Below are 71309 nucleotides of genomic sequence, written 5' to 3' on the forward strand. Positions count from 1 at the left end.
GCTTCGGATTTTATGTCTCCCTCTCTCTCTGCCCTCCCCCGCTTGTGCTTGCTCTCTGTCTCAAAAAATAAATAAACGTTAAAAAAATTTTTTTTTAAATTTTTATTGCTGAGGAGTGGGTATGTTGCATAAATACAGTATTTTTTTTTCCAACTCTTCCCCTCCTAAGGGATGTTCAGATTGTTTTCTCCATGCATATTTTTGGTCTTGCCTTTCCAACCAGACTGTGAGCTTAAGGGCAGGGATGTGTCTCCCATACTCTGTCCCCACCCTGAAGCACCTTATCCAGAGGCCATGCTGGTTTGGATTCTCAAATGGGTTGGTTAATTGAATTATATTTGTTGCTAAGATGTGGTCCCTGCCTGTTAAAACCTTATAATCTAATTATGGAGGCAGCTACAAACATAAATCAATTATTCCAAGGCAACACATTTATCTATTCATTCAGCAAGTAAGTATTTATTTTAGGGAAGAGAGAAGACATGTCAATGAATATCTAAAACATAGGGCAGAAAGTAAAGGATGATGTGAAAGAAATTCAGAAGAGGATCCACAGAAACTCTGAGAGCAAAGTGGTGCCTTTTGTGGAGATGCTCAGGAAAATCTTCAAGGAGGAGGGGCAAATGCACAAGCCTCAGAAGGCGGGCAGACTATGGACCAGCAGTCTCGGGTTCAACAGAGACAGAGCTGGAAAGACAGGGACAGAGGGTAAGGCATTCCCAGCGGCAGAAGGAAGGGAAGTCACAGAATCAGCACTGGACGTGAGTAGAAGCAGCTGGTTGGTGGGTGTGAGCACAGCGTGAGAAATGGAGGCAGTGACCAGGGGCTGGGAGGACAGGACAGCGTCAGACCACAGAGGGCCTTGAATGCCAAGCCAGGAAACCCACGAGCAAGTCAAACACACATTACAAGCCTATCGCACGCTTATGTGATGACACCTTCTGAAGGGCAAAACCCCACCATCTCTGAATTATTACATCAACGATGCGGGAAAAGAACTAAAGCTGAGAGGGCTAAGTTATTTAACTAAGTCACACCAAAGGTGAATGTCAGAGTCAGGACTCAGCCCAAATTTCTGATAACTGTGGTCTTTATGCACAGCAGGTGGTAAAAGTATGTGAGCGCAAACATCCCAGAGTGTAAAGGTCAGAGGAAGCCTTTTTATATGCAAGTCATAGAAACAGAGTTTGGTTGTTTGTTTCTAAGAGATTGCAATGCAGCGACATTAATATTATCAATAACACTACATGACCCTTTGAGGACTTTCTATTTTTCAAGCCTTTTCATACTCCTTATGTCACTAGACCCTCACTATAATCCTGACAGCTCAGCAAGTCAGGTGTTTTCCTATTATTGGTGGTATTAGTACCACTATTATTCCAGAATTTTCAGGGGGAAAAAAAAAAAACTCCAAGACTCCAGAGAGTTAAGAACCTTTCCAAAGGAATTCCAGATGACTAGCCAGGACTCAAATCTGCATCTCTTCAATACACTTCTATGACCAGTTATTGGAGAATAAGGAGGAAGGATTCTACTGGATAGAAATGCCTAGAAGACTGCGGTCGCCAAACCAAAGCAGTTGGCCTCAAGCCCTCCTCATCCGGTCCCAGGCACACTATTGACCTGCAGGTGATCTCAGAGGGGTTCAGGACAAGGCCGATGCAGAGGTCTTCCTATGAACACGGGTAAATCAAATGTTTCATCTGTAGCAATGGAGGGTTGAAGATGGGGGTCACCAGGCTTTCTGCCCATGTAGCCATATGTCCTCTGATCCTCAGGGCCACAGTCAGAACCGGAAGGGACCCCTAAGACGTTTTGCAAAGGTGCAGGATCTGCAGCCCTGGGACTCCACGGGACCGTGGACCGTTCCTCCACACGGCCTCCCCTCTGCCTACTCGCTCCCCATAGCTGGAAGCTTCTTCCTGCTCCTGTGGTGGTAAGCTCTCAGCCTGGGCCGGGTTCCGGACAGGCAGACAGGGCAGGCTGTGCATTGTGCTGGGAACAAAGAGAGCTTCCATAGGGGACGGCCCCGAGGGGTTCCCCTATGTTGTCCTTTTGCCTCAGGTGAATCTCGAATAACCAGGAACCAAAGAGAAAGAGCTGACCAGCCATGAGAAACCATTGTTGGCATCTAAAGAACCATCTGGAGGGGGCCAAGCCTCCCACACGGGGGATCCCTTTCCCGGTCCCCACTGCCTAGTTTGGCATCTCCCCAAAAGTTTGCTTTTGTGTGCACACAATCTCTGAAGCAGCTTGCTGAATTCATTCCCTGAATGAATCATCTACCGCTACCTGCATTTATTCACCACCTGCTTCCTCCTTCATCCAGGACCACCTGACTTCCATCAGACCGATCAAGCCAACCTCCCCCCCCCCCCCCGCACCCCCCAACACTCAATGCTCCAAATAGAAATACTGGTCTTCCTCACTTGGCATTGTCTCTCTCCCCTTGAAACGTACACACGCTGTGAAGGGACTCTAGAAATAAATCTTTGCTCAAAGAAATTCTCTACACATGTATTAATTTCGATACTTCAAAACAGCAGCCAGGCAGTCAGCAAATAGCAACCGCCCTTGGTCATTGCTGGGAAGAGAAAGGATTATCAAAACAGAGGCCAGCTGCTTGCCAGTGGAAGCTGGTCTGTCATTGCCCTGAGCCTCATAGGAAGACGTTAACAGCAATCTTCGGCCATAAAAACTGTCTGGTCCATTTGCTCCCGGACGAAGTTTGCATGCATTTTAAGCCTGAAAATCAAAGCGAAATGAAACCTTACATATAAACATGACGTTTCAATCACTTGAGAAAGACACACATTCTCTCTCTCTCTCTCTCTCTCTCTCTCTCTCTCTCTCATAAACACAGTAGCTTGCTTAGAGCAATCTTGAGCCAGGAGCTGTGAAGAATTGCTATAGGTAGGAAGACACGTTAGCTCTGGAATTCAACGAACTGTCAACATTACTCTTGGCATCAGGATGAGTCACTCCCCTCTAGCAAATGGCACCGGGGGACTGTGAGCCTCCACCATGAATGGTGATTGAGAAGCTCTGCAGGGCCGGGACTCAGGGCTCCGGGGGTCCTTCCCTCACCCGCATGCATTTTACGAGAACGCACAATAAAGAGATCGTGGGAGAGGCTGGGTGCCGACATGTAGCCTCTTCGTTCATTTGTAAGTTTCACAGGCTTTGAAGCTACTGAAGAACAGGGACTGTGTTTGTTTTCTTCTCTCTCAGCTCATGGCCAAAATCATGCTGAAGGGGAGAAGCACAAGTGTTTTCTGGTTTCCCAGGGGGCAGGCACTATTATTAGCCCCATGGGATAGATGAGGGAAGAAACTTGCTGGGCAGAGCTAGGGGCTCAGTCCCAGAAAGAATGCCAGGCGCACCTGCTCTAACCACTGCCTGTCCTGCCCCTCGAAGGGTGGTCACCCCATTTCTCTAATGAACGGGGGAGGGGGGTAACGTGGGCCTGAGGAAGGCGAAGGCATGTTTTTCCGTTCTATAGGATAGGGCACACACAACCTACGTACATCCGACAGCCAAGAGGGAAAACATAGCTTCGCTCTTTTCCTCGGTCATTGAATGATTCAGGCTACGGCCGATTGGTTTTGGTTTTGGCGTGATTTGTTAGTTTCCCCCAGCTCTGCCATTCATCTTCCAGAATCTTCTGTCCCTGGTTTCACTTTTGTATGTGCAGATACGGTCTTTGATGCAATCGAAAGGGCAAAGACATATTTTAGTGAAGAGGCACCCCCCCCAATAGTTGAACATAAAATTCCTCAAGAACTGAAGGAGAACGTTAAAACATGAGAATAAAAACTCAGCGTGAATTTGTCCGCAACGCTTAAGAGGAGCGTGTTGAGGGTGCCAGGGTGGCTCGGTCGGTTAAGCGTCTGGCTCTTGGTTTCGGCTCAGGTCTTGATCTCACGGTTCGTGAGTTCGAGCTCCGTGTCGGGCTCTGCGATGACTATGCAGAGCCTGCTTGGAATTCTCTCTCTCTTGCTCTCTCTCTCTCCCTCTCTGCCCCTTCCCTGCTCAAGTCCTCTCCTCCTCTCAAAAGAAAGAAAGAAGAAAGAAAGAAAGAAGAAAGAAAGAAAGAAAGAAAGAAAAGAAAGAAAGAAGGAATATGTTGGAAATGCCACGTGTGTGAGTACTAAGCCAACGTGGCCAACATTCAAGGGACAGAAAGAATAAAATAAGATACTCTGAACACATGGGAAATACCAGCTATGAAGGCTTTGGCCCTTTTATTCACACATTTTATAAACTTCAGGTAGACGGGAAACAACAGTAAGAAGAATGACCTCAGCGTGTCATGCCAAAGCAAATCAGAATTCGGATATCCCTGTTCCAAGCTGCAGAAGTTGTAGGTCGGGTCCATATTATATTGGAGCTTCTCAGTCCAGCACAGCATCGCCTGTTTTTGCCTTCTTTGCCTTTGTCTTTGCTCTCTGTCCCCGTTTCCCTACACAACCAAACATACTGGCTCTCCCAGCTTCACAAAGAGAAAACGATTCCAAGAGGAAATCACTTCACAGCAAGTGAGCCCTGGGAAGAATTTGAGACTGAGGAGCCCTTGTAATGAGATTAAGGGAAAAAATGCTTTTGTGCAACCAACTCAGACCCGTCCTCAGTACGTGACAGGAGCCAAAACAAACAGAGGCATTGTTTTGGGAAGGAAAAGGTTAACAAGCTATGAAAACAAAATTAGAGATATTTTCAAAGCATGACCCTCAGCAGAATGAGTAGAATGTGGTCTGCCAATGCGGCTGTGTTTCCCTCCCTCTGACATTTATCCTGCAGCTTGGTGGGGAACAGCCTCGACCGTGATGTTCCCAGCAGATGACGCGGGAGCAGCCCTCTAGAGCTGCCTCCACTGGGCAGACGCACAAAAGCCTGGGTCCGGGGGAGAAAGATGGCTAGCTCCTTGGCCCCCTTCTTAGAAGGGAGCTCAGGAAATATTCTTTGTGGATCATGTCGAGCTCGGAGCACCTGCTCTCATCTGCCCTCTGGTCTGCAAATGGAAATTCGGAACTTTTTTCCAGACTTGGGTCTCACAGTGACCCCAGGACAAGACCCGTGCCTCAGTTTCCCCATCCAGCCAGTTAATGTTTATTGGGCACCCCCCGTGCACCAGGCTGAGGAGCTTCCCACTGTGGATATAAAGTTGAAGGGCCCCATCCTTGTCTTTCCAGGGCTCACAGAGTGGTGAGGAAACAGATGTGTAATAGACAGCTACCATTGTTTATAGAAAACCTGTATCTGTAACGTTTATCAAATGGAAGAGTTTTCATTGGTTTCCAAACCTAGCAGTAGTGAGGGTAATATCAGTGGATATTTGATATTCAGGTTGAATGGTGTGTGTGTGTGTGTGTGTGTGTGTGTGTGTGTGTGTGTGTAACACCCATCACCCTCTGTCAGTAGTGTCCCCTGGTTCTTTGGAGCCTGTAAACATCCTCCCATGTTCTAAGCTGGCTCGTAGTGACAGGCTGTCACCCTTAAGTACAGCGGTGCAAAGACGCGTACGGAAGGGCCAAGATGAAATACTCAGGGTGTTTCCTTATCTCTCTTCATCCAAAACACGTTGCCAGTGCCCACAGAGGCCTGGGCCGTCTTTGTTTCACTCGATGCACACAGACCCTCTTCAGCATAAACCCTGCTGGCGATAATGATGAGAGATTTTCTAAACAGAATCAAGAGCCCGAGAGAAAAACAGAGAACATCAGCAGGTGTGCTGTGGGCTCCAGGACAAGATGCCCCATTTTCTCCAAGGAGGCTTCAAATCTTACTCGTCCACCGTTGAAGTCCCCACCCTGCCTTGCCAAGAAGTATTTTATCCGAACTTTCTGAACTTTGTGCAGACGGAGCTTGTTCTGTGGATTCTCAACGTCTCCATGATTATTTTATACTCGAAACTTCACAGTCTTGCCTGGGGATTTGCCAAGATCTGAATTGATGAGGTTCATTTCTACACATCAAAAAGTAGGGATATCAAAAGGTACACGGAACAGCGAGGGCTCAGGAAGGAAAGACACCGCGGGCGGTGACTTACCCAAAGCAGGAGCTCCAACCATTGGGTGGCAAGGCTGTCCTTTTTCTGAGACTTGTAGCAACTAGGCAAGAAACTTGGAAACGCTTTAGAGTAAGTTTGGTGTGGAGAAGGTAGAGCAATGGTGCTTCTCACTGCTTCTCAAATTATTTGTATGTTTTTATTTTATTTTTGAGAGAGAGACAGAGGGGGAGCGGGGGTAGGGGGCAGAGAGCGAGGGAGACACAGAATCCGAAGCAGGCTCCAGGCTCTGAGCTGTCAGCACAGAGCCCAACACAGGGCTCGAACTCACCAACCACGAGATCATGACCTGAGCTGAAGTTGGACGCTTAACTGACTGAGCCACCCAGGTGCCCCTTCCCCACTCCTTCTTAATTCAGAGAAACAGCTACCTGTAATTACCTGTTGGCCCTCTGGTTAACTTTTGGTTAACGACTAGGTCCCAAAAGAGTTTTGTTAACCTAATGTGAAATTAATCAGGCTTTTTATTTCCAGATCTATATGTGAAATGTGAATTCTCCGTTCAGATAACGTACTTATTTCAAATTCATTTTATTCCTCAGACATAAGGTTTCTTTGAATGTATTCAGCCAGCTCTTGATTATCTGGAACAAAAATTAGTAATCCTAGACTAGCTTCCTCTTCTGCTTCTGGGTGATTTTTCCTCCTTTTTTCCTGCCCACCCGGGTCGGGAATTTCTATTGTACTGAATACTATGGCACTGAATCCATGAGGCGTTTTATGTCAAATAAGAAGTTTGATATCGTTTTTGCTCCCCTGGTGAATGAAGCTTACACCTGAAATCTTGAAAGTCATACTTATTTATAGAAGTTCTAAAATATTTCCCCCATTCAAAATATTACCCAGAGGCCTTCTTGACATCGCTGCAAAGGGAACAGACATCTTAAATGCCACGTGTCTAAAACCGAGTTCCTCACCACCCCTGGGGCCCCCTCCCACCGACACCTGCTCCGCTCACAGCCTTCCCATCCCAGCTGGTGGGAACATCTTTCCTCAAGCCGTTCAAGCCCCAAACCTTGAAGTCATACAGATTCCTCTCTTTCTCTTATACCCTACGTCTGAACCATCAGGAAATCCCCCTTCCTTAAAATATATCCAGCTCCCCTAACTGTCACCCTGGGCCACCACCACGTCCCCCCGGATTGTGTCAGTGACCTCCAATAGGCGTTCTTCCTTCTCTCCTCCACACCTGCGCTCTACTCTCAACAGGCCAGCCAGTGATCCTTTGAAAATGTAAGGCAGGTGGCACTGTATCTGCTCAGAACCCCACTGGGGTTCACCCCAGGGGTGGCCACGGTAGGGCCTTTGTCCTGTCTGTTCTCTGTGTCTGCAGCTCTCTTCCCCCGACAGTGCCGTGGCTAAGTCCCTCGCCGGGTGCCAGCTCTGATCTCACCCGACCTCTATTGAACTTGCCTACATCACCGGTTTCACCGGTGAGGCCCTCTTCTCCCACGCTGGTTTTTGTTCTTGTTTTGTTTATTTGTTTGTTTGTTTGTTTCTTCCTTTCCATCGCACTCCTCCTCCCCTCTCATGGGGTCCGGAATCTGTATTCACTGATGTATCCCCAGCGTCCAGAGCAGTACCTCCCGTAGCTGGTATGCAATAAATACTTGGCGGGTGAATTGATGACTCAGGGAGCTGGTTTTCGGTGTTGAAAAGAGCACAGGTTTGCAAGTAAACCGGGTTGAAGTCCTGCTGCTTACTAGCTGTGGGACCTTGGGCAAGTCACTAACTTTCTGAGGCAGTTATATAAAGCCATGTAACTATAAAGCATCTGAGACAGTGCCTGGGTCTATAAACACTCAATAAATGGGGCGTGGCGGTATTGTGATTACTGCTGGGTATGCCAATACCCGTTATGACACAGCAATAGCCTCGAAGGATATTCTACCCAAGCCCACCTTCTCAAGCGGGACCATAAACCCTGGCACCGGCCACGCTTCCCTCTTGCCCATCCCCGTTGCTCCTCTGTTTGGTAAGAGGGAGGTGGTGACAAGGTATGTAATTGCCCCGACAATAATTTGCTCAGCAACATGGAGCTCCAGTCCCCACGACTGACACTGTAGCTCCGAGAGCAGGTCGGTGGCCAGCAGACAGAGTCAGTCAGCCTCCTTCTTCCTCTCCGACCCCCTCCAGCTGGTGCAAACTGGCTCCTTCATCCTCAATATACTCTACGAGGCAGCAAAGGGCAGCAGAACGGTGTGGTTTTTGGAGTCAGGCACAACGGGGGTCCAATCTCAGCTCTGCTCCTCGCTCACTGAGTGGCTTAAGGGAGTCTCCCGCTCTGAACCTCAGTTTTCCCATCTGTAAAGTGGGGATGATACGATTAAATGAAATGCCAGGCACCTTATACCCACTGGGTGCTCAATAGATCGTAGAAAGTCCCGGTGGCAGGAGAAGACAATCCCACCCAGGGGACAACCGGCACTTTTTTTTGTATTTTTTGAGGAGGAAATCGCTAAGTCATTGAATGGTCTTCTCCTGAAGAAGGTAGCCGTGTCCAAGAAGAAACTGAACAAGCCCTGAACCGGATGACCCGCTCTCATGTAGGCCTCCTCATGTCTGAGATCTGTGACCTCAAATGAGGCTGCCCTCCGCTCCTTGCCGCCTGCCAAACCCCAACTCCCCTATTAGCTTGATCGGGCTCTTGGCTCTGCCTTCTCACGACGTGTCACACTCCAGAGTAGTCATTGTTGGATGGAGGCACAGAAACAGAGAAGTGCTCCAAGAGCTCGTATCAAGGATCAATGTGACAGACCCAGGACATTTAGTAAATCCATATTGTAGACGCGAGGTTGAACACAGCCGTGGTGAACATGCGAGTATAATAAAGCGTGTGTGGAGGAAACATCCAACAGCCTCCTGCTTTATTGAGGGAAGACAGGCTTGGAGAGGCACTCTGAATGATGAGAAGGTGCAAGCGAGGAAAAGAAGATGGAAAGTCTGGAAGCGCTGGGCAGGCAGGAGGGAGAGCCAGGGGCAGGGGCAAAAAAAAAAAAAAAAAAATGCATCTGTCCAAAAAATGCTTCCAGAAATACAGACAGCCTAGGCCCAACTCACGCTGCTGTTTTTCGTGATGTTTCCCTGCAATCCTTTGCACCCCCTCCCAAAGTGGTCCATAACCGGAGTGTATTGCCATGGCAACAGGCTCAGTAGGGGAGCCGCTCAGCATTACCCAGTAATTCACATCTGTGCTGGCTTCTCTCCCTCCCTCTCCTCTCGCCCCTCTCTTTTTATCTGTAAGTGGAAAGCAGCTTAGCTCGTGAGTGACGCCACCCTGAAGCTGATGGTTTTGGAGGAAGGGAAGAGGAGACTTTCTTTCGGGGGGATATGCTTCCCCCCCCTACTGCAACGTCCCTTTTCCCTCTCCACAGGTTGTATTCTCTCACCTGGGGGTGGACAGCTGGGGGTACGTGGAGCCCCGGGGAAGGCTTGGAACCAGCCACAGCATCTGACCTTTGCTGCAGGAGAGGTTCTACTTTAAAGGCTACGGAATTAGCCTGCGGGTTTTTACAAGCTCCCTTGACTTCATTCAGGTGGGGGGTCGGGCAGGTGGATGGGGGCCGGGTGAGCTGAGATGTAGCACTCCCAGCCCCCACTGCGGAGTGTCCAAAACCTTCCCTTTTCACCCTTCTTTCTTCTCTCTCATCTGGCTTTCTCTTTCTTTCTTTCTTCTTTCTTTCTTTCTTTCTTTCTTTCTTTCTTTCTTTCTTTCTTTCTTTCTTTCTTTCCTTCTTTCTTTCCTTGTTTCTAAATGCTCTTCCTGCCTTCCATACCAGGGCTCAAAGCAATGGATGACTAACCAGGCAGGGTCAAGGCTGGGGCTTGGTCAAGGTTGACTTGGGAGGCCAATTGGAGACACCATCCTTCCACCCCCTTGCTCCCACCTCCTGTGCTGTTTTTGCTGAGTTCTGTGAAGTTACAAACAACAGTCCAGGGCCAACCTACTCACCTCTTCTCCACCACTTTTCCTTCCCATAAGATTACCCACGCCCTCTGGTCGGTGCCTAATGGAGCATTAGGAAGGAACCCAGCAGCTCTGGAAGAGTGGATCCCTACAGAAAAAGTTATTTATAAATGCCACCAAAATCTGAATATGATGAAGTTATTACAGTGATGGTGTGGTGGGTTTTTGAATGTTTTTTTAATTTATTTTTGAGAGAGAGCGAGTGAGGAAGGGAGGGGCAGAGAGAGAGGGAGAGAGAATCCAAAGCAGGCTCTGCACTGTCAGTATAGAGCCTGATGTGGGGCTCGAACTCACGAACCGTGAGATCATGCCCTGAGCCGAAATCAAGAGTCCCCGACACTTAACTGGCTGAGCCACCCAGGCGCCCCCATGTGAGGATGTGTTTTTTTTAGGAAGATCATTTGTCGGTGTAGCCTAGAGCTTGGATGATTTTATGTCTGTGTAGTTTTGCTTTCCCTGGTCTTGTTTAAAAAAAAAAAAAAAAAAAGTATCTCCTTATTTCTTAAATAAGCCATCTATTCAAATTATCACGATTTAAAATACTTCAAAGAATTAATGTGCAAAGTCTCCCTCTCACACCTCTCCCCCAGACACCAGTTCCCCTTCTGGGTTCCAACCAGTATCATCAGTTTATATGGGAGATATTTACAGTGTTCACAAGCAAACACACGTGTGTTATTTTATTTTGTGTTTCCTTTTAATATGGAGTCACAAAAAAGTAGGGTTTCAGGATTTAGAAAGTCCTACCCAGGGAACGGACCGTGACTCGTTTTGTATCCGATTTACTTTATTAACCAAGGCTACACTGTATTCAAGTATCTGTGCATGGACTAAAGAAGTAAGTTCTTGGGTAATCACAGGTGTCCTTTTTTTTTTTTTTTTTCAATTTTAAGAATCGCCTTCCTCCCCTGTCATTTTGCAGAACGACAGAGAAGGGACACAGAGAACCAGGTCGTGTTTGTTCCTTTCTGCCTGGCGAGGAGCAGGTGTCCGATAACATTTGCCAGGTGAGGCTGACACTTTGGAGAATCGGGATCAGTCTGACACACTCCAAGGGTGGAGAGAGCGTGGGCTGCCTTTCTCGGGGAAGCGGGGTGCTTTGCCGGCTCTTGTCCTCCTCCCTGAAGGAGGGAACCCACAGTCTCCCGGCGGCACTGGGAACGGGGGTGGGGAGGAAGAAGAAAATCGACCAGACTGCTTATTTGACTTTAACTGACTCCATCCGCATTTCAGTCGAAGCTGCTCGAAATGGCTCTTGTGGGCAGACGGGGCCTGAGTCAGCCAGTCAATAGCACTCATCGAGCGTTCCCTGGGTACGGAGCCTAGAGCACAGAGCCTGGAGCTGTGGAACCAGAAACAAGGAACGTACGGTTCAGTCCTTCCCCGAGTTGCTGAGAATCTGAGGAAAACGGAAGGCGCAGATAACGCTTGAGAGAGACTCAGGAGCCCCTTGACGCGAACACAGACCCAGGGACAAATGAACACACCGGATTTATACTGACTGAGGCCCAGGCTAGGCCTGAGACAAGCTGTCTTCCCCTGATTGACTCTCAGAGAAGGGAGCAAAGACCGTCTGGCATATTCCCATGTGTCCGGGCTACAGGGGCCACCTACTCCTGGAGCAGGGCTGTGGGAACAGATCCAGGCTTGGGATGGAATGTCCTTTTACACTGCCAGACGAGCTTTCTGTTTTGTAAATTTTTTTATTAAAAGAATTTTTTGTAAATGTTTATTTATTTTTGAGGGAGAGAGAGAGACAGAACACAATCAGGGGAGGGGCAGAGAGAGGGAGAGACAAAGAATCTGAAGCAGCCTCCAGGCTCCGAGCTGTCAGCACACAGCCCGACGCGGGGCTCGAACATACGAGCTGTGAGATCACGACCTGAGCCGAAGTCGGATGCCCAGCCGACTGAGCCACCCAGGCGCTCCTAGATGAGATTTCTTGACATGCTTCTAAGGCTGTCTGAACCTCAGTTTCCTCATTTGTGATGCGGGGACAACCCCTATGCCTGACACTTGTGGTGAGATCAGAAAATGGCAACTGTCTGCCAGGAGCTGGCACAGGGTGGGCGGGCACCCGAAGGGTGGCATCATCCCGACGATCATTCTAGAAATCCGTGTGGAAGGGTTTCACTCTTCTGTGCCTCCCTCGTCAGCGGGTGAGACTCTTCTCTTTTTCCTGTCTCACCTCTGAACCTAGTCTGCTCACTGGTCTTCGGTCAGCAGGGCCGCCCCCCAGCGAGGCCGGGCCTGGGCGAGGTCCGCCCGGAGGGACGCCCGGTGTTGGTGCCATTGGGCCAAGTCGAACAGGAGGGTCCTGGCTGCGTCTTCTGTCCCTGAAGCCGCTGGGCTGAGAGAAGGAGCCAGGATGAGAGGCCAGGAGATGGAGTCAAAGGTCAGAAGCGGCCAGGTTCTGCATGTGGAGTCGGACAGGTGGGTGGCAGGTAGGACCGGGAAGTCAAGGAATGACCACGCGGTGCATCCTGGGTTAGGTGAGAGGCTCTTCTGACAAGGTGTATCTTTTCTGCGAGGCCGTTTACAGCCAGAAATGACCTAGAGGCCTTCCTCAGCTGGATTGAATCCAGCTCTGGGGTGGGAGGGCTCGGGATGATGGCACGTGGAGGGAGGCACTGCCTGGATCCCAGAGCACCACTCACCGAACCAGGTGGGGCATTGCCGAAGGTCATGCTAGCGACCCCCATGCTAGGTCAGAGCCCTCTCCCTCTCTGGGATCCAGAACGCGCCTCCTAACCAGGCTTCCTGCCTCCTCTTGGGCTCCCCCGGAAACACCTTCTTCACACAGCCACCAAAGTGAAGGTGCACGTTGTAGACCCAAAACCCGTCACGGCCCTTGAGGCTCTCTAACCGACGGCTGGTCTCCAGCCTTTCCAGAACGCACGCTGGAAGTTCTGCAGGCTCCCTACCTTCTTCCCGAGTCGCCCTTGCTCTGTTTTACATACACCAGACTCATCCCTGTCCCCCTGGACCCAGCAGGCTCCTCCCCCAGGAAGGCTGCTCCCAGGCCTTGTGGACCCGGCTCCCTCCTCCATCCAGAACCGAAGACCAGCTCTCCAGCGTGGCCCCAGGCCCTCTGGGCACAGGGGGACAGTTGGGTTCCCAGGGAGGTCATCCTTGGTGGCCCGGAGTCGGGACAGCATCGTGTCCACCACATCTAACGAAGGATCCGAGGACATACTAGCAAAAGCCAGATTTCCACAAGGAGGCCTGGAAATGGGAGAGGAAGCCTGGGAGGTTAGGAACCAGAAAGATGCAAGAACCCAGTGGGTAGGGACGAGCCGGGATGGAGAAGACTGTGCTCTGACAGAATCGCCCCCAGCCAGGCCCTGCCTGCACCGCATGCCCCCTGCGCAACGCTGGGTGGGCTGGTGGCCCAGAGTCCAGGCCAGGCTCCCTTCCTATCCCAGCACCTTCAACACACACACACCCTCTGCCATCTCCAGAGCCCCGTAGGGAATGCTTTTTTATTTAAAATGCCAAGTTACGGGGCGCCTGGGTGGCTCAATTGCTTAAGCGTCTGACTTTGGCTCAGGTCATGATCTCACTGTTCATGGGTTCAAGCCCTGCTTTGGGCTCTGTGCTGACAGCTCGGAGCCCGGAACCTGCTTCGGGTTCTGTGTCTCCCCCTCTCTCGGCCCCTCCCCCTGCTCGCACTCTGTCTCTCTCTCCCTCAACAATAAACATTAAAAAAAAATTAAAATGCAAAATCACTGTCTACAATACAATTTTTTGAACTCTGTGGTTGTGGATTCTAATTACCCGTTGGGTGTTTAAATATTTTTTGTGAGTTCTAATGGATCAGGTCGATGGGAATATTTACAAACAGGCCAGTTCTTGCATTTACTCACAAGTGACCACGCCAGAAGGAACAGTGCTTGGATTTTCGTTATTTGTCACCAGTGACGGCTGCAGGCCTGGGTCACTGTAAAAGCATGACTAGGTGCAGGAAACTAGTTTTTCCCCAGTCACTCTCCTTCTTTCCCTTTTTTCCCCTGCCCCTGCTGGTCTTACCACATTCCTTTTTGATGGTGAAAGAGTCAGATCAATGAAGGCATCAGAGGATTTGCCTGACAGGGTCTTTTTGTCTTTATCATGATCAGTCATGATCAGTCGTCAGAGCTGGGAAACCGGTGGACGCCTTAAGTGCTCCTGGTGGCTCCTTTTGTTTTCTCTTCATGTTTCTGGTGGTTTGGTTTTGTAATCAGGAACAGTGTGCGGTGAGAATGTGTCCTGCCTTCCACTGAGGCCCTTGCTTTGACAGTGTTTTGGAAATTGTCAAGTGCACGCGTCATAAGGAATTTGGTTGGTGATGGTTCCTTCCTCCTCCGGGAAATGGCCCGGTCCTGCGCTATTCTGTTCCTTCTCTGCATCCTAAAGACCCCAGAATTTCCTGACCCTCCACGCCAGGGACTGTATGTCTCCAGGAGAAGCAGGTGTGGGGCCTCCCCTGTCCTCGCTGGGAAGGAAACCACGGCAAAGAAGGCCGCCCTAGAGGGAGCTTAAGTGTATCTCTGAGCACTGAGTCCTCAGCTCAGAACCCCCCTTTCTCTGGTGTGCAGATGGCCACAGTGCAGGCTGGGCTTCCCTACCTGGATCCAGTTCCCAGATTTCATTTAGCCAATCCCCAAATTTCCACAAAGAGCCCCTAGCGTGGCCTGCAATGTAGCTAAGGCCTCTTCTCTGGGAGTGAGGCCGAATACCTCCGGGTTTGGGCGTGCCGTGGAGAGCCCGTCCTCTACCCTGCTTGCCGCCTCAGAGAAGCTGGGCTTCAGGAAGGCGGAGTCTGTCCTGGGACCAAGCAGAGCAGGGTTACTGTGGGCTGTTGTGCAAGGCGGGCATGCAGTCGATGTCTCTGGGGCACTTGACAAAGGACCTTGTTCCCGCTCACCTGTGCCTGGCGAGCCTGGGCAGAAATGCCCACCTGGAGACAGGGCATCGTCCTCCTTAACCATGGGTCATTAGAAATCAGAATTCTCCCAAAGGATCAAGGCACGCTGTCCCCACGCCTGACTGTGCCCTCCCTAAGGTCACACTTCCCTCCAGGTGGCTTTGCACACGGGCGGTGTTTGCACAAAGTGGGCCGCACCCCTGCACCCGAAGCCAGCCTGTGACTTTGGCTGGAAGCACGTCACGGGCCTCCCCTAAACTCCAGCAGACACAACGCAGATGTTAAGGCGATTTGTGACTCAGGAACCAGGAGCCCGGCCCAGCCTTGACGAGGGGCAGGGGCAGGGGCAGGGTGTGTTTCACAGTGGCCCCGTCCTAATCTGCTGAAGGGTGATCTTCGAGCAGGCGGGGGAGGGCAGGCATGCCAGGGGTTGAATAGACGGCTTTTATTCTCTTTGCCCGGTACTTCCTGCAGTTTTATGTTATCGCACGCAGTTACGAGAGGATGTAGATAATACACACGTTTGCCTTTTCCTGGTTATGTGTGGTATCATTGGCTACCGACCTGTGCAGGTCACAAGGACACATTCTGGCTGAATATCAGAGACTTTTATTATCTTTGACAACGACAACAACAACAACAACGACGACGGCCCCTCTGCTGTTATTGCACGTGAGGTGGTAGAAATGTGCAGGTCCCTGCGCTGAAGTCCACGGTGAACAGAATCAAACGCTCCACGTTTGGGCCATGACTGAACAGCATGACGGAATGGGTCATTTTCTGGTCTGCTAGCCAGGCCTCCCCTCTGTGGGACGGTGGACAGCAGGCCGGGTGAGCCCCTGGATGGCCCGTGCCCGGGGGGGGGGGGGGGGTGCTGGCGGGGAGGGGCGTGGCGTGTGGTCCACGCAGCCCTGAGACGCCCCCGGCACTTGTAACCGTCTTTAAGGCGGCGCCTGGTTGCCTGAGGAGCCGCCTTGCAGTTCCGAACAGCGTCCGGACGGTGCTCAGGCTAAGCCCACATGCCTCTCGGGGTCTCATCCCTTTCTCTCAGTGGTCAGTCCATCCAGAAGAGATCTGGGGGCTGCCAACGAGGCACGGCGTCCTGCCAGTTTCTACAAGGACACGGGGGAAAGAACTGACACGCAGCCTCCATGCTCGCAGGGCTCACGTACTGGCTGAAAAAGACAAGATGCACAGAGGCTGCCCGTCACAGAACTGGCACCTAAGTAACTCAGCATAGGTGCTTTGCAGGTGGATCGGACCTCCGGATGCGTGTAGGGCATATGGAGACCGAGCCCCCGGTCCGGTCGTGCGGGCTCAGAGCCCGGCTCGTTCACTGGCCGAGTTAATAAGTGCTTTCCTTCCTCAGAATGCTGATGTGGTCGGCTAGCTGCACAATTCACCCGGCCCTGCTGTGCTTTGCCATGGGCGATTTTCCTGTAGCTCTCCCTCGACGGTGGAATCATCAAATGCTTTACAGAAGTCATCTACCAAAGTGGGGGAAATGGACGCAATCGGAGAAGTATAAGATTTGCCAAAGGTCACCAGGTTCCCTGTTCACTTTGGGCCTTGGGAAGCTGATCCCAGGCCAGAGGGAAATGCAGACACTTGAGGGAGGGTCATTTTTAGTGAGCCCTTCATCTGGGCCTCTAGAGCCCCGCGGCCCTTCTCTGTAGACGAGGGAGGGAAACATCACTTTCCCCTTCCCATCCTGCCCAGCATTATGCACCACGGCTCAGTCCGCGGCCAGAAAGAACATTCCTCGTTTTAACCGATGCCTTCTTGTGTAAATCTAAAAGGACCAGGAAGCAAGCTAGGTCTCAGTGCCCAGCCTGCGGCCACATGAGAGATTTCCCCTGGCATTCTGGGTTGGGCCTCCTCGGGGAAGGAGCCAGGTCCTGGAGCCGTTTTGGGTGTCCCCTGTAGGGGCCCAATCCCGCTACTCAGTCCTCATCGGAGAGGAGAGAATGACAGCAGCTGTCCCCGCGGCCTTCCGGGATGTGGGGACGGCCATACGCACACGCAGGGTGAATGCACGGATGGCCTCACACACAAAGGTGCTGGGGACCTTCTCTCCACCTTGCAGGGGGAGGTCTTGCTGCACTAGTAAAATGAGCTATCGAGACAAGAAAGATGAACTTGTTGACTACAGGTGCCTACGTGGCACGATTTTAAACACGACGACCCCGAGCTTCATTTGCGTGTGCATCCGCTGACCCACCTTTGTGACCGCCTGTACCAGGAAGATGCGTGATTTAGTAGGGCGTATGGTGAACGTGTGAATGTTAGCGCACACCCTCGAGTCTCTTTGCAAAACCCTGAAAACCCATTTGGTAAAGGGTAGTTTTCCTAATCCCTCCTGCCAGAAAAAGGCAGGGCAGTCTCCTTAGGGCCCAGCTAATTCAGATTCCAGGGAGAGCTGTTAGCAGGAGAGGGTGCTGAGACAGGGGTGTGGGGTGCTGGAACCCGAAATGCCTTCCCAGGGGTCTCTTTTTGCCCCGCTCTGGTTCAGGCTTGAGCTCCAGGTAATGAGGGAGAGTCCTGTGCCCATTAAAGCAGCAGTATTGGGGCGCCCGGGTGGCTCGGTTGGTGAAGTGTCCGGCTGTTGATTTTGGCTCAGGTCCTGAGCTCACGGTTCATGGGATCGAGCCCTGAGTCGGGCTTTGCGCTGACAGCAGGGAGCCTGCTTAGGATTCTCTTTCTCTCCCTCTCCCCCTCCCTCTCCCTCCCTCTCTTTCTGTCTCTCCCTCACTCATGCCCTCTCTCTGTCTCTCAAAATAAAAAAATTAAAAAAACAAACAAAAAGCAGCAGTAATCTTTGGAGCCCCGCATGGGAAGTTAGAGTGTTTTACCACGTGATCATCCTAGACTCCTTAGTAAACAAACAGGCCCTTGACTCCATGAAATCCATGTTGGAGCCTTATCTGAATTTCCGATCCTTGACTTTCACTAACGCACAAAGCCTTCTCTCAGCTACAGGGCTGGTGATGAGTCTCTCTTGTCCGTCCGCAAAGAGAAGTATTTTCAATGCGTTCTCTTTATGGCTGTAATGACCAAGGGCAAAAAGGTGGAATCTCTCTGTACATTGATTTTTAGCACAGGCTCCACGTCTGTATGTAATTATGTTTACCATGCAGGTGAAGCAAGAAATTAAATTGGGCTCCTTAATGCAGGAGAATAACCAGCACCAGAAAGAAAAGATCACAGGAGAATCTGAGCAGCTAACCTGTTTGCAAATGCTGTTCTTGCTTTAGGTCTCTGTTGCTGCGTTCCCCCCACCCCCCACCCCCCGACACACACACACACACACACACACACACTCACACACTCACACATACAGATAGATCTGTTTTTGCTTTCCCCTTGGTTTCTCAGGAAAGAATAATCCCCCAGGATCTTCCTTTTCTGTCTGCCTGACAAACCTAATAGGAAACTTACATTAATCTGTAAGTGAGGGTAATGGTTTTTCTGCTGTTTCATAAAGTGCCACGTCCAATTCATGGATCCTGAGGAAGGAAGGGCCCCTGGGGAACCAGATTCACCTCCGTGGGGCCAGGTGACCTGCCACGCAGAGGTGCTGGGTGAGGTGCACGGGGGCTACCCGCTCCCACCGGGGAAAGTCTCTCCCCCACCCCCACGCACCCTTCTCTCACACTGAGAACACTGCCCCTCTGAAAAGAAGGCCCAGGGAATCGGATTTCCACCCTCGTCCGAGGTGGGAAGGGCAGGCTGGTTTTCCAGGCCGCACCCAGGGAGGGAGACGCACGCTGAGCGGATAGGGTCAGGAAGCCGCAGCGTTTCACGCACTCAGACATCCGGCGACGGTACGTCCCGATGTGCCGTGTGGTCTCGAATCCATCCTGACCCAGTGTTGCTTCTAGAATGTTCCCGGTGAGCGTCTCCTTCGCTGCAGTTAGCTCCGAGCGCCCTGTTCACTTGGGGGGGGGGGGGGTGAGCCTGCTCTGCGAACTCCAGGAGCCTGTCCCTGCTTGGAGGCCAGAGAGCCCCTTGCCCCTGCTCTGGAGTCACCTCCGGAGGACAGGGGACAACGGCTTCTGAGTTCTGCCCTGAAAGCCAGGCCACCCCTTCCTCTCCTAATTCTGAGGAAACTGAAGATCGTCTTGGCATCGGTTTTGCTTTGCAACAAGGTTTTATTTGCCCTGTCTTGTAGGCAGGCCACAGAAGGGTGCCCCCTGCTAGCCTCCACCTCCTCTTGGAACCACAGGCTGCGGGTGCTGTTCAGAGGAACCACCTCCTCACTCCATCTCTCAGTGGCCATGTCCTTGGCTCTGGTGACAGCCAGGGGGGACTGGGGGGCCTCGGGGCTGGGGCGGGCGGTCCAGGGAGGTCCGGGACTCTGCCCTACCAGGATGGGCGACAGGAACTGCCCTCTCAGGGACACTTCTCTGCCTGGGGAACATCCCCCAAGGAGGTCATCCCCGCCCCGCCCCAGCACTGCCACAGTCAGCCCCATGCATCCTGAGAAAGGCAGTCAGGCCCGTAATGGAAGCAGAGAGGAGCAGGAGCAAGGACTTCTGGGATCTGGCTCCTATTTGCCAACTTCTTCCTCTATGACCTTGAGCTGTTTCCTGCCAGGCACCTCTGCTGCCAGCCATGGACGCGGGAGTCGGGCACACAGACTCTTGCAGGGCAGAGGGGGTCCCTCTCAGAGGGCCGACCGTGGTCCATCTGAAGGGAGCCACGGGCCCATCTGTCTGACAGGGAGGCGCTGGAGGCCTGGTTACGGCGGCCCCCGCCTCGGCCTTTCCGGCGTCCATGTGAAGCCGCCAGGAAACGGCCAAGTCAGCCCCTGCCGCAACACCTTCTAGAACAGAAGAGGCCTTTCCGAGAATCTTGCTGCACCCCGAGGGCGAGGAGTGTCAGATTTTGCAGTGGGGAAAGCTGGCAACCCGAGAGCCTCTTCTAAGTAACCTTTGCCTCGGCCGCCTGCCAGCTATGTGCCTGGAGACCTGCCTTTGATCACGACTTGTCACCTCCCAGGAGATGTTCCACTTTCCAAGCAGGTGAAAACCGAACCCGAATAAAAATAGTCAACTGGACTCTTTACAGTCCCCTCGTAAAGCGAAACAACCTGTGCTCCTCCAAGTGGCAAAAAGGCCCGCCCCCGCCCCTGGGTCCCCAGGCTCCCCGTGGCCTGCCAGGTCCCCAGTGCTGCGCCCCGCGACCCCGCGCAGCCCCGAGCCCCGGGGGCACGGCTTGGCTCTGCTCCAGCAGGCCGCACCCTTGGCCGCCGGCCCCTGGGTTCACCTTGGTGACCGAGGGGCCACCGTGACCGTCCACGGCCCTCCCCCTCCTTCCTGTTCTCGCCAGCGCTTTACGGACCCGACGTTTCTGGAGCTTTCTCAAAAACCGTGGACGCATTCCCAGTGGAAATCATGACATTTTCCGTTTCACATTACGTACTCCACAATGCCTCAGGAAAGGAGAGAGAGAGAGAGAAGGCAAACAAGGCCTGGGAGCCAGCCCCCTCTCTCTCTGTAAACAGCCGGGCCAGGCCTCGTCTGCGCCGCGGTCCTCTGTTTATCCTGGAGTCACCTCCCCGAGCCTGACAGCTAGGGCTCCGGCCTTTTCCCCTCCAGTCAAAGGCCTGATGAGTAGGTACACTGCCTTTTCTACCCGCTCCCGTGGCACATCTGGATCAGGGCGTGCCTGTCCGCTTCGTCGTGTGTGTGTGTGCGTGTGTGTGTGTGTGTGTGTGTGTGTTTTAACTTTACTTTCGACTGCCATGGTAACTGCTCCATGTTTGGCAAAGGGAAAGAGGAAAAAAAAAAAGGCTCGGAGAGAAGAAAAGGAGCTCTCAGCGCGGGCCTGGCGGCCAGCCAGGGTAATCATGCCGCAGAGCTGAAATGAGGCCTCTGGCGGGCAGCCAAGTTACAAAGAACAAAGCTGTCAGTTCCCAATGTTGGCGGCAAAGCTTGTTTGGCACCCTTATATGGTTTCCCAGAACTCCCTGCCTTGGCCGGCTTCCATTCCCTTCAGGGCAGCAAACAGGATTAGCACAGCTCGAGTTGTTTTTCTCTTCTCTCCTCCAACTGTTCCAGTGACATCATCCCTGCTGCATTCATTTGCCAGCAGGGTGGTTTTTTTCTCTCTCTCCACCACCCTCCCTGCCTCCCTCCCTCCCTCCCTCCTTCCATCTCTCTCTCTCTCTCTCTCTCTCTCTCTCACACACACACACACTCCACTTCCTTCCTGTAACGGCCCCCTCTCTCTGACTTTCTTTAAACGCAGTGTTTTAGGTCATTCTTCTTGTCCAGCTTCCCTGTTAAATTAAAAACGCCCTGGTGCTTGTACATTTAGCTGAATCAAGCCAGACGTTGTATTTTATTTTTATAACTGAATTCCTGTGAGATAAAAATCTCATTTTCCTTAGCAGGCTGTAATCAGCACTCACAGGGCTGTGGTTTCCAACTGTCCCATCTCCTGCTTCCTTATGAAGCTCGGCTCAGAAATGAACTTGGCTCCTGTTCAGGTTTAAAGGGCCCGCGGCCGGTCCCACGTTGCTTGTTCTCTCTCTCTCTCTCTCTCTCTCTCTCTCTCTCTCTCTCTCTGTCACACACACACACACACACACACAGGATGTGTGTCCAAAGGCCATTATACACACACACACACACACGCACACATGCACACACATCCTTAGCTACACAAAGGGTGTGAAGCTACCCACCAAGACAAACGAACACACAATCAGTACACAGTATCATTTCTCTCCCTTTGCAGAAAGAAAATAGGTAAATAAATAGAAGCCAAAAGCTGCTTCCAAAAAGACTGGTTTAAACTAGCAGGCAGGCAGGCGTTATGCAACTAATGGCTGGGTTCATGAAAGAAACTGAGGTTCCCGACTGCACAAATGTTCCCCCGCCCCCGTCCCAGTCCCCCCCCCCCACCTCACTCTGATTCATGAACTAGTTTTCAGATTCATGAATCACTCGGGAGCCAGCAAGAGAAAAATGAGTAGTATTGATCTCATTTCAATTGAAATTGGCTCATTATGGCCATTCTGGCCGTGGACAGCTTTCCACGACCAGACGCTGGCCGGCATCCGAGGTCTGCAGGCAGGCGCCCCCACCTGCGGGCGGAGGCAGGAGTCCTGGGGTGAAGCCTTCTGCGAGGGTTCCCCTTCTTGTTATCATCAAATGGGCATAATAAGATCTTACTATTAAACGGCGAAGGGACTGTGGCTGGACTCTGCCGTCTTCCTCTGGCAGATCTGTTGCCTGCTTCTAGTGTTCTCCATCTTTCTTTGTTTTCACTTTTAATAGATCTTTTAAGAGGCATCTCAGGGCAAATTCTTTTCTGGATTTCTGGTGACTTCTCAAGGACTACCTAAAATAGAAATTCACCTTCTACAAGGTGACTTCAAATTCAAATCTAACTAGGAGGTCCTGGGATTCCTTTCTTTGTTTTAAGGCCAACAGTTGCTCTTAGCTTTTGCTGCCCACCCCGCCCCCACTCTCTTTAGCCAAGAAGGACTGGGCAGATATGGATCTTCTAGATTTGGGGTGATCTGATTTCTATCGGGAACGGTTGCCTACCCGTGGATGACTGTCTGCACATGGACACGGGGCTCTGGAATTTTATGAAATGGGTGTTTTCCTTCCCAAATGACGTAACCAATGTTCTTATCACCAATTGTCCAGGAAGTGGGCACTGAGTGTTGGTCCAGGGGCAGCGCAAAGAGAGACTTTGGGTCCCCCAGCAGGTTTATCAAGGATTGCCCATCTGCTTCCCTCTAATAGCCTTTCTTCTCTCCACTTGAGTTCCAACTCAACCATCTTCCCTCTTGACAGGTGCCCCCCACTGCAACCCAGCCCAACACGTTTGACTATCCGCACAGCAGAGAAACCCTCTCTTCCTCTCTCGAACACTGCTCTTGTGAGAGCAGATCTGGATAGGCTGTTGGCCTTGATTTGCAGTTCACATTGTATTCTGTGTGGTTTCTGCCCCCACGTCCTTCCACCCCTACCCTCCCACCCCAGGCAGATTGAAAACAAGGGACTGGACGTATGCTTTTCAGAAACCCCACAGAAGCTGGCGACCAGCACCAGAAAAGAATTCGAGCCCAATCTGCATAATTTTGGATCCAAGCGTTTAGAGATGAGATTCTTATCCATTGACTTCAGACACACAGTCATGCCATTAAACGCATTTAACTTGGCTGGGATTCGATGATGTGACCTTACTCCCTTTTTATCCCTGCAAGGGCCCAGAGAAGCTGAGAGCGGTCCAAGAAGGGGAAAGAAGATGGGGCTGTGTGAATTTCAAGAAGCAATTGGTTCGGAGGCAGAAAGAGCTGCTTGGCGTTCCCGTGAATACCGAGTGAAGGTGCCTTTCGGTTCCGAGCCGCCCCAGCCTTTGGGGGGCTGAGACTTCAGCCAACCAGAGTCCCGGGCCTGCGGGGCCCCAAGGTTAAAATCACTCCCACAAATTTGCTGGCTGGCCTCAGAGCAAATGGGGATAGTGGGTTGGCTCATGTTTTGCATTAACTCGTTTGCTTTTTTTTTTTTTTTTTTTCCTATTTCTAATAACATTCCAAGGACTGGACTTATCGTGCAGAGGTCTGGACTTTTATGAATTGTTAATGGTTAACTAAACAGAGACCCTCAGGACGCCCACCCTGCTGTCTTTGGGGTCGGGGAGGGGAGGGACGTCGGAAGAATGTGGTTTCTCCATCTGTGATCCGCTGGCTAGTGACCCGAGGCCCCTTTCAGAGAATTTGCTAAATAATCTCAAACATATTGAGGATCTTACTCATGTTTGGAAAAAAAAGAAAAGGGAGGGGAAAAAAAACAAAACAAAACAACTACCTTCTTCCTTCATTCATGGAGAGTGTGGTTTCCTTCTATTTTGTTGCCAGATGCACTGACGGTTGCAGATTCAACCCCGAGTTTTCTTTCGGGAGAGGGCAGCTGTCTCAGATGGCCACACCTAGCTCTGGGGGACCCGAGTGTCCTGGTGCGACAGAGAAACCACACATTCAGAAGTCAACCGCATGAATCATGGGCTGATAGAACAGTTGCAGAGAGAGAGAGAGAGAGAGACAGGACGTGAGGTGGCCATCCCCCCTCACAACCGTGCACTCCCCCTGCTCCCCCCCCCCCCGCCCCCCACCGCCAGCAGTCCACCCTGCTTGGTCCAGTCCTGGTTTAGATTATGACAGGGAGTTCCCTGCAAAAGGCCGTTTGCAGCCTATTTAGATGTCACTAGGGAAACTTCTTCCCGGGGTTCCAACCGCATATCTCTTTGTTCCATTTCATCAGCTGTGCCTTCCTTCCGGTTCTGCCTGGAACATCATTACCCTGCCTTCCTTGTGCACGTGGGCAGCCCTTCAAAACAAAAGAAAGCCCAGGTACAGCGCCGCCGTTGAGGGAAGGGCTCAGCACGGGCCAGGCTCACCTTTGGGCAGAACCCAATGTCACTCCAGCGACACAAGGTGTTAAGGAGATGCCCTCGTCCCCTCCTGCGTCCCGGGCACCCCCCTGCGATTCCTCCCTGGGTCAGCTCTCAGGACTCGCCCCAGCAATGGTAGGGGGGAGCTCATCACCCTGACTGGGATCTCAGCTTCAGCCCAACCCGAGCCTGGAGCCCTCCCCTCTGGGCTTCTGTGTGCTCTACCTGTTTTAAGCTTCATTGTTGCCTCTCTCCCTCACCCCCCACCCCGATTTCCTCAATTCCTGCGCCGTGAGTCTCTTACGCCTTCTCGTTTTGGAAATCTTGGTCTCCAGATGTGCCAGCTCAGGACTTTGCCAGGACAATTCTCACTCGATTATTTCTTCCGCGGCCATGGCCATCAGATGTCCGGTCACTCTGGTGTTTGTAACACTTCCCCATCTCGTGCCACGTGAATTTCATTTACCTGCTGTTTCTTCTTCTGGGTCACGAGTAAAAATGACAAAGAAGGGTCCCTTTCCTTGTCGCTCCGTCCCCATGGCCTGCTGGGCCTCGCCGAAGCCGCCCACACGCCCCCTGAGCCCACCCAGCGGCCCCCGGCGAGAAATGGGTGGGCTTCGGGCACCAGGCCGGGGTTTAATATCCTTGAGATCCATTTAGTGTCTGCACACCTGGTTGCTATGGAGACGGTTGTCATAAAAACACACCGATCTGTGGAGACATATAAAACCATCCCCGTGGCACGCAGTTGGACACGTTAGCTCAGAGAAATGGCTTGCAGCCTGTCGTTTCCTTTTGTTGACACAGTGCCTCTGCCTTTCAAGCCCGACCTGGACGACCTTCTTAGAACCAGGCCAGGGCAAATCCATTCTCAGTTAATATTTCGTAAGGGACAATCAAGGGCTTCGCCGAACGCCAGATGCCCCAGCCTTCCTGTCCCAAGCTGAGTCAGCCCAGAAGAGGACATTCTTCTTTGGCACGCTTTGTTCTCTGCTGACTGTCATTGATCCGTCAGCACGACTGACCAGGCAGAATAAAAACACTGACCGTGCGGACGCTTCGGATCAGGCGGCTGGGGTTGAGTAACAGGTGTGGAGGGGCGGCCTGGGATGCCCAGTCCTGCCCGGAGGGGCCAAAGCTGGAGGGGCCCCCGGAGACCAATCCAGGATGTCGTGCGGGCCCGTGACTGTCATCTGCCAGCCCGGCACTGGGTGGTTCAGCAAGAGACCTTATAAGGTGCACAGGGCTCCCACTAACCACCATCGCCCCCTCACCGTCTAAATCCTCAAAGCCTGAATTTGGTTACCGCTGGCTGAGGTTACTGTCTCCCTCGGTCTGGTCCAAGTGCAGAAACCAGTGTAACACCTCGCTCCCCTCTCTCATCTGGGGAGCTCTGGCGGTGCGAAGGGGCAGGCACAGATGTATTCTGCGGTCCACAAAGTGTATGGAGGGTCCTTCTGAAATGTGTTTGGGGAAGGGGGTGAGCGAATGATGCGCTCTTTGTATTTTTAGCTCTGCCATTGGCCGAGTGTTCCCTGGAGCAGGAAAATGGCTGGAGAGAACGAGTTAAGGCGGGGGTCACGTCGTGAATGCAGGCAAGGTTGGCTTCCCTAATGGCTCCCAGGGCTCGAGGCTGCAGCCGAAACGTGAGCTCCCCTGCCCCCCCCCATAGGCGTGCGTGCATGACACCCAAGACCCAGGTCGCCATCTGTGCTCTTCCTCTGTTTGGAAGATGTCTGACTTCTAGAAGACAGGCCATGCTGTCGTCTTTGACTTGACCTTTCCTCCTCGGCAATTCCTTTCGTTCCCCAGTGCCTCGTTTCCCTTCTTTTTTATTGGGAGATGTGTTCTGTTTCTATTGAAAACCAAAAAGCAGTTTAAGAATAAAAGGTGGGGGTGGGGAGCGCCGGGGTGGCTCAGTCGGTTGAGCGTCCGCCTCGATTTTGGGTCAGGTCACGATCCTGGGGTCATGTAGAGCTCTGCAGTGGGCATGCAGCCTGCTTGGGATTCTCTCTCTTTCTCTCTGTCTTTCTCCCTCTGCCCCTCCCTGCTTGCTTGCTCTCTCTCTCTCTCTCTAAAATAAAAAAAAAGAAAAACAAAAAGAAGAAAGAAAACCAAAAAGCATTTTAAATGTCTTCTGCTTTAGTCGATCCTATCACATTGCTACTGAGAGAGGAGGGAGAGATGAGACCCAGGCTATCAGGTCTGATTCTGAGAACAAGTAGTGCACTTATCATGCATGATATTAACATGAAATGTGATATAATATTAAGACACCTGTTCTTAGTGCCCCTGCTGACTGGATGGTATTCCAAAATCCCTGCCTCTCTGCTCTCGTAAATGCTTTAGCAACTGCCATTAAACACCCCGGGATGCGTGTTATTTCAGCCTCTCGTTTACATATCTTCGATTTCTCCAAATGCCCTCTTAACACCTCTTATCAATAGTTCATGGACAACATCATCGTTAGTTCCCAATTTCCCTTCCCCCTCATCTTTGTTTTTCTTGGTTAAGATAATTTTTTAGGGGTGCCTGGCGGGCTCAGTCAGTGGAGCATACGATTCTAGATCTCGGGGTATTGAGTTCGAGCCCCAAGTTGTGGGTAGAGAGTTCTTAAATACAAAATTAAAACAAAAAAGTAATTTTTAAAAAAGCAGTCTAAAAGCTCAGCCAATATGGAGTCAATTACCTTTCAACTTCCTCTTCATTCATGAAACGGGCCTACTTTTTGTTTCCGCACGCCTTCCCCTGAACCAAAAAAAAAAAAAAAAAAAAAAAAGAAGAAGAAGAAGAAGAAGAAAGAAGAAAAAAAGGGAAAAAAGAAAACATGTTTAAAAAAACACACCACATTCCCCTCAGTTCCTTTGGCTGGCATTAAATTATCCTGCTTTTCTTTTTTTTTCCTGCCCTCATGTTTTTCCTGAAAACTTTAACTTAGACCTGATGTTCTCATTGTCCTCCCGCCGTGTCTCCATTTCTCAAACAAGTTGAGGAGGGAGTTGCTCTCTGGATTTTTTCTGCCCTGGCCCAGCTGAGAGGCCCGTGGAGCTCGCCTCTCTTGGTATCTTTTGTCTTGTTTTCACGGGACCCGTAGTCTTGGCCTCGCAGTTATGGCGTCGTGTTATCTTTCTCCCAAGGCAACAGCTCACATCCTGGCAAACCAGACAATGGCGGTGTGTGTCTTTACTTAGTTTTTATACCTTTTGTTTCAAAATGCAGGATTTCCTTATGGTTTGTTTGGGCTTTTCAAAAAGCTTATTTACTGACCCAGAGAGGTGCCAGACTCACACCCTGAAGAATACAGGCCAAGTTTATATGTGCCTGAAAATACACCATCATGTCCAGGCCTATTTGATGTTTGGGGCCAATTTAGAGGCTGATTTGATTGCTGTGTCGTTTGCCAAAAAAGTGGCTGCTCAAACAGGCCAAAACCTCAGCTCACGGAGCCTCTTGTATAGCCAGAGCAGGGCTAGAAATTCAGACGAGGATAATGTCTGAAATGGAAAGAACGAGGATTACATTTTTAAATTAGGGTCTTGTGTCCGCATTGGTAGTCAACTCGAATCATTTATTTGTTTAAATTAAGCCCCTTGCCTTAATTAAAAGTTGCTCTCTGATATTTAAAAATTAATCCAACCGTGTTTAAGCCCCACATTCCTAGATCTTGTACCGAGATCTTCATACAATATTTTCTTTTTTTTTTTCAATGCTTATTTATTTGTGAGCAAGAACACCAGGGGGGTAAGGGGAGAGAGAGAGGAAGACAGAGAATCCCATGTAGGTTCTCCACTGTCAGGGCAGAGCCCGACATGGGGCATGAACCGTGAAATCGTGACCTGAGCCCCAATCAAGAGTCTGACGCTTAACCGACTGAGCCACCCAGGCATCCCTACAGTATTTTCAACACGATGTTTTAAAAAACGAACACTTAGGTCAAGACACGAGGTCTTTTCAAGAGAGAGAATATGTGATCTTCGTGATAGGACCACAAACAAGACGCTAACGTGTGAGTTTATGGCAGGTTTACTCAATTATCTCTAACCATTGTGGACCAATGTGTTTGTTTTATTTTCCTTGATGTCAGTGTGATATCAAACGCCCAAGGAGTGCTGGGGAGAGTCACAAGAATACAGACTCGTCGAGAATGCAGGCACAAATGTGCACGGATGGACACAAAAGGCAGGCTCGTGCCACTGCCCTCATTGAAGAACCACAGGGACGTGGCCAAGCGAGGTGAAATGTTCGCACTGTCTGCTGTGCAGAGCTGGCCCTCTGTCCAAGAGCAGTTCCAGAGCTCAGATCCGGGTGATTCGACAGGATGCGATGGGGCCTGGATCCAAGTAGCTTTTCCAAGGAGTCTGACTCTGTGCTCTAGGTGCGTAATGCATGCTTACTCCTTTACGGCAAGACGGTATCTCCAGAGGTTTCTACGTCCTCTGCCTGAAGGGATCATCTCTGCCATCACGTTAGCTTTTACAGCCCATTGTCCAAGGTTGGAATCCAATGCCACCTTCCCTTGGAGACCTACCTCAGTCCCCACTTAAAATGGATTTCGCCTTTTTTCTGGGTGCCCGAAATACAGTACCCCTCTATCGAAGCCTTATCCCTCCTTCTCTGTTACAGCTGTCTGTTGGGCAAACCAAATGGTGAGCTCCTTGAGGGGAAAGATTATGTCTTTTCCCTCCAGATCATGACTCTGCTCTGTCCAGAGTTTATTATTTTGCATTTTGATGCCTCTGTCCAGGTGTCTCTCTGGAACCATAGATTGAAAGCTCTCTGGGCACATGGACTTCGTTTTGTGTTTGTATCCGCAGTGCTGAACAGATCATCTGTCACACTGAAGGTGCTCTGATGCCTGTTGCATAACTGGAGTTGTACAACCTATAGACAGAAGACCTAAGTGTCCATACAGCTTTCTCAACACTCCCTAGTGCAGACGGTTCCCAACCTATGAGGGTTCAGCTTGTGATTTCTTGGCTTTCCAATGGTGTGGAATTGATACGTATTCAGTAGAAACCATACTTTGAATTTTGAATTTGGATCTTTTCCTGGCCTAGCGGTACAGTCCTCTCTCCTGAGCCGCGCAGTGGCCTCGGCTCCCAGGCAGCTGTGCGATCACGAGGGTCAACAATGGATCCGGTCCCATCATTTGGCGCTCGCACGGCCCTTCTGTTTTTCACTTTTCGGCACAGTAGTCAATAAATTGCATAGATATTGAACGCTTCGTTATCGAATAGGCTTTGTGTTAGATGCTCTCACCAAACTGTAGGCTCATGGGAGTGTCCTGAGCACCTTTAAGGTCGTCTGGCCTGAGCTGTGATGTTTGGTTGGTTAGACGTATTCAATGCGTTTTCCGATTAGGATATTTCCACCTTACGATGGGTGTGTCCGGAAGTAACCCCATTGTAAGTCAAGGAAGGTCTGGATACACATCTTTCTTGTGGTTTGCACTTAGTCCCTTCCTATTCTTTTCTAGTCCGATGAAAACTGGCTCCTTCCCTTACCTGTAACTGTTTCATTGTAACTGTTCTTGCTTGTTCTGCGAACTTCCTAAGCACCTGTATTCCAAAGGGCATTTTTCAGGATGTACCTTATTCAGTCCTCCCCAAACGTCTGGCACCGGCGATGGTTCCCTTACACTGGAATTCTCTCCGCGACCTTGGTGTCCACGGTGCGACACTCTTCTGTTTTCCTTCCTTTCACAGAACGTTGCGTCTCCAGCTAATATTGGTGCCCCCGGCCTCCTGGGCCCCCTCCTCTCCCTCAGCAGCCCTATCCTAACCATGGCTCCCATATCCCTCTACGTTGGAATGAGCCCCAGATTTTCATCTCTAGCAAAAACCAGTTCACCAAGCTTTGGACCGTCATTCCCCCAAACATACCAGACATCTCCAAGGGGATGCACTGTAGTCCCTTTAAGTCAGTAGTGCCATCATCTTCCCACCAAAATTGGTACCCGCTCACCACTCCTCATCATCCTCATTATATTCCGGGAGCATCTGTAGCTATTTTGCTCATTGGTCTACCTCCCGTTCACCTCCACATCACCACTGGTCGTAGCTTTCTGAAATATTTGCTCTGTAAACTGCCATCCTGTCAGTCTCATCCAAGACCCCCACGCACACAGTCTGAACTGGGCACAGACACATAAGACCTCTGACCTCGGGCTCTGGGCTCCAGCCTTACCAAACTGCTTGTGCTTCCGGAAGACCTTCGAACCTGCCACCCCTGCTGACCACCTGGTAGTTCTCCTGATCTTCTGAGACTCACCTCAGCTGCCTCATTCCATGAAGGCTTTCCTGCCCCTCACCTGCAGACCTGACAATGCCTTCCTTTCTGCTTCCCATTCTGTTTGGACATCACTCCCATGTCGTGGTCCTTACATTGTTTGGCACCCCCCTGAGTTTCCTGTCTTTCTTGTCAACTGGGCTGCGAAACCCTCAATGGCACAGTCACCTGCAGATCCCATTTTAGGAGGTCACCTACTGTCACTCGTCCTTCCTTAACAATCAGGTGCATTTTGAGGCAAGGGGACAAAGGAAAGATGGGAGTGTAGAGCCCTGCTATTCCGTTCCCCACCCCCCCCACCCCCCCCCCGATACACTGTGCTGTTACCTGGCCGATCCATTGGAGTAAGAAATGTAATTCAGCTGAATTCATCACGGGGCCCCTTGCTGTTGGCTTTAGGGTTGCCATGAAAAGAGAGATGTAGTTTTCTACGTCGATCTGTTTTTTAAGTCTTTGCAGTTATTAGGCTAGAAGCTCTTTCAGCCTTCCTTCATGCTGAGTTAGAGGCAAGAGACGAGAAACACAGAGAATCAGCTCCTCCTAAGGCCTTCACCCTATTTATTCACACCCACAGAGCCCTAAGTCCAAACCTTTAAAGGCCCAGCCATAAACTCACACAAACGCACCCTTTCTCCTCTGTGCTCTTGTTACATCACCGCTTAGGCGACTGTTGCTGTGAATTTGCCCATGTTCCTTGTCTGAGGGTTTCCAATATTCCATCCGTATTTCCTTTTTTATTCTTATTGCCAGGTAGGAGCAAGTGCGGCTATCTCCATTCCGCACAAAACCACCAGCCTGAAGCAGGACAAAGACCGCACTCCAGGGGAACGCAGATGGAAATCTAACGGGTCCCAAGTCAGCCATAAAACCCGAGTTTGGTGTCATGAGGTAGGACGGTACCAGGAGATGATGCTAAGTACGGACCCGATACAACAAAGAGGTACACAGTGTGTGCTCGGCATCTCCCATACCTTGGCAGTGACCCCACGTGGCTTGACTTTCCAGGAATGCCGCTCCGGTGCCAGTTACTGGTGAGCATTCAGGCCAGGCGCAGGGTTGAATGCAGCTCTGGGAAACATGGCCCTGCCGTCCAGCACGCCCATGACCTCACGCTCAGGCATGGCCTGCCCTTGTTTGGTAAGATAAAAGAAATGTATAACACGTTCTCCCTGACTTTCAGGGATGCCCAGGGCATTTTTCTAATAACAGCAGCAACTTCTATTACGCTTTTATTCTTGATTAATCATTTCTCAATGTAGCCTTGTGGGCTTAAGGGCCAGTGAGGGGAGAAATTGGGCTGGGGGTGGGGGCAGGGGTGAGGGAGATTACTCCAGACAAGAGGCATTGCTGTAAACCTTGCAGCAAAATTATCTTTGTGAACTGAAAGGCACCTGAATTTTATCCAAGTGAAAAGCTGGCCAGTGACTATGATTTCAAATGATCGCTGTCTATACTTCCAATGTATGGGCACAAGGGTCTTTGGCTTTTGTTTGTTTGTTTGTTTGTTGCAATAACCTAGGGAACATATGCAAATTGAAGCGATTCTGGGTAGTCTGAAGTGAAAGCTCACTGAATAATTGGTCTAGAAGTACACAATGTGGTTGTAAGACCGTTATTTACCAGTAAACAGTACACAACATTGAGACAGACTTCAGGGGTGCAGGAAATATGTAGGTTAAATAATAAAAGAGCAAAAACCCTAAAAACAGCTAATGCTTGCTAGAAATCAAGGATTTTTTTTTTTTTTTTGAGATAGGGAGAAGATATTAGGAAAAGTGGATTAACACTTTCCTTGTGGTTGTACACGGATAGCGTAGGGTCTACACTACAGAGCAGAGTTTCTCAGAGTGTGGTCTTGGGAAACTTTCTGTTATTTGCTTCTTTTAAGATGTCGCGCTGCCCTGTCCCTGGCTGTGGAGTCTGACATACGTCCCTGATCTGCTCAAAAGGCTCGATATCTAATTTCCACGTCTGCACCTTGCAGAAGCCAGTGGAAATTACGCAGTGATGGATTATCCCACCCAAATCACATCTTGTCTAGGGAAGATGTATTGAGAACACACGCTTTTCTTCTTTTAACACCTTTTCTTCAGACGACCTGACTCCCTCCCTGTAAGGGGGGGTGGGGATCACAATGGAGACATGCCCCGTAGTCAAACTGTAGCTGTGGGGGGTGCTGGGGTGGGGAGAGAAGCAGGACAGCTGCAGTGGTAGGGTTTACTGGGTTACCCCTCAGGAGTCATCTGCCTGCACACACTTCACTGAGGGGATTCTGGAAGTGAGGTTCTTGGGGCACTCTACTATGAGATGCAACAACTGTCTGCAGCACACCTTGGAAGGTTCTAGAATTACCTGCTGACATGGCAAATGTGGGGGACCACCTCATTGGACCTCCTCTCAATAGACCAACATGAACTCATTCCCCACTGCCAACCACCAATCCCTACCCCCTTGGAACGGAGAAGCCTCTCTACTTCCAAACCCCTTGGTGCCATTGTCCTTGCTTCAGTCCCTACTAACCTAGACACAGGCAAAAGACAGGCCCCAGAGTGACGCTGCAAGATGGCGATCCATCACGAGGCACCTATGAAAATCCGTGTTGTCCTGATGACCCAGTTCATGCCCTCGATATGCCCCTGCAAGCGGTAGGAGCTTTCTGAAGGACATTTTGGCCTTTATTTTTGTACCTCTGTGTAAGCTGTTCTCCTTTCTGACAACCTAGTGGAGTCACTTAGAGAGCTTTTAAAGAATACTTATGGCTGGGCCACCCCCCCCACCCCCCGCCCTCCTACCCCAACCGATAAAATCAGATTCTCTGTTGGGAGCAAGGCAGGGGGGAAGCTGGCAACGGTGAGCTCCCCAGATGAGTTTAACGTGCAGCCCGGGGATGAGAACTGCCAGGTCAATGGCCATGGCTCTGGGAGAAGAGATAGGAACGTGCCAACGTTTAGGCAAGTTTTCACTACTTTAAGGAGCCCTACTCTGTGCAGGTTGTATGCCTGGGTTCTGGAAATACATCAATACATAGAGCACAGGTGGCCTTGTAATTTAAAGAGGGATTCAGACAGATAAAGGATCGTGTCTGTGTTAGCTGGTTGTGCTATGAGGCGTGCTCAGGGGGCACAGTCCAGGGACCCCGCTCTCCAGGGGAGCTGTGAAAGTTTCCTGCAAGGGGTGAAGCTTGAGTGGCTTATAGTATGAGTGGGACCTTGGCAAATGGAGAGGGGGACGCAGGATATTTCAGCAGGAGAGAAGGACAGTGCGCAGGGGTGAAGCAGCATGATTTGTTAGGAGACTAGAATGTCGTCTCCAGGACAGCAGGGTGTTTGGGTATTCTCTGCTCGTTCTTGAGCGCCATCAGGAGCATAACAAATATTAGTGGAATGAATGAATGAAAAAATGAATGAATGAATGAACAAATGAGTGAACGAACGAATGAATGAACGAATGAACACAGGAGCATTGCCTTCTCAAGGGCACAGGGGATGCCAGGAGAAAAGGCTGGGGAGCAAACGGGATCCCTGATATGGATGGAATTCTGGGGCATGTGAATCACCCATAAGCCAGTTGTTCTCAACTGGATGGAAAATAAGGATCCAGGGGCACCTGGGTGGCTCAGGTGGTTAAGAGTCGGACTTTTGGTTTCGGCTCAGGTCATGATCTCATGGTTCTTGAGTTCGAGCCTGCACTGAGCCTGCTTGGGTCTCTCTCTCTCTCTCTCCTTCTCTCTCTGCCCCTCCCCACCCTCTCTTGCTCTTAAAAAAAATAAAAATAAAAAAGAGGAAGAATCCATATTTTACGAGAAAAAAATTCTCTCAGACCCTCACACAGTGGCAATAGTACTTTTAGGCACATTGAGAAAATGCATCTAGACTAAAAAGTTCCTACAAATTTCATGATTTTTAAAATGAATTTTGATTTTGACCACAACAGTTACGTGCAAGTAATACATTTCTCCCCAACATTGAAGTTTAAGAAATTTTGCCTTTATTTTTTGAAAACAAATCATGACTGAGCTCCTTCTAATAAAGGTAGATTAGAAAGTCTATCTCAGTCAATCATTTGGCATAAAATTTAGGAAGAACTCCGGGTCTACTGTGGCCCAGCTGGTGCAGGTACCCCCATCCGGGGAGTGAGATCAGCAGAGATGTGCCTCATGGTCCTTGTCTCCCTTCTTTGCAAACCTTGCCACAGAACCCCAAGACCAGGGTTTTGGGGACCCAGCACCCCCCAAACCCCCATAGCTATCACCCATCCATCCTAGGTCCTGAATGTTCTAAGACTGGGGTCTCTGTTACCCTTTTTTAAGTAAACTCAACACCCAATGTGAGCCAACCTGGCACCACCCTCTTGCCTTTTGAGTTGCAAATCTCCAGCCCTTTTCTCAGTCTGTTTGCTCCCTCTCTGTCCCATGTCCCCTCCCCACAACCCCATCAAAAACCAACAAACAGCACAGACCAGTTTCTCTGCATTCTTCTTTCTCACGGAGCACTCAATGGCTCATTCGGAAGCTTGGGCAGTTCAGAGTCTAGGAATTTGTCTACCTTTTCTGGGGTTGGAAGGATTCGGTCTTTCAGTGCCCAGAAGTGGATACCGGGCTTTTCGTGAAAATATTTGCTAACATTCACCCAGCATGCTGTCCACATTCTGAAGGCATTTCATCTTTACCCACACCCAGTGGAGGCCCTGTGATGTCCCCAGTCTTCCGGAGAGGGGTAGAGAGGTTAAGGGAAACTGTGGCAAAATCAGTAGAATTTGCTGGAAAACTGGATTAAGGGATGAAGGAAAATGAAGATAATCCAGGGTGACTCACAGATGCTGCTTCAGTCAAAGGAGATGCCATTAATGAGCTGGGGATCCAGGGGAAGACTCTTGATTAAACCAGACCCAGTCAAAGGAGCCCTGGTGTCATCCCCACCCCGCTGCCCTGCCCCTGTGGCCCTGGGAGGCTCTGGCAGGAAGTGCTAGTGTGTTCACACGAGGCCTTCCCCTGCAGCCCCCTGGTCCGGTGCTCTCTGGTAAGACCCTCCCCGGGTTCCTCAGACCCCCTCTTGTGGAGGGACCCCAGTGGCTGGAGCTTTGCTATGTTCTTGGTCAGACAATGGAGGCTGTTCCTCTTGCCAGCCCTGCAGGCCACGCTTGTCCCAGGAGCACCGGCCTCGTAGGAAAGCCGCGGCTTCCTCCCGCCCTCTGACCCCTGGGCACAGGCCTGTTCTGGAGTAGGCCCCACCGGCCCCGCGCTTCCCCAGGCCCCGGGAAGACCTCTTGGGGCAGACTTTTACCAAAGCACGAATCAGCTGGTGCGAATAGGTGACTGGGAGGAGGGGTGGGGAGACAGGCCGAGGCCCTGGGGAGGCAGGGGCGGACCCCACAGCTGGGGGGAGGGAGGCCAGGGGTGGGTGGTGGTAACATCGACAACAAACACTCGCTGCCACTCCCACTGGGTTGATCTTTCGGAGGAGAGGCAGAGGCCCCAGGCCGGAGGAGGCTTTGATGGAAGGAAGCTGGAGGAAGGAGCCCAGGCACCCCTTAACCCCTACTTGGACTGGAGGCCTCCCAGCAGCGGTGGAGGGAGCCCGGGACACTTCCCAGCTCGCGCGCAAAAGGCGTTGGCTTCATCCTCTCTCATTTAGTCTCTGCTGCTGCCCGGGTGCCCTGGGCCTAGTGACACCGCCCGCAGCCACGTCGGCCCCCGCGGTGAGCTCAGAGGCCACGCAGGAACAGCTGGACGTGAGGTGACGCCCCCCGGGACCCGGCCCTGCTCCTCAGCTGGGTGGGGGGCCCAGCGCTGCCCCCCCCAGGCCTCCGCCTACGTGCCCCCCGTCTTCCCGCTAACCCTGTGCCCTTGCCATCTTCTTGGCTTGCCTCTCAGCAACCTTCTGGGCATCCATGAGACCAAGAGGGGCCATTCTCTGGGGGGGGGGGGGGGGGGAGGGGAGGCACTGAACACCCATCCCCCCACCCCCCAACTTGGCTGCTGCTTCTCTGTTCCCTGCCGTTTACTCTGCACACAGGATCCGAGCGATCATCTGAAGCCCATTTCAGGGTCTGCCACTACTTCCCTCCCCAGTGAGTTTAGACTGAAGGCCACACACCTTGGGGCCCCCAGCCTGCACCAGCTGGCGCACCGCTGACTCACCCTCCTCTTCCTTCCAGCACCATCGGCCCGCTGGCGTTCCCGGAACCACTTCAGGTCTGCCCTCTTGCCTCAGGTCCTTTGCACCGGCCATCCCCTCCCTTTCCCCGGAATCCTCACCATCCGTATTCCAGGTTTCGGCTTAAATGTCACCTCCTCAGAAAGGCCTTCCGTATCTGTCTGTCTGTCTGTCTAAAAGAGGTTCTCAGAATTGTGCCATCATAGCACTCGGCATGAGTAGTCATGGCTCTCTCTCCTTCTTCATCTACCTAAGCTCTGCCCACCTCTTTGCTGGATTGTGGGCATGGTGAGGACAGCACAGCACAGACAGATTCACTCTGGGTCTTTGTGACTTCCATATATATGTTTTTTGGCCTGGGCCCAAATCCAAATGTTTTCCAAATTGAAGGAAACTGGGCTTCCTGGTGGAATTAGCTGCAAGGAGGAAGGCTTTAATACTTGAGTACTTCTGAGGGAGCCTCTGGAGTAAGCCCAAAGCAAGCCCTAGGCCAAGACTCAAGGGCACCTCCTTGATGTTGCGAGTGACGTAAGGCCTGACCAGGGCCAGGCTGGAGAGAACAGACTGGGCCCAAGGGACGGCTCCTGCCTCTGTATTTCCTTCTGTCTCTGATTCTCCTCCTTCCTGGCAGCCTGGGCCACCTCGCGAGGCTGGCACAGGGCTTCCGGCCTTCTCCAGACCTGCGGCCTGGGCGCTGGTAAGGGTCTCCTGACCTCGTGGATTTCACTGCCCCTTCCTGCACTGTTTGTGGTGAATCTTTACCAGCAAAGGCAGGGTTGCTGGGAGTGAGAAGGGCACTCCACATAGGTTATTACAACAAACAAACAAAGAACCACACAAGATAGGAATGCTCCCTCCAAACCTCGAGACTGTGGCCTGGGGTTGGTGGGGGGGGGGGGGGCAGGGCTCACAGGCTTAGCTTAGCGCTCTCAAGAGACCTCAGGATTCTGGCAGCTTGGGTCCCAGGCCCCCCTTCACGTCGCCAGGCATAACAAGCCTTGGGTTTAAACTCTGCAAACCCTGGAGAACGGCCTTCGTGCATTTTCCTCACGATCTCCCCAGTTTGGAGAAAGTAACACCAGCACCTTGATCATGAACAGCCAAAGCCCCAAAGCGAAGATCGCCCTGATCTCCCTGCTAACTGAAAAGCCTCCTCATGGCTCCTCACGCAGTCTCACAGGGCTTCCTCGTGGGGTTTGGAGCAGTTTAGTCTTGCTCCCCGGCCCAGGAGGACGCTGGGTGGGGGGCAGGCCTTGGAAACGTGCTGCCAGACGCCCATGGAAAAGAGTATTTGCTCAGTGACCCTGGGACCCAGGGGCCAGGGGGGTCAGTGATCACACCACACCATCTCAAAACGATTTCCCTGGGGTTTACTCAAGTCCATTGTTGGGAGGTACACAAGGGAAGGAGGAGAAAGAGGGGCTCCAGTTCTGCTGGGAGAGGGAGATGGACCCCGCCCCCTCCACACACACACCTCCCTCCATCCCATTGGCCGGTGGCACCGGAAGCTCTTACACATCAGATACTCAGGGACCGGAGCCCCCTTCCCGGCTCCACCTCAGAAGGTCAGTACTTCCCGTCCTGTTCCAGCCCCGCTCGCGACCCTTCTCCTCAGCCGAGTCCATCAGCCCTAGACACAAGGGGGAAGGGGACAGCGTTGGGCCTCGGTCTATCCCTCACGCACCTTTTCTCTCCGTCACCACTCTACGAGTGCCGCCTCCCTCTGGCCCCCGTACTCTGGCTCTTCCTGGCCTCCCTGACACCCAGCTTCGTATCCAGATCCTCACCGGGCCAGCCCTTTTGCATTCTCTCACCAAAGCACAATGGCTCTCCTCTCTGCTTCTGCTTGCTGCTAGGAAAGAAGCTTGATCGTCAGTTCCACCCCCTTCTTTCTCTCCAGGGCTTAGGGCAGACAGGACCTAAAGCACTTTCTGCCAGGGTGTTTTGAGTGATGACAGAGAATTCCTAAAGGGACACTGCCCACACCTGTACCCGGGTGTTGATTTTGTTTGTCCTCTAGGGCCTGTCACGCAATTCAGATTTCAGTATAAGTAGCTTGCCATATTTGGGGACATTTTCCTAGGGTTATTACTGTCTCTCTGCCTAGATTTTTTTTTTTTTTAAGTTTTTTTTTTTCAACGTTTTTTATTTATTTTTTTTGGGGGGGACAGAGAGAGACAGAGCATGAACGGGGGAGGGTCAGAGAGAGAGGGAGACACAGAATCGGAAACAGGCTCCAGGCTCCGAGCCATCAGCCCGGAGCCTGACGCGGGGCTCGAACTCACGGACCGCGAGATCGTGACCTGGCTGAAGTCGGACGCTTAACCGACTGCGCCACCCAGGCGCCCCTCTCTCTGCCTAGATTTAAAAAACATTTTTTAAATGTTTATTTATTTATTTGGGGGGAGAGAGAGAGAGCACAAACACATGAGCTGGGGAGGGGCAGAGAGCGGGAGAGAGAGAATCCCAAGCAGGCTCCACGCTGTCAGCACAGAGCCTGATGCGAGGCTCAGACTCATGAACTGTGAGATCATGACCTGAGCCGAAATCAAGAGTCAGACACTTAACCGACTGAGCCACCCAGGCACACCTCTCTGTCTAGATTTTATTCTAAACCCACTTTGCCCTTAGCTAACGCATTGGTTAACTGTCAGGAATGACTCTCTAATGTGCGTGAAGTCAGTAATGGAACACCCATGAATAAAGTCAGTAAGGCAACACCCGTAAAACACTTGGTGGTCTGAGTCGGGAAGACTGTAAAGAATCTAGTTCAGCTCCCACATCATATAGGGAAGAAAGCTGAGTTCAGAGGAGCGTGAACGTATAAAACAGGGATCCATTTATTCCTTCAGGAACACGTATTTATTCAATGTCTAATCCGGTGGCTGTGATAGAATTATAAACGATGAACCAGCTGTGGGTCTTGCTCTCCAGCAACTTAGGGTTTGATGTCTGAGGGAGAGAAGATTCTAATGAACATCGATTAGTAGACTGTGTGGTAGGAAGCTGCGAGCACCATGAAGATGCTAACAGGACTGTAATCAAGTCTAAAAATGAATAGGGAGAACTTCAAATGCCGTGAGTGGCCAAGAAGGGAAGAGCTGAGGGCAGATGGCGGTAGAAAGGGAATTTGTAGGTCTGCGTCAAACATCCACCCACAGCTAGAGGATGAAGCCAGTCCCATGCCCTGCCCTGTGCTTGGTTAGCGAAGGCTCACGAACTTGATTTAGCCCGTGTTTAGAAGGAGTGTACTGTGTGCCCTGTCATGACTAAGAGAGAGACCTGGAGGAGAGCTAAAAGGGTAAATGCACCGAATTGCCACCATGGGACTTTCCAGTTCAGCCTGACTCTAAAGAAGATAGCAACTTAAAAGACGGAAAAGGAAACTATCTTTGCTTCTTTTAATATCCTCTTGTTGTCCTTACGTCTTTATTACTATTTTCCAATTGTAAGTTGGGTTTTTCTACCAGCTTAATCATATTAATGCTTACAAAATGTGCCAGGTCAGTACACATCCTTTTTTAAAAAATGTTTATTTGTTTTTGAGAGAGAGAGAGGGAGAGAGAAAGAGGCAGAAAGAGAAAGAGACAGAGGATCCGAAGGGGGCTCTGTCCTGACAGCAGAGAGCCCCGGTGTGGGGCTCGAACTCCCGAACCATGAGATCATGACCTGAACCGAAGTCAGATGCTTAACCAACGGAGCCACCCAGGCGCCCCAGTACATGTCACTTTTAAAGGCACAGCCCAGCTCTCAAAAGATGAAAATTGCATGGTACTTGGTGCTTCTCGGAGACTTGCCTGGATAATCTGGCAGAAAAAGGCCATCAGCAAGGAGCATTCACGACTCATTCCATTCTCGTCCCTGGCACTGCTGGGATGACAAAAGAAGTGGAAGCCACTTCTCTAAGGGACAGAAAATGTCCATGCTTGAAGCATGCAGAGGAAACTGACCCCTACGTACAAGAGAGCACGGTCTGCACCGTGCACGCGCGCGCATGCACGCACACACACGCGAATCCTGAGAGCAGGGTTGTGTTCTGTTGCCTGACAGTTCTACACTTCACCCAGCTTCTCAGCCATCCTGGAAGCTTTTCCTCTGCCTCAGGCTGCCCAGCCACCTGACCCCACCTCCCATCCCTCCTCTGAGTCCTCCAGCTTTCTTTGATGACCTCTCTCTTCTGAACTTTCAATCTTCCTCATTAGCTCCTTTTCCACATCCTTTAAACATGCCAAAGACCCCCTACTCTGAGAAACCTTCTTCTCAAGTTACTGATCCGTCTCATGCCCTCTCTTTACAGCCAATGTCATTTTTGAGAAGGCTACGTTCACTGTGCCCACTAGCCCCTCTGCTGCCTTGCCTCCACCCCTGCGTTTCACTTCTGCCGCGACCGCCTCATTGAATGGCTCTCTCATACTCATGTTGCTCTTGGGATGTAGATGGCCTCCAAGTGTTGGTCTGGACATCCGCTATTCGCTTTCTGTGGGTAATCCTCTGTACCTCTGGCTGATGACTCCCAGATGCAAGTTTCCAATCTTGACCCAAACCCTGGGGTACAGAGACTGTATTTCCAATGACTTCCCCCACAACAAGTCCCCCTGGCCATCCCTTGATAACCTTAAACTCAACATGCCCCAGATGGACTCATCCTCGTCCTCCTCAGGCCTCCCTCTTTCCCACTCTGTGTGACAATTTATGTCATCACCGTGCATCCATCTACCAGGCAGCCTTCGAGCTAGAAGCTCAGGATTCTTTCAGATGCCTTCTTCTCTGTCATGTTTCACATCTAACTGCTTCCTGATCATCTCTAAAATTGGTTCCCTCTTGTCATTCCATCCCAGATCCTCTAAGTCCAGCTCGCCCACCCACATACTTTGTCCTGGCTGGCCCCCAAATCTGTGAACGACAGAGATTTTAGGCAAGAGCCCAGCCCCCTCCTCATTGTTCTCAGTTCTCTGCTTCCTGATTCCTGCCCTGTGACCCCACTTGCTTTTCCATTTCCGGCCGCTTAGGCTTCATTGGTTTTAGATTTCCATGTAATTTCCCATTGTGATCCTCCACCTGGCTTATACTTCTGGTTTGAGTTTAAGGTCATACCCCTGTCTCTTGGAGGAACATCCTAGTCCATTCCTACTCTTGTGAACCCAACTGGCCAGGCCAGCCCCAAGGCTCCTACCTCTGCCTCCACAGTAATGTGATTATATATGTACCTGTTTCCCACACTGGACTTTAAGTTCCTTGAGGACAAGGACTTAATTTACCTGCCTTTGAATTCCATTTCAGGCACAGTGTAGGATTATTAAAATGGAAAGAGGGTAGCACACACGGGAAATGTTTAGAAAGGATTCATGGCAATACATGTCCTGTAGGAATACAGAGGGAGGGAGGGACTGTTGTGGACTGAATCAGTACAGGAAGCTGAACCCCAAACTGAACACAGATGTTGTAATTACATGCCCTAAAAACAGGAAAGTGTTGGTTACTCTGATGAAGCCTATCTTTTCATTCCTTCCAGTGCCCTGAATTCTTCACTTACTCTGTTACCTTTTCTTAACACAGCTGGGATGGCTACTGCCTAAAACACCAAGAAGAGCTGTCCAGGATGTCCTGAGAAGCATGGTGCAGCCAACATGAAGTCATGGGCCAACAACCTCTCTGTGTGTTAGGGCCAGGAGTTTGGGAGGCCCTCTTCTGTTTACTTGGACCAAGGGAACCTTGGAGCTCTCCTTGGCCCCAGAGTAGCTCCGGAATCAGAAGTGTTCATCATTCTTATGAGCACATATCCAGGGGGTGTTTGATCATGAGTTCTCCCTAGAGCCAACTCTCTAGCCAAGTGAGAACAGTCCTTGTATAATCCTGGCTGTTGCTCAAGGGCCCTGTTAGGTTTTTCCAAAGAAGTATCCTAGGGCTTCTCATTGGTTTCTCCATTTATTGCTTCCTGTCATGCTATCATGTGATTGGAATACCGCTGTCCTTAAGGCTGTGTCCCTTTGGTACCATGAGCTCAATTCTGTTCCCTGTCTTCCTGGCCTCAGCCCCAGCCAACCCTCTTGGCTGAGAGATCAGTGGAACTGTATTGCAGCATCTGCCTGAATTGTGGTTTCTCCTAAGATCTTCCTCTAGGCTGTTCATCACAAACACAAGATTTGTGTGTGCAGTTCACACTCCATTATTAGTTCTCTGGAGGGCACTATTTGGATCCACCTCATACTGAAGGAAAACCCAGCTCCTAAGAAGGATTTGGGCTGTGCTAGCAATATTTTCAGGATTAGTTTTGAGAGCCTGTCCCCTTTAATCTTTCCTCTCCTTTGGCCACTCACTCTTACCTCCTCGCCCTCCCAGATGTTCCAGAGTTACTGCCAGAGATGACTTACTATTCACTGTGAAGCTGTGCAAGCATGGAGAAACTTGGCCAATCTAACAAGGTGGTGCCCAAGAGAAAGCATGTCTTAACCCCTGACCCCCTCCAGCATAGGTGTCTCCCTTAGAAGATGCTTGTGTCCTCAGGATTTCACTGACTTCTTAAGCTTGCCACAGATATATTTTTAGCCCAGGCAACCCTATGGTTGCTCAATGGTCTTATTCATGGTCGGCTTGTAAGCTATCACAAAGACCTTCTTCTGGTTTCCTTGGTTCCTGGAAAGCCTTGGTGAACTCTGTGCAAAAGTAATTCGGTCATATCATAGCATATTAATATGCACGTTCAGACATACAGAACCAAAAATCCAAGTCATAATATGGTCACTCATCCTTTGGGATTTCCAAACCCAAATGAAGGCCCTGAGCCTCAGGGATACACAGAAAGAAACAATGGAATAAACAAATATACAAACAAATAAATAAAGGAAAATATTCTAAGATTCTAGAAAGCTGCTGTTTCTTTTACCTATGGAGGCACATCCATGTAAACGCCTTCTCTTCTTGCCTGATCCAACCTTGTCTCCAGCAACAGATAGATGGTAGATGGATAGACAGATCCAAGGGAAATAACTATCACTCTCCTTAAAGTAGTTCGTCACATTGTGAAGAAGAGCCTTGTTTTACCACACATATAGAATGGCCTGGAATTTCTACCATCTATGTTGATAAAGTCACCAACTATCACCTCGTATAAATCATGGGATCCATCAGTCCCTTGGCAAATGTTTCCAAGTGTGATTTATATACAGTGTCATCGATGTGGCCTCAGGATTGCTGATATTTTTAAACCAATCCAGCCTTGGTCACCTTGAAGAATGCTTTTAATTTTTTTCCAGCTGTTGGGCTGTAGGGTCCATCCTGACCCTTCCTCTCCAGTCCCTGGGCTCTGAGCTGCCTGCTCGGTCTGGTTGGGACTGAGTACCATTGGGACAGGGTACCATTCATCATTCTGGTGTGGTGCAGGTCAGCTGACCCTTCACTCCCTCTTGTTTCCATGTTGTCTTCTAGTTTCAGAGAGGGGCTCCCCTGAGAATCAGCCTTATGCCGTCTGCACATGGTGGGGCCTAGAAATCTTGACAAAGCACTTTCTATCAACCACCGCGAGGGAGGGCAAAAATAACAACAATAAATAGCACCTCTGAGTCAGCCATTAACCTCTGCTGATGCCACCTCCGTGTCCGCTGTCACATGTTAATGATGTCACCTGGAATCCCTGATGCTGCATTGCGTTGCTTAGCGTGCCTTCGGGTCAGACCTCAGTGCTCTGGATTTTTTGAATCTCTGGGTTGAGTTTGTCTTGGGAAACCTCCCCACCTCCTTGAGGCCCCAGGATGCAGCCCTGCAAGGGACTGTCTGCAAAGGTGAATGGGCTATTTCTCCAACCTGAGCCCCTCTCTTCCACCAGCCCTTGCGCTCACTCTGCTAGAATTCTCAAGGCCTGTCGTGACGTTCTTCCCTGTCTGTGGCCTTGCCCTGGCCATGGCCATGAGTGCGTGCCAGAGACTTGCCTGCAAGTGGTGGTGGCAAAGTCTTCCTCCCCACGTGGCCTGTCACTTTGGTGAGCTGAGGAGCACTGGCCAAACCAAACGGAGACCTCCTCTGCAGCTTCCGGTCAAAACCGCCACTCCATTCCAGAGTATAATTTCATTATTTAGCTTCTGGGCTTTCTCTGGCTCTAGAATCTATCTTGAAACATAAATGGAGAAAGGAACAGCCCCACGCCTCTCTGGAATGCCACGTACTTGTCAGCCTCCGGGTCGAGAGGTCCTCGAAACATTTCTCCACTCATTTTATTAATTATGTGTCATGCAGTATTTGGTCACCTAGTGTGAGCCTGGCCCCTGGGCACCCCCACTGGGGACGTACTACACTGGAAGATGCAGACACACCAGAGGGTGAGTGTCACTGTGGGAGCAGAGCATGGCGGTCCCCTGAGGAGGAGGGGGAGAACTTCTTCACAAAGGTGGTGACGTTCCATGGGGCTCTTCAAGCGGGACTCAGCGTTTAACAATGAGAGGTCGGTGGTTGTCCTGCCAGACGGAGGGTGGGTGGGCACAGGGCCCCGAGGGCTCTGACACACATCGGCAGGATGTGGAGGTCAGTGCGACCAACTCGCATCTGATGGGTTTGACCAGCAGTGAGGGAATCTGAGGCCACCGTTAGGTCCTCATGTGCACACCAAGGAATTTAGACATTGTCCCAGGGATGACCGAGAGTCACTGAAGGTGTTGAAACAGAGCAGGGTATGAAGTATGGTTCAGAGAGGCCAAGACAATGACAGGGAGACAAATCCTGATGGTCCTGGCCCGAGAGAGTGTGGAGACTGGCTTTGTGGGGACACAGAAGGGGACATTTCTGTGACAGGGTCAACCAAACCTAGACCCTTGCTGGGTATAGTGAGAGAAAATGACGAAAGTATTGGGAATCACATGGAGGTTTTGAAGCTGAGAGACCGGAATCAGGAGGCAAGGCGGGACAAGGACGGGGGTGGGGCAAGGATGGGACGGAAGTCAGACCGGCGGCTTCTGGAACGTGAGGAAGGAGAGGCGGCGAGTATGGATGAGTCCTTCGTGAAGTTTAGTGGTGAGGAAAAGGGAGACTCTGAGCGCTAAAGGGTTTTTCTAAAATAGGGGAAAGAGCATTTTTGTGAGGAGAGGGGAAGATACGGTGGGGAAGGGGAGATTGTAGCGGGTAGCACACCTGCCATTTATTGAGTGGGTCCTCGGAGTCGTCCTTGCAGCGTCATACTCTGAACACGCATATGGCATGTCAGCATCACATCAACCTGGTGAGATCGTGCCCACTTTTCCAAACGAGGAAACCACCGACCGGGGGATTCAGGGGACTGGCTGAGCAGTGGAACAAGAGAGAATGGTGTGGTGGGGGGAGGTGCTTGAGGGCCGAGGAAGGTCTACCTTTTAGCTTTGAGACCTGGAGTTGTCCACCAGTTCTGGCTGGTGCCAAAGACCAGATGCAAGGGATGGGGCTCGATGGTTCGTTCCCATGAGCCTTGTGGCTATCTAGAACGAGCCAGCTGCAGACGCCCTCCATGGGGGTGGCTGCAGGTGATGATAATGCAGAGCCTTCTCTCTCTGCTTTTCCTCTTCTCAGACCTCTCTGAACATCACAGTCAGAAGTCTGTGTTTCCCACAGAGCCTGGTGTGTGCCAGAAATACCCCGTGTGCCCGTTGCCTTTGCTTTTTGCCACCGTAGCTGGAAGAGTCCATTTTGCTTTCTGCCTGCCAGTCTTCGTGAAGCATTTATGAACTTCACAGGAGAGCTACAGCCCACATTTTGCCTCAAAGATTTCTTTGTTTTCTCCCAGTTACCAGGTTGAACCCTAAGCTGATGTTTAATTTATCTGTGGTAATGAGGGATGGGGAACAGCCTTGCGTAATTGAAGTCCGAAGATAAGCCAAGGCCCGTTTCACCCAGAATTCGTACATCCTTCCCCACCAAGTTTCTGTGCCGGTGTTGCTAACAAATAGCAACCTGACTAATCTGAGTTTCACCAGTTCTTTATGTGGTGTGTCTTCCCTTGTGTCACTTGTTGTGATGAAGCCTTTCAGTCAGTCCCAGGCACCCGAGCTCACTTCCTGGGTCTTTCAAGATAAGGGTGTCTTGGGCTTGGGCGGCCATCTTACCAGAGGGCAGCAAATCAAAGCTCGTACCTCCTGCTCACATAGCTTTCTGCTGACGCTGGACAAATACACCTTCAGTCTACAAACAACTTCTAGTGGACTTACTGAATGAATAAATAAGTTTCTAAGCCATCTATAAATGAAATTTCTGGACAACTCATCCACTGTGAAAGACAATTACTATAAAGATTTCTGTGAAGATATGGGAGCCCGCTACTCTCAATCTCCCTTCTATTTACGATTTGATAATCGAAGACCCGATAGTCCGATAGGTGAGATTTTTTTAGGGAAGATTAACCAAAACAAAGATGGAATTTATCTGGGATTACATATAAAATTGTATGCTTAGGTTTTTTCTTTTTAACACCTTCCCAAGTACAGAAGTACTATGATGTAGACTCACAGTGAATTTACACTATCATATAGTCAATTCACATTATCCATAAGGAACATTAAGCCCAATCAGGATCAAAGACTTGCCTAAAGTCTTAGTTAAAGATTGTTCAGAACCAAGATCCATTCAGAGGATCTTAAATTTAAAAGAGGGCAAATTACAGGTGTACCTGGATGGCTCAGTAGGTAGGTTAAGCGTCTGACTCTTGGTTTGGCTCAGGTCATGATTTCAGGGTCGTGAAATAGAGCCCCATGTCAGGCTCTGTGCTGAGTGTGGGATTTTCTCTCTCCCTCTCTCCCTCCCCTCACTCTCGCATAAACTTAAAAAAAAAATTTAAAGAGGGTTTATTACCGAGAAACCTAAAGGCAATTACTTGAAAGAGGTTTAGTGAGAACTTGTGGAAACTGACAAATCCTTGATTAATTTCCCTGACTACCTCCATGGGGCCTTCTGGACTCCTCTCTCTGTTTCCAGGAGCCTCCTTTATGTCCTCTGAAGATTGGCTTTTCTGCTCTCCCCTGATCATCCCAAAAGACAGTTTCTTCCATGTCACCATGACCTTCCAGCTTGGATCCTCCAGCTGGGTAGGGATCTCCTTGACCCAGCTTGGATAGGATGCCCATCGCTGGCCCATGACCCTGGTAAGGAGTGAGGTATCCCTCAAGGATCTGACAAAGGCTGATTCTCTAAGAGTGAGGTAGAGTTGGGAGAACACGAGTGGCCTCACTGGTGCCCCCAGGAAGGCTCACACAGGTCAGAGCCTGACTGACCCCAGACCAACATTCAGTGGATGACCAGAAGGGTTGGGTGAACTCAGACACAACTGCCATTGAATGTAAGGGGTGTTCCAAAGGTGAGTGCGATCACAAGCAAGGAAGGGGGTGATAGCCTTGTTCGATCCCTCCCTGGCCGGGTGCCATCCAAAGGTGTACAGGTGACAGATTTTAAGAATAATCCAGGGACTCCTGGGTGGCTCAGTCGGTTAAGCATCCGACTTCGACTCAGGTCATGATCTTGCGGTTCCTGAGTTCAAGCCCCACATCGGGGTCTGAGCTGAAGGCTCAGAGCCTGGAGCCCGCTTCGGATTCTGTGTCTCCCTCTCTCTCTGCCCCTCCCCTCTTGCGCTCTCTCTCTCTCTCCCCCTCCCTCTCTTAAAAATAAATAAACATTAAAAAATAAAAAAAAAAAATAATCCTGAGTCAACTCAGAGCACAGCCAGGAAATGTGACAGTGTTGGTAAATGGCTCTAAAATTCTGTCACAGAAGAAATGACCGGAGGGACTTGGTACGTGTAGCCTGGAAGAAGGAAGATTTAAAAGTGATGCAATTCTTGGGGCTCCTGGGTGGCGCAGTCGGTTAAGCGTCCGACTTCAGCCAGGTCACGATCTCGCGGTCTGTGAGTTCGAGCCCCGCGTCAGGCTCTGGGCTGATGGCTCGGAGCCTGGAGCCTGTTTCCGATTCTGTGTCTCCCTCTCTCTCTGCCCCTCCCCCGTTCATGCTCTGTCTCTCTCTGTCCCAAAAATAAATAAAAAACGTTGAAAAAAAAAAATTAAAAAAAAAAAAAAGTGATGCAATTCTTTTGTCCAAATATTTGAAGGGCTGGCTTCAGTTTTGAAAGTATTCTGTCTGTGTATGTTTGCAGAGGTCCAGAACTAGTACCGATGGGTAAAAATTAAAAGGAGGTGGACTTTGGCTTAAAATGAGGGTCAACATTCTTCCCAATAGAGTTTTCTAGAAATAGGCTGTCCTGTCATGCTCTAGAAGAGATGGGATGATCGCCTGTAAGAAAAACTGTAGAAGAGCTCCTAATGGGAATTAAGAGACGTGTAAAATTTATTCCAGTTCTGGAATTCTTTGACCCTGCTGCAGCCACATCCGGTTGGCTGGAATCATCGCTGTCACAGGAGCAAAGGCCACCATGTGTGGTCAGTTGGATGGGAGGTATCAGCCGATGCCAAGTGGCCGCAACCCTGGGGAACGGCAGGTTGCCCTGCTCTCCCTTTGGATCCTTTCTATTCTGGGCCTTCTCAGATCTGTTTGCGACAAGCCTCCTCCTGCTGAGATGCTCTGAGGCATTCATGCCTCCCGACCACCCGCGGGGTCACCATCTGCAGAAGTGGCCAGGCGGGGATAGGGGGGTGTGCCGTTTGCCCCTGGAGTGCCCAAGATACGAAATCGACATCGAGGGGAGTGCTTCCGATGTGGCTCGTTTGCTTGTAGAGATCGGAAGCCCTTTCGGAGCAGCAGGTTTTAGAAAGAATAAGGGAAAAGTGTAAAGGGATGCATTTCAAGGATACAAATCGGTATGGCAGCCAACCAAGGAGAGCTGAGCACCAGGACTCAGGGAAGGCAGAGCTTCAAGACAGTGGGACCACCACAGCAAGAGGTGCCCCCGTCTACACTAGCACACGGCCGATGGTCCGACCGTGCCGCGGCTCTGCTCCTAGGGGCTTGAGGAAACGGACCCAGTCATCCAACACAGAGATAGCCGGGGCCCCGAGCAACCCAGCACACTGTGCACTCAACCCGTCCCTCCTAAGGTGGAGTTCATACTTCTTTGGTTTGATCTCTCTCCTCCTCCTACGTGGTGCCTTTCTCTGCATATCTACGAAGTCATATTACTCCCCGTGGATTCCACCATCCCCAAATACTAGGTCAATGTGCCTGCTAGACCAGGTGCCCGTCCGTATACAATCCCAGAGAGTTGGGGCAAGGAGATTGACTATCTGGCCTCAATCACTCCTTCTAATGAACTCATTCGTTAGTACATTTAACACATAATTATCAAGGGCTTAATTATCAGAATAGCTCTCTGCGAGAAGCAAACAGGTATCATCTATGGTTTATATCCTCAGGCGGCTTGTACTCTATCTGGGAAAGCAAGACATACGCCCTTAAGCAAATAAATACAATTTCAGGTAATTCCTATGATCTCAGAACTGGGTGGGTTGAACCAGCCTTGTGCTGAAAGAAATGCTGTCCAACTAATTCAGCACGGCATGCCAGCTAAGTGAAACCCTGTGCCTTCATTCAGCACCGACAGAATCACTGTCTTTCTGTCTTTACCTGTAGAAACTCGGAAGTCTTCTGCAACTCATTACACTGAGTCCAAATCATCAACTTGCAGAATAAAGATCGAGCTCCAGAAGAGACAGTGTGCAATCTGGGTAACAGGTGCTGAGCAAGGACAGCCTCTTCTCAAGTTCTCCATGCTGCCTTCTGTTTCTAGGGAACGATCTTACCATCCTCGTCGGCTAGAACAGGACTCAATGTAAGATTGTCGAAGATCGTCATCGGCCACAGGACACGGAAGCTTCAAGACTGAACTTCGCCTAGACCCTCAGAACTATAGAAAAATGAAGCTCCTAGGTGGAATATTTTTTTTAAGTTTATTTATTTATTGAGAGAGAGAGTGCACGCACATGCATGAGTCAGGGAGAGGCAGAGAGAATCTCAAGCACTGTCAGCAAGGGGCCCGAGGAGGGGCTCGAACTCACAAACCGTGAGATCGTGTAGGTGGAATATTTTTAAATAAAAAAGTTACAGGTATATTTTTGTTGTTTCCATTGTTTTTTTTTATTTGTGTTTTTAGAAATGGGATTGCAAAAGGCACTTGTCTTGGCCCCTTGGAACAGAACTCTTGTGTCCCCACTCTTGCTTCCCATCCCCCTTTCCCCTGGTCTTGCTTGGCTGGCCAGCCAGCTCAACCACCATGCCTGGCCTCTGCCTTCTGCAAAGTGGCCACTTGCTAAGTGGCATCCTCCTCCCCCTACCCTCAGCTCGTAGTCAGCAAGCACTGGTTGAGGCTTGCTCTGAGCAGGGCTGAGGCTGAATGTCGCGGGGTATCCAAAAATAATAGCAACTCTACCCTCCAGGAGCTTGAGGGGGAGAAATATGACATACAGAACAGCTTTAACACAAGGCAAACTCATGCTGGAATTTGGATTGAAATTACACGAAACATATTGACTTGAGAATTGATCTCTTTCAAAGGAGAAAAAAGTAGGAGATCTAGATAAAAATGTGGCTGTTAGATATGAAGATACAATTCATACTAAAGGAAACCCAAATCCAAGGTAACAGTCACACGAGAAATAAAAGAAATAGCAATGAAGACAATGACGAGATCCCACATTTCATCCATCAGATTGGGAGAAAATACGAAATTGAATAATGCCAATTATTGTTGAAAGTTGAATAAATAGGAACTTTCTCTCTCTCTCTTTTTTTAAGATTTTATCTTTAAGCAATCTCTACACCCAACGTGGGGCTCGAACTCACAGCCCTGAGATCAAGCGTTGCATGCTTCACTGAATTAGCCAGCCAGACGTCTCGAGATAGAGAAACTTTCATGAAATGGGTGCAGACAATCCCGGGAAGAGTCTGGCGGCATTTATTGAGTCCCACAACTGGGCAAATAACCCAGATAAATTCTGATTATAATAGAATGTGTTCAAGGATATTTGTCCCAGTGTTATTTGTGGTAGTGATGAGTGCAGGCTATACAAGTTTCTAGCACAAGGAGGGTTGATGTGGGCATTTGACGTGGCAATCAGAATAATAAAATGGTGCACACTCAGCCTGGTTGGAGCTTAATAAGGTAGTACTGATTAACGACAGCAAGAAGCAAATTGGGATATATAGTGTAGTGTCATTTACATACATTCAAAACATGTTTACAAAATGACCACATCCCCAGCAGCCACAAAAGTGCCCAATACAAGGTAGGTTTTCCATAAGTTGTTATTTTGTTGTCATTATTAAATATATCTACTAGGTAGCACTATACATTTTTCAATGATACAAACAAAATGAGATCTATAATGACATTTATGTAAATTAAGGATACGTGAGCATAAACACAAAAAATCGCGTATTTTTAAGGGCATACACAAATCTAAAAACATATTTCAGGGCATGATTCTTGTGGATGTAGTCATTCAATATTAGAATGAAAGTCCCTGGAGTGAAACAAAATTAATTCATAAATCTCTGTTGTACCCAAGGTCAAATACCCTCAACAACAGCCACTATGTTCTCGTTTTATATTCACCAAGCAGCATTCTGAAGTCTGAGAGTTTCTCGGATACCTGGTTGACAGAAAAGGCAGAAGGAGGGCTTTCCCAAAAGCAACTATGTGAATATTCCATTTATTAGAAAGCGTCTGAGCAGCTCTGAGCAACATAAATTCATATATTGGCATCAGTCTCTTGTGGTCTGAGTTATGCAGATCAGTATCCCAAAGCTTAGATGTTTCCTGGTTCCTCTGTCTCCCTAAAGCAATGGTTAAATATAGATTTCGGTTCGATTTTGTGTGTTTATTTGGAAAGAATACTTCATAGGTAGTTCTGTGTACTTCTCAGTGCTCCACATCGGGGGCACATCATGTCTGCTGGAGGCATGGGGAGTGAAATGACATGATGTTTGGGATTCGGGGTAAAATATTTCAGCAAAGGAAATATAAATGTAGTGCTACAGAATCTTGATTGAATCTGTTGAGGCTTGTTGGTAGGTATGCGGGGGACTCATAGTATCCTATGTGTGTATGTGAAATTTTTAGAGACAGAGAGAGAGAGAGAGAGAGAGAGAGAGAGAGGAGTCCTCTTGCCTAATAAAATTGGCAATCTCCCACCTTCTGACTCCTCTTTTCTTATCCAGGCAGTTGCAATATTAGCTCACGCTTACCATTTTGGTGTTCACATTCCCTTCAATTCTTAACCCCAGAGATGGCTCTTACTTTCTTGGAAGTCAGATGATGACTAAAAGGATGTTCTAGGTTTTCAGCACTGCTAGGTATTTTGTAGCAGGAGACAGTTCAGATAATGTAATCTGCACACCCCCCCCCACTCTTTTTTTGAAATGGAAGTTTTTATTTGTGCTTTCAAAATAGCTTTAATGGTTTTTCTAATATACAGGGAGACAGTCTGTACAGTGGCTATCTTCTTATCAAATATCTTACAGATACATACTATAAATGAATGATAGTAACCCCTGTCCTAGAAAAAAAAATCCAAGTACATTTCCTCCCTTAATAATCTTTATATAAACAGGCTAACACAGTGATTTTTTTTTTTTTGGCATTACCTAGTATTTTGTTTTAATTTTACCTCAAGAGCAGTGAGTGTAAAGCACTTAGCTAAGGTCCTGAGACTGCATCATCTTCACCTGCATTGAGTCTAAAAGGTTACAAAGTATGATATCATTTTATCCTCAGCACAGCCATACAACACAGCAGGTATTGCCATCATATATTTACAGATGGAAAGACCGAAGCCCACAGAGACAAGGGAAAGCAGCAAGACTCACCCACTAAATGCCAGGGCCAGGATTGGGGTCCTCAGTCTTCTACCACCCCACAGCATTTGTCCTCCAAAAAGCCAAGCTGTCTTCTCACAGTGATTATTAGTGTATTTATGTGCAGAGTCTAAAGCGGCTAAAAGAAAAAAAAAATAAAAGGATACCAATAACTTCAAAACCCAAAAAGTGGAGTGGACCCTCCTGTTGTAGACCAAAACAATGAAAATAAAAGTCAGAGTGGGTGGTGAGAAGAATAAATCTGAAGGGAAAACATCATCTTCTCCAGGTTTAGGGTGACTGTGAGCTATCTATACCCTCTCTTATGTGTTTAGGAAAATATACTATAAATAACACACATCTTCAGACAAGGGCGCTCCTCTGCAGCTGACTGGCTGGTCTTTGCCTGCTCTGTCATTTTCAGCCAAACACATAAATCTGGGGTTGGGTAGATATTCATGGCTGGGTCAAAAAGACAGTTTTGGTATGAACTATTTATACTTAATTGGCCTCTGTGTTTGTCTGTGTAGTTTTGCCAAGCATTTTAATAGTTTCATTGAGTAATCTTTATTCTTTTCTGGGAAAAAAGCGATACAGGGTGGTGATGGGAGGAGCACAGGGCATGAAATGCCTCTGTCTTCCCTAAGACTTTGGACCCCCTTCCCATACTAGATGCAGAAAGAAGCCTTGACCTCTGACTTGCAAATAGTTGGGGCTATTTTCCTGGTAGTTCACCACTGTTATCCTTCACCTTTGGACTGTGATTTAAATTCCAGTTTGGTCCCTGCTTGGTAGATAATGAAAGCATTAGATTGGAGGGAAATTGTCAATTCCTGGTAGATAACAGGGTGAACATGGAGGTAACGTAGCTTCATTTGCAAACTGAGTTTTAAGTAGCTCATTTATTTGAATAATTCTTAGCCAGTACCTTCAAAGATCTTTATGTTTATCGTTAGAAAGTAAAATATAAGCTGTTCTCAAAGAAGTAAGTACAGGGGCACCTGGGTGGCTCAGTCGGATAAGCAGCTTACTCTTGATTTGGGCTCAGGTCATGATCTCACAGCTGGTGACTTTGAGGCCCGCGTCGGGCTCTGTGCTGTCGGCCTTGGGATTCTCTCTCTCTCCCCCTGTCTCTGCCTCTCCCACATCTCTCTCTGTCTCTCAAAATAAATAAGTAAATAAAACTTAAAGAAAAGAAAGTACAGGAAAATATGAAGAAAAAAATTAAAAGCCACCCACATGTCTACCTTTATTAAATATATTCCCTTGCTGCTTTTTCTATGGGTTTTTATTTCTCCTCAAAACTTGGGTTTTATTATATATAAATATAATAAAATTTATATGAAAATAAGTTTTACAGTTATAAAATAAATATAAAATTGTATGTAATTTTTAGGACTTGCTTTTTGTGTTATATAGCAGGCCTTTCCCCATTATTGCCATTCTCAGGGAACAGAAATCTTAAAAATCTTCACGCTATTCCAAAGTAAAGATGTGTCATAATTTACTGGACAAGACCCTTACTGTTCAACTTCTTTCATTTATTTTTGTATGTTAATAAAGTCACCATGTACATTTTACACTTGTGTCTTTGTCGACGGGTTGGATTACATCTTTACCACGATTTCCTAGAAGAGAAATCTAGAGCAGGAGAGGCACAATTTTGAGGTTCTCGGTATGTATTTGATTTTTTTTTTTTTTTTTCCAGAAACAGGTTACTGAGTTCCACTTCCACAGGTGGTGGACCAGAGGGCTTGGTTCTCTGGACCCTCTCATTCCCTGGTTCAATCCTTGCCTCTGCGGGAAGAGAAGAGGGGCCCCGAGCTCCATGGGCTCTGGGTCACGTGCCCGCCCACTCATAGCAGAGTAGAGGTGGGTCAACGCTCTGCCTGTTTCCACAGGAGCATTGGGGGTGGGGGGGGTGGGGGGGCGCCTGGAGAACTCTAAGTGTTCTGGAAAGATCCTCCCCAGTCCCTTCCTCACCAGCCAGCCCTGCTGACCACAGGACCAACCACTCTTTTTTTTTTTTTTTTAAGTTTATTCATTTTTGAGAGTGTGCGTGCGAGCAGGGGCGGGGCAGAGAGGGAGAGAAAGAGAGAGTCCCAAGCTGGCTCCATGCTGCCAGCGCAGATCCTGACTCAGGGCTCGAACTCACAAACCGTGAGATCATGACCTGAGCTGAAGTCGGACACTCAACCTACGGAGCTCCCCAGGCGCCCCCCAGGGCCACTCTCATCCTAAACTCAGTTTCAGGAGGTGAAAGAGGGTATGCTCTTCTGATTTCTTCCAGCTCTCCCTCTCCTTCTAGGTGGAAATTCCTCTCCATTTCTGCCTGATCGTTTTGTGTGTCAAGATGAAGACAGCTACCAAAGCCCCCCAGATGAGTCCCCCTCCAGCAAAGCTTGGAAAGAGCAGAGAAAGGACAAGGAATTGCTGTCCAGGTATCCCTCTTGCTTCTGTCCAGCATGTTTATCCACCCCCTTCACCAGGCTCTGGAAACTTCTCCAGGTAAGAGGTCCCGGTAAGAGGCCTCTCATTCTGCTGAGGAGGAGGAGGCTGAAAGAGCGAAAACGAAACAAAACAAAACCAAACCCCACAAAGCTTCATCTCCTTCCACGACAGGAAGTTCAAGGTGAAGAAGGGAGAACAGACAGGGAGAGAACATGTAACGACATAATGAACGTGGGACAGAGTCGCCCTTACACATAACTCTTCCAAGGCTGCCGTCCAAACGGCAGGAAGTCAAGGGCAGCACTTCTGATCCCTAGATCTTTCTCTGGCACTCTCATTCACAGCAAGTCGGTGTGTTATTCAAGGGCCTCGCTCCATACCAACCGCTTTAGGAATCAGATTTCTGGGATCCTTTAATTAAAGTATCGAGACACGGGGTTAAGATGCAAGACTTAGCAGAAATGTGGACTGCGCCCAGCACAGCCGGTGGTCTGTTTGGAACTAGTGAAGGCACAGGAGGGTCCTGTCCCGGCTTGCGGGCGTGGGGCTCCGGCTCTAACGTCTGGTTGGGGGCTTGGGGGACGGTGTCCGCTGGGCTGGAGAGCCTGAGTGGGAGCTCTGGGCCGAGCTCCTGGAGACTGAGCCCCACTGCCCTTGAGAAGTGTCTGTATGTGGATGCCTATGGAAATACCCCAGGCGCCCAGGGAGCAAGAGGGGGGCTGCCCGGCCTCAATCACGCAGTCCACCTGCCTGTTACTCGGCCCGTGTGTTCTCAGCCTCTGGATGGATGAGCTTTTCCAGGGCCCTCGCGGCTCCCAGGATTTACCCTGCGCACTTTTATTTCTCTGAATCCGCTAGGCCATCCTCAGGGCTCCTATGACTTGGATCGTATCGGTGACCCTGGAACTAAAAGCCCTAAGGTATCTTTTTAAAAGAGAACTATAGATTTGTATTTATATATTTTTATAACACACGCCGATATCTAAGCATGAATGTGAACCTACCTCCTATTGAAAGGCTTCCTGGCGGTAGAGAACCCACCACGCCCATATTCGGGGACCACCCTGCTCACATGCATATTAAGTCCAGGCTCCCGTGGTCTGTGGATAGTAATGAGTCGCCTCAATAGCAATGATCCAGAGTTCACAGGCTCTGACCACCAACCCACCCCCCCGACACACACACCAACACACAGAAGACAGGATTTTCATCCCCTGTGCCACCCTCCAAGAATATCTGTGGGTCCCGAGAGGCGTCTCACGGGTGCTCGCCACAGCCCTGCCATTGTTCTGCTGACGCCCCACCAACCCCACTGATGATCCGGGTCTGTGCCCCCCACCCCCAAGAGAACATCCAAGTCGTCCCTGAGTGCCCTGACCCCCACGTTAGTGGAGGAAACAGCCCTCTCCTGCTGTGTGATTCCTCCTCCCTCAAAGCAGAACCCCTTCCCCCACCCCCCCGGACCCCATGCATCAACTCTTACAGCCCAGCCTGAAGACCTTCTCGCCTGGAGACTGAACACAGATTTTCAATGCGGAGCTACGGACAGTTCCGGAGACAAATACCGCCGTGGCTTTCCCTTTCAGCTTCTCCCCCAGCTACCTGCCTTCCTCCCCCTTCGGCTGAAACTCCCTCCCAAATTCATGCCGCCCAAAGCCATGAGTCTGCCTGTCAGGTCTGGATCCTAGCTCATGTCCAGGTTAGGACCCAGGTGACATTCTTCCCTTCGGGCTAGTCAACAAGAAGTAGATGCAAAACTGAGTTGAGGAGCAGGAATACTCTCGGCAGCATCTCCCTTCCTTGAATTTTGGGACAGCTCCTTCTTCAGAGCTAAGTATTCAGGGACTATCACTGGGCTATCTCTTTAGTTCTGTTAAGTATGTGCGTGTCAACGAATCCAGAATGTTGCATGGATACTCTGTGAAAATAAGCAGCAAAGAGGAGTCCATTCTGTTCTTCCAGTGATCAAGAGTCAGATGAGATCTTATTAAATTTAATCAGCCAGATGTGTCATGGAAAATGTTTTTAAATTAATGAAAGAGTTCTGTGGGCTCTCGGATTGGCCCATGCCCTTGGCAAGGGGAGGGGCCCCTCTCTAGACATGGCCCCAGGTTTCCTGGAGAGAGCCTGACCTCTGGCCTCTGATCTTGGCCCTCCCCTCATACCACCTGAGTGTTCCTGGGCAATTCGTGTCGCTTTTCTGAGCTTCTGTTTTCTCCCCCAGGAACCGAAAACCCTTGCTGGATTAGTGTAAGAATTGGAGATTTAATAGGCGCTCAGTAAATGGGAGCCCTTGGAGCTATTATTTAGTCTGGGAATATTTTGGGAAGAAGAACGAGACGAGCCATATGCTTATCAACAGCTCCACATCTGTCTTTGAAATATGACTCTCTCTGCTTCTCACACACATATGTCTGCACACACGTGCGTGGACACGGACACACACACGTGTGGGAAAGAGCATGGATTCTGGACCCGGGCTTCCAGGATTTGAGTCCTGGGACTGTATACCTTTTTCTCCTGTGACTTTGGTCACTTAATGGATGGGTTCGTCTCCCTCGTCTGTTACATGAAGGTTGTTGTAGTAGGCACGGGGATGAAATGAGCTAATATATTTAAACCATTAGAGCAATCGCCAGCACAGAACAATGCCCAGCACATAAAAGAGCACACAGGCTATTATTATTATTACTACTGTTATTATTCATTATTCCCCTGGCAGGGGAGGGGGTCGAGGGGGGACTCTGACAGTGAGAAACCTGAATTTCAATTCTCATTTTCACCACTGACCTCTGTCCTGTAACCTCCTATACACTTCTTTTGTTTCATTTACACATCTGCTTTTCTTTCCAGAAGAGCTGGTTCAAGTGAGTCTGTTGGGCTCACCTCTTCTAGCCACAAAACAAACCATTTCCCAGAGAGATGATATGCAAACAGCACAGAAAGAGTCTCCTGGCTTCAGGTGGCCCTGTGGAAAGAGAGGACCCCCTCGGTCCCGGAGACCTGTCTATCAGCACAGTTAGCAAAGGAAGGGGGTCACTGCCTGGAGGGTGAATATCATCTCGGTCGACTCTGAGGCCTTGGCAGAGTGTCCCCCATGAAGAGACCAAGGAAGGCTGCTTGACCAACGAAGACCAGCTGTCACCACAGGAAGGGTGGCTCTGACTGACCTTCTGTCCACCCCGTCTGTCAGCAATCCATTAGCAGTCCCGTAAGTGACCCTGGTCCTATTGAATCTCCACTTAACGGGGCTCTTGGGAGGATACGTGGATCAAGAATGACGGCTGCCCAGGCCAACTGGAAGGGCGAGAACTGTCATGGCAGCCCGGCAGCATGGTCGCTGAGTCACAAAATGGTGTGGAGGATGAGCCCCATGGGCACACAGGAGAAGATGCTGGGGCAAAGGAAGGGGCCATGTGGGGGCGAGAGGAAGAAAGACTGGTGGGCTAGGCCTCCCCTTACCTTTGGCTCGTCCTCGGAAGACCAGTCAAAGAAAGCAGGAAGAGAAGTCAGTTTCCTTTGACTTCCCTAAAGCAAGCGCTCCTCAGAAAAGAGAACAGTGAGCCTAGTTGGGGTGTGTAAACTATCTGATGTCCGTCCAGAGAGGTGTCTGTTAATGGGTGTAAAATGGAAAGATGAATCAATGGGACTGATTAATATTTATGAAGATCCAGCCTCGACGGAGTGAAAAAGACCCGTATATTGGACAAGAAGGGAAAGGAGGGATTTGTTCGGGTAAGGTTTCTGTTTTGATCACCGAGTAAGCTTATAGAGCAGGAATGTAGGATAGAAAAATAAAATCTGTATCTAGAAGTTATTAGCATTGTGCACAAAAGTTCTGTTGGTTCCTACTTTTAAAAAAAAATTTTTTTACATTTATTTATTTTTGAGAGACAGAGAGACAGAGCACAAGTGGGGAGGGGCAGAGAGAGAAGGAGACAGAATCCGAAGCAGGCTCCAGGCTCCGAGCTGTCAGTACAGAGCGCGACGCGGGGCTCAAACCCACAAATGGCGAGATCATAACCTTAGCCGAAGTTGGACGCTCAACCAACTGAGCCACACAGGCGCCCCTGTTGGTTCCTACTTTTTGTGTGCCATTCCATCTGAAAAATCACTGTGATTTTGTAGAGGAAGTTGTGATGGAAAAGGCACTCTGAAGCAAGTTTCTTGTGAAAAGAAGCCAAGCTACTAAAACTATAGTTAAGAAATGTAAAAAGTTACCGATTTTACTCCTTCGGATGAAAAGAAATTTATAAGCAGGAGAGAAATTATGGATAGAGGCAAGTTCTGACTACAGTAGTTCAGAGACAGGAACTCTAATTAGCCAGAGCAAGAGGCGACTGCTTCGGGAAATTTCTGAAAGGTTAAATAGGAAAGCTGAGGGTCAAAAGCATACCGTGATGAGAATAAATGCAGAAGACTGTTTGCAAGGAGCTACATTGCATAATCATCAAAGGAAGGACAAAGACAGAGAAGGAAACCTGAAGCCCCAAATAAATAACAGAACACAGACCATAAAAGACGCTGAATATAGGGGCGCCTGGGTGGCTCCGTCCGTTAAGCGCCCAACTCTTGATTTCGGCTCAGGTCATGATCTCAGGGTTTGTGAGTTTGAGCCCCACATCGGGTTCTGCCTGCTTGGGATTCTGTCTCCCTCTCTCTCTGCCCCTACCCTGCTTGTGCTCTCTCTCTCTCAAAATAAATGTTAAACAAACTTAAAAAAAAAAGACGCTGAATATAGCACACAGATACTCAGAAGGTACGGAAAGATAAGTCAGAAGCCAAAACTCAGTTACCATTATCATGCAAAGGAACAACATCACTCTTGGTAAAAACAAATGACTTAGCATGTGACCAATACTGCTTTTCTTAAGTTCTGCAGAGAAAAGCCTGATAATCACCCTCTATCAAGCCCTACAAGTAGGAGACCTAGAAATGGTTACTGACCACTGTTATCTCTCAAGGAGTTGAAGCAAACTGACCTTACACATTGGAGTTCGTTAGCACTCGCCAACACAGATTACAAAATACAGGGAGGAATTCTCCTCGGGACATTAAGCAATATTTGCAAATGTGTGCAGGTAAGTGTTGACTACCTGATCACTCTGACCAGGAAATGGTTCTCAGCAACGGTGTGATCTCTTTTTCAAAGTGGAAAACATGAATGTTATCGTCACCAGCTCATCGCGGGGAGGCACGGCGGAAGGGACCAGCGAAGACTGCAGCTCTTACGAGAAGAAATGGAAATCCAACTGACAACAAATATTCGTTGAGCACCACACTGTGCTAGGCACATGAGAACTAATACCTCCATGGCTGATAAAGCCTTTCGGAAGTAAGTCTTCAGTTAATCTGCCCGAGGTTAATTGAACTGGAGATCTCCTGATTTCTAGTTTTATGTCCTTCCTGTGTACTTTCTACATTTAGATGTTGGCATCATTCCTCCTTGGCTGAGTTACTCCAAGAACCTCTGCATTCTCGATCGTTAAAATGGAAATACGAATGCCTACCACATACGGTTGTTGTAAGGATTCGGTGTGTAAAAAAAGCGAGACATGGTGCCGGGCACATAGCAGGTCCTCAGCCAATGTTGGTGTCTCTCCCTTTCCTTCACTGACGTCCAACTGTCCGCCACGGATAGCACTGCCAGGCGAGAATAAAACGGAGCGATGTCCCAAGGTGAAACGAGGGGACCGGCCAGCTAGGGCTCTGGGGTCAGGCATGGGAGTCCTCTTGGGCTGGAGGGGTGTCGTGTGAGGCCTGGGAGACATAGGGACTTGGACAGAGCTTAGCGGAGGAATGAGATTTGCATGGGTGGAGAGATGGGCAAAAAATGAGCCAGTAGAGAGAACAAAGGCACCAAAGCAGGTGAACACAGCAGCTGTGTGCGAAGGACCCCAGTTGCTAACCAGTTTGCTAGGCAGCAGGCTAATAGTGAGGAGTGGAAGAAGGGCCAGGGGGTAGCTGAGGCTCTCCTGTGAGGAATTTCCATGCTCGAGGGTTTCAACTTGATCCTACAAGCGAAGGGGAACCAGTGACGTTTTGTCAATTTGGAGCTCATCTATTAAGATAAATCTGGGGCCAGTGTGTAGAATGGACTGTCAGGGAAGAGGTCAAAAAACAGAGAAATTTTATATTTTATACACACACGCACATGCAGTCTTTTTCATTATAATATATATATATATATATATATATATATATATATATATATACGTATATATATATAAAATCTACTAATTCCATTTTGAATGGCTTGGACATTAATTTTGCTCTTGTAATCGATTATAGAGGCTTAAAATGGCTGTGTTTTTTGCTTTTGTGACATATTATGGTCATATCTAGAATTCATTTGCTGTTAAATCAAGAATAAAACTCTCAATTACATTGTTGTTCCTATGGTAAAGCATAATCTACTTTCAGGCTTTCCCTTTGCCATAAACTCTCCAGGAACGAAACTCGATAAAAAGCAGAGACTCATTGCCTACGATGGTAATTAAATCTCTGTTTGACAAGTAAAAGAGCGGGACTGTAGGGACAGGTCATTTGAGAGAAAGAGAAACAGACTTTAATATGTCAGCAAAGCATACAGAAGTGGGACACCCGTCATCTGTTTTGGGGATATGGGATTATGATATATATTTGAGACAAACCAAAATCCCATCAGTACCCAAATGATGGGATGAATTGTACTTTCAGAATGCAGGCTGGAAGGCCAAGATCAAGGTGTCAGCAACTTGATTTCTCCCAGGGCCTCACTCCTTAGCTTGTAGGGGACCATTCTCTCTCCATGTCCTCACGTGGCCTTTCTTCCTTCAGGTCTCTTCCTCCTTCAATAGAGACACCAGTCCTATAGGATTAAGGTCCACCTTTATGACCTTTTTTAACTATAATTACCTCCTTAAGGACCCCCATCTACAAGTCACATGCTGGTTATGGTGGGGGGTGCGGGTCAGGACCGCAACATATGAATGGGGGGGGGGCGTGGAGGAGGGGACACAATTCGGCCCATAACAGGCCTTCCAAGGAGTTAGGGCTGTGGCTAGGCTATCCACCCAGATGGAGATACAAAGGAGGCACGGCAGGGATCTGCTAACTGTGGGGCCCAGTGCAGGTGGCGGGGGGGGGGGGGGGGGAGGGGACCCAGGAGCCCGACACCCAGCACTGGGCTCCCGCAGGTGTGACCGGCGTTCCTCTGAATCCCGGCTGCCGGCCTGGAGATGTTTTTAAGTGTCCCCAGTTTCTGGAAAGGGAACTGAGCGTTCCCTGCGCCCCGGCTCCCTGTTGCCAAAAAGGCACGGGATGGAAAAACCCGCCTGGGCTGAGGACCGAGCGAGGGCGAGCGGGCTCTTGGGGCTCCGAGCCGATTTAGGTTGCGGTGGGTGGCTGTGGTGATTGGGCCTCTCCTTGGTGATCGGTATATGACCTGGAGGTTGGCGTCGTTAAGGAGAGGTTTTTGTGATGACTTCAGAAAATTACTGTAAATAAGACGGTATTTCGCTGTTTGTAATTTTATGCAGCTCATTAGATCACGGTCAGATGAAAACCTTGACATTTGGGGCAGGAAGCATGTGGCAAGTGGGGGCGGGTGGACTGCAGGCGGGGCTGCTGCCCCCCGAGAAAGTCATGCAAGGGTCTTACGGAAGGGAGACGCGCAGAAGGATCTTTCGAAATCGATGCTGGTGACTTCCTCTTCCCGACAAAGTTCTCTCTACTCCTTAAACTCTGTCCTGCTGGTCGATGGAGGCAGGAACAGAGACATTGGGGGATGGGAGGGTGGACTCTTTAGGACACGTGGGAGACAGGCGTGCGGTGGCGGCAGTGTTCTGATTAGATCAGGCCAGCGGAACACGCTGTCCTTGCTCTGCTGTCCTTGCTCTGCGGCCCTTGGCCCTGGATGTCAGACGAACACAAAGCCTTGACACGTCTACAGCCAGGCTGCGCTGTTTGGGCAAAGCTCTAAGTGTTTTTCTGGATGGCTCAGGAAAAGGCAGAGAGTTTTTTATGGGTTGCTCTTACACTTGGCCCAAAAAAGCAGTCACCCAACACTGAACTGCAAAAAATGCAGACCTCTTGGTACCTCTTCTAAAAAAGAGCTTTGAAATGCATGCATATCTGTGCAACAAAATCCCACTGAAGATCTGTCCTGCATTGAAAAAGGGAGTATTGGAGCAGCAGCTAAGGGAATGGGCTTTCGGGTCAGGAGACCTAGGTTTAAATCCAGGCTCTGACGCATTCTCGCTGAGTGACCTTGAACAATGAGATACCCTCCCTGGGCATTAGGATAGCACCTACCTCCTGGTAGTGTCGTGAGAAACACTCAAGCCACGGCTGGGGACAGTGACAGGCACGTGGGACAAAGAGAGCTCGTGGTCGTAATTACTGAACAAACGCTCCTTTGGACATTTCACCAGGGGTTAAGGGAGAGAGGAGACAGGGAGGGGGAAGGAGAGAGAGCGCGGCTCCGTTTACCTACCTACTCGGCTGCATATACCTACCTAATCATGGTACCCAGCAGGGGAAGGGCTAAGTCGCTCTTAGGAAACATCACTGTAAACGCTATATGATATTAAACCTCTCTTCCGAGGGCTTAGTTGACAGGCCACACATTTATTTCCTCTCCGAGTAGAATATGTTACATTTCCCTTTCTCTGACACTCTAGGGTCTTGAAAAAGCCAGGAAACACCTTTACATGCCTTGGCCCAGATTCGCCTTCCTGTCCTCTTCATCTTGACAACTGTCCCCGGCCAGGAGTAACTGACCTGCCGGCCCCAGCCCCTCCGGGTGAGAACTGCCATCACCCGAAATCTTCCCTCTGCCCAGCAGGTGCCTCAAAGCTTCTGGGAGTTTAGACCTTAGAGCGAGGCAGTGAGGGGAAGCCTCTTTCTCCCAAGAGAAAACCAGTGAAGGGAGCCTTTGCATGTAAATATATATATAAATACAAACCTTCGCAGCAACCAGGATAAATTTAACGTGCAGAAAAATACACACACCAGGATGTTAAGTGCAGCGGGATGCAGGATTGTAAACATGGTTATGATTACAGTAATGTGAAAACCAAATAAAAACCGACAATGCATCGGCAGAAAAATTTCCAGAGTGTTAGCCGTGGTGGTGGTCTTTGGGAGGTCGGGGGGCGAGGTGGGGGGCAGGGGTAGTTTTCTCCTTCTTCTTCTCCTTCTCCTCCTCCTCCTCCTCCTTCTCCTTCTATAACAAAAAGAATTAATACGTCTATTCTAATGCCCCTTTCACCTGAGGCTCCATGCAGCACCCATGGCCAGGCGACCCACCATCCGGAGAGCTGTGGAGGGGCCTGTCCCTCTCTGTCATATTTCACTCGCCCCTTTTCAGTTCCGGCCTCTGTCTCCTCTCCAGCCACGTTCAGTCACATTCTGGCGGATGTTCTTTCCTCTTCGGATCTTCCTGCATTTCCCATTCTCCTCCTCCTTTGCCCTGTTTGGCTACCTCCTACGTTCTCACGCATCCTCCCTGCCACTCCCTTCGTTCTGGGTCCTTCCTCCAGTCCAGCGTCTCTCCCCTGCCCTCAGGATAAAGTTCCAGCTCCTTCTGGTGCCAAGAGCTTCCTTGCTTGCCCTTCCCCACCTTCCACCGGACCAGGCTTCAAGCCTCGTCCTTAGTCTCCGGAGCAACCTGTGAATATGTCTGCCACAGCACTTAGCACATTTTACCGAAATTATCTGTTTCTTATCCATCATATCCCCCAAACGGGAAAGGTCTCTAAGGGAAAAGACCATGTCTTAGTCATGGTTGAGCCACCAGTTCCAACCACAGTCCATGGCACATGATAGGTTCTCAATAAATACTGACTCTCCTCCCAAAGCTTTTCCATGGCAGACCTCTGAATGCAGTCCAAACCCTTAGCCTGAGGAACATCCGTAGGCTGATTGGAACCTACCTTTGCTGTTTTATTTCCCACAGCCCCCCACCCCCACCCCCGCTCCTGCCCAGCCCCAAGACCCCCAGCACTGCCATGCTGAATATCCACTTCCTCCCAAGCCTACCTTGGCCATAGTCTATCCACTCTTTTTCTCATATACGTGCCTCTCACTTCCCTAATTAGACTTACGTAAACCCCAAGCCACGGTCTGCAGGAAATTGGATCCCCCATGGTGTCATGTACATAAGAGCCTCTTGATGAGAGCTGTTGACTGGCTGCTGTTGGTCACTAGCTGGTGGGGAGGTCACTGGGCTGGGTGTGTCTGTTTTGGTTCCTGAGCTGTGGGTCCCTTTCTCACACAGTGTGCGCCTTGAGGGAGGGCCCTCGGACCTAAAAGGGAAAGGTTAGGTCACTCCAACCCTCCCCCGACTGCCCTGCCTCTGCTTCCTTATTTCCTGCCACAGGACAGCAGAGAGGCCCTGTCAACAACTGGCTGAACCACCAGGACCGGTAGGCGAAGGACCCCACACCCCGCAGCTAGCATCCTGGCTGGTCCCCAGAACCACCCAGCACTCCAGAGTTTGCTGAGTCTGTAGGTAAACTCTTATTGTGCAGGGGCGAAGCATTAAGAAAAAGAAAAGCAGGTTTGTTTTCTTTTTACTTATCAACTTCCAATAGCTCCCCTCTGAATGCTGTCCGGGGCAGTAGACTGGCATTCGAGAACTTACAGGTTTTGTATCCGTATCTGTCTTTCATCAATCAGACACGATCCAAAGCCACCCAGCCTGCACCTTTCACTCACTTAGCAAGAACCGGGAGGATTTTCACACACTGAATAAGTAGGTGAATTAATTAACTCAGTTGGGATTGTTGTGTATGTGACCTCACGTGTTCTTTAACAAAAGATGTCGGCATCCGGGAGTGGCTCTACCTCGTCCTGGTTTGCATCACAGGGGCTTTGGCTTGAGCCAACACGGAAGAATGTAGAGCACAGACCTCCTCAGCCCGGTGAGAACACAGGGCGACGTCACCGCCTCACCCCTTCTTGGTGTTTCTTCTCCCTCCATGGGTGTGACGTCAACAGGGGACCTCTGGCCTTGAAGAAGGGACTTGCCCTGTGGAAGAGGGGTTGGCTGAGGACTACTCAAAAAGGCATCCCCCTTTCCCCCCACCCCCAGTGAATTGAGGGGACCCAGGCTTGCATGGCTCGGGGGACCAGGAAGCACTGTAGCGAATAAGAGGATAAGACCCCTAGGGGCAGCACGGAGGGCAGTGGGTTCTCACTTCTGGTTCTCCAACCTGGACCTTCAATTGTCCCCCATTGTATGCAGATCAGGGCGGGCTCCTCACCCACCACCGCAGGGCCTTCAGGTGTTCAAAACTGGGGCATGGCCTCTGCTTAACTAGAAAGAGGCCTGGGCCGGTGACTCACGCGAACTCACCTGAGAATGTGCAGCTCTTTGGTCCCGGCCCAGATGGCCTGTCTCCCACGTACTGAGCCTTCTCCTCGTGTCTGTCGAGACAGCCTCAAAGTCAAGGGACCGAAGAGAGCAAACTTGATTTTTTTTTTTTAAGTTTATTTATTTATTTTGAGAGAGACAGAGACCGCTCGAGAGGGGGAGGAGCAGAGAGAGAGGGAGACAGAGAATCCCAAGCAGGCTCCGCCCTGTCAAGGCTGTGGGCACAGAGCCCCTTGCGGGGCTCGAACCCACGAAACTGTGAGATCACGACTTGAGCTGAAACCAAGAGTCCGACGTGGAACCGACTGAGCCCCCCAGGCACCCCAGGGCAAACTAGAGTTTTAAAACCTGGACAGTGGTGAGCATGAGCCTCCTTGGGACGCGGTCTTCCTCCCTCGCTGGCTTCTCTCACCTCCAACCACCAATTTTTACCTTTTTGAACTGTTGAGGCTGTTTGTGACCTCCTGGGAGCAGCTCGTCCTCTGAACTTGTGCATTTGTGGTCTCCTTCCAGACTGCTGCAGCCTGTCCGTTCTTAATGGGAAAGAAGTCCTGGTGAGTGTCAGAAGCCCTCTGTGCCGTCCAGATGCTCACGTAAAGACGGCCGCCATGATGGGGGCGTTTCACCCATTGGTCAAGTGCCAACAGTATACAGGGCAGGACAGAGATTACATGGATTGCCCAGCGAACAGGCTGACCATCGACGTGCCCTCCGTGTCCCCGTGGGCACCCCCCACTCAAGTTGATATTTTAAAAGAAAATAAACACACCCAGACAACCATCTCCCATGCCTCTCCCCCTTCCTTTCCCTTCCCTCTGATAATGGAAGAAACCCTTTACCAAGTTGTTGGCTGTTGGCCAAAGGCCACAGATCCTAGCCCTACACCCAGGGGCTGGGCTCACCCTTGAGACTGGGTCAACTGGAGATCCCAGTTGTCGCCGGACCTCTCTTCACTTCTCAGCAACGCCTGTCACTGGATCCAGCTACATCCTGGCTCCCAAGTGGTTCTAGCTAGATTAGACCCAGTCTGAAGACAATTTGAGACTCTTGCCCAACAGCCTTTGGGAATCCTGAGCTTTTCCACTGGGAAAAGGGAGCTGCAGAAACCTGCCTCCCCCTGGGGCTCTGCCCAGCACCCGGCATCCTGCAGGGTTGCCTGGGCCCCTCCCAGCCCCCGGTCTAACCCCAAGTGAGCTGGCATTGGCTGGTCGGTCTGGTCTCACCCGGAATCCTTGTTTGCCTTGGCCTCTGTCAAGGAGGCAGGGAGCCCGAGGAACCAGAGGGTTAAGCAACAGCTTCCCAAGGGCGAATTCCTGCCTGGCGTATCTGATTCCCGAGCCAAGCCTGGGTAGTTCTGTTTCTGCTGATTCCCCATCATGCTGCACACTGCGTGCTGGTTCTCTCCTCTTGCCCGGCTGCCCCCTCCCAGGAGAAGGAGCTCGGTCTGACTGCCACGGCCCAGATGTACATCTTGCATGGGTACGCTCCTGCCAACTGAATTCTCAGAATATAGTAGGGGCTACCCTTGGGGCCGTTCTGGAGTTCTGTTAGCCCTTCCTCCAAGCCCAGCTTAATCGACATGGCCACGTGTTATTTACGATACCCCAAATAGGCAAGTGCTTGATATCAGGGTAGTTTAAATGTCAGAGGGGCAGGGCCTGGCATAACTCGTGAGGCTGGGACCTCCAAGGAGCAGATAAGAGCCTTCGTTGTCACTATGATGGCTTTGCCCAGTGTCACCCATCATTCTTCAGACCCTACACCCCCCCCCCCCGAGTGTTACAGGGTTGTATCTGATTATTTTTTCACATGCTTAGAAATGTATGAAAGACAGAGTTTCTCGGCCCTTCTCTAGAGCAAAGCTAATGGCACAGGCTGCAGCAAGCAGCCGTTCTACCCCCATGAGCCAGGAGGTGGTGAGCTAAGGAAAGCCTGCTCCTATCCCCATTTTCACATGAGATTCTAGAACGTTCCGGGGACCACCCCTCTTAGTAAACCTGTCTCAGCATAATTGTTAACACCCTGTCCTGCTCTCAAAAGTGCCAGCTGGACGGTGGGTTCTATAGTCATCCCACGTTCCGAGGACGTCGCGTTCCTTCTAGCCCTGGTAAGGCTGGCAGAGCTGAGGGTGAGAAAGGGAAGTGACTCGTCCAGGCTCACGCAGTGAGTCAGTAGCTGAACAATTTCAGAGAATCCAGGAGCTTTGACTAAGGTGCCACTCACCCCTGACCCCGCCCTGCGAAGGGAGTTGAAGGGACAGAAATTGGTTGAAACCGCACACCAGGGCCAAGAGGTGAGTAAAAACGGTGAGGAGACCAGCAGCAGAAAACATCCAGAAGACAAAAGGAATCCCTCAAGATATGTTGGTTGCGAAGAGAATGCCCACATGCCCATGCAGCTAACCAGCTTTAGAAGACACCCAGGCGGTGGGTGCAAAATAATACCGTGCAATGAGCCGACCCAGCATAGTGGGGGCCCAGTAGCTGCCGGATGATGGGTGAACGGATGAGTTACAAGCCGCCCCAGGGAGAAGGGAAGCACGAAGGAGTCATTGCAGACAATCTGGGGAGACGGCAGGGAGGAAGCAGGACGCTCCCTGCTGCTGGCAGGTGGCACAGGGCCGTCCTGGCCAGTGTGTGCTCCGAAGGACCCCGGGGTTACCTGCAGCCCCACCGCGGGGGGCTGCTTAGCGAGGTGAGCGTTAAGCCGGCTTCTGGAAGAGGAAGTGTGACCAGGAGAAAGAGGCAGGACGGTGCTTGGCTGGAACCCAGCGTGAATGAGGGATGTGTGGGGACAGTGGGCAGACGGGCCTGCCTGGGGCAGAAGCGCTGGTGGGGAGTGGGGGGGGGGGGAGTGCGGGGGGGCGGGGGAGGGAATTCAACAGAGATGGAAGAAAAGAAACAAAGAATGTCTGCCCAGCATCCTCATTTTTTTGGTTTTCTGGGAAAATGGTGAAACTCTTTCTTGCAAGCAGCGATTATAGAGGGTAGGAGTAGGAGCGAAACCACAGGGATTTTTTTTTTTTTTTTTTTTTTTCAGGACCGAAAAAATGTTTTCCCCAAACTAAACAAAGTTAGATTGAGAAATTCAACATGGTACCTTAGGGACCGGGTAGCTCATTGCTACCCCGAGGCCCGCCTTCCCACAGGCGCCTGCTTCAGGCTCTAATGGCTGTCTGGCGAGGAGAAGGGGACACTTAAACTTTTCAAGATCCAGAGACACTTAGGGTTGTCTTTCGGCAGAGTCGTTTTTGTCCCCTCCTGGAATGGCACTGGAGCCCTCCTTGGTAGTACCCTTTGCAGGCCCTCAGCGGCACAGGTGAGTGTGCGTCCCGCCACCCCCCCCCCCCCTTACCTGCCCTGTGACCAGCCTTTTCCTCAAAGGCAGCTGGGAGCCTGTGACTTCAGTGTGGTCCTCCCCATTCAGTGCCCTCAGGGCTGGTGGCTGCCGCTGTTACCTAAAAGGTGATTTCCCTCTAGATGGGGATTAGCGTCATTAAAGAAACAAAGGCATCCCCTAATTACAAGACTAAACTCTGCCTTCAAAGGGGGCTGGGGGGAGAGTGGTGCTGGGCCCTGGGTGGCCTTGCCCATACCAGTGTTTCCGTGATTTGATTCACTGAAACCATTCATTTGTACAACTGCCTATTTTTTATGTTTTTATTTTTTTAAGCGCTGATTTCTTCCTCAGTTTTCTTTTCTTTGCTTTTCTTTTTAATGTTTATCTATTTTTGAGGCAGAGAGAGAGCATGAGCAGGGGAGGGGCAGAGAGAGGGAGACACAGAAGCCGAAGCAGGCTCCAGGCTCTGAGCTGTCAGCACAGAGCCCGACGCGGGGCTCGAACTCATGAACCGCGAGATCATGACCTGAGCCGAAGGGGGACGCTCAACCGACTGAGCCACCCAGGCGCCCCTGTTTATTTATTTTTAACAAAAACGTAGGACCATTCAACCTTCT

General features: G+C 50.1%; 1 long non-coding RNA gene across 2 annotated transcripts; it reads left to right on the forward strand.

Annotated features, from left to right (window-relative positions):
- The first annotated feature begins 24229 nt into the window (after positions 1-24229).
- LOC122202501 lies at positions 24230-36934 on the forward strand. Of its 2 annotated transcripts, XR_006194700.1 has the most exons (5): positions 24230-24313; positions 31393-31558; positions 31648-31779; positions 36276-36377; positions 36799-36934. It is a non-coding gene; the product is annotated as an uncharacterized LOC122202501 (long non-coding RNA). The 2 variants fall into 2 exon arrangements; XR_006194699.1 differs by having other exon boundaries at positions 31393-31779.
- Positions 36935-71309: the final 34375 nt, after the last annotated feature.

This window comes from Panthera leo, chromosome D2 (assembly GCF_018350215.1).
Source record: "Panthera leo isolate Ple1 chromosome D2, P.leo_Ple1_pat1.1, whole genome shotgun sequence".
NCBI lineage: Eukaryota > Metazoa > Chordata > Mammalia > Carnivora > Felidae > Panthera > Panthera leo.